The 72,089-nt window shown below is 34.7% G+C and overlaps 4 protein-coding genes across 10 annotated transcripts; 1 reads left to right on the plus strand and 3 right to left on the minus strand.

The window, feature by feature from the left end:
• Positions 1 to 2,902: 2,902 nt before the first annotated feature.
• On the minus strand, positions 2,903 to 18,359 carry LOC136222197 (uncharacterized). Of its 7 annotated transcripts, none has more exons than XM_066009737.1 (16): positions 17,906 to 18,359; positions 17,596 to 17,635; positions 16,916 to 17,528; positions 16,165 to 16,371; positions 15,740 to 16,048; positions 14,195 to 14,307; positions 12,221 to 13,375; positions 10,754 to 10,892; positions 10,500 to 10,659; positions 9,601 to 9,776; positions 8,403 to 8,488; positions 7,920 to 8,019; positions 7,323 to 7,384; positions 5,766 to 5,925; positions 3,980 to 4,120; positions 2,903 to 3,356 (listed from the first exon to the last, which is right to left on the minus strand). In XM_066009737.1, exons 1-15 carry the CDS (start codon positions 18,015 to 18,017, stop codon positions 3,980 to 3,982), a joined length of 3,573 nt encoding a protein of 1,190 aa, XP_065865809.1. In that variant the 5' UTR covers positions 18,018 to 18,359; the 3' UTR covers positions 2,903 to 3,356. The 7 variants fall into 7 exon arrangements, with proteins under 7 accessions (XP_065865809.1, XP_065865807.1, XP_065865806.1 ...); XM_066009735.1 differs by having other exon boundaries at positions 12,221 to 12,977; positions 13,065 to 13,375; positions 16,916 to 17,635; XM_066009734.1 differs by having other exon boundaries at positions 17,902 to 18,359.
• Positions 18,360 to 22,060: 3,701 nt separating this feature from the next.
• On the plus strand, positions 22,061 to 24,510 carry LOC136222198 (inactive protein RESTRICTED TEV MOVEMENT 2-like). Its single transcript, XM_066009739.1, has 2 exons — positions 22,061 to 22,216; positions 23,656 to 24,510. The coding sequence occupies exons 1-2, from the start codon at positions 22,117 to 22,119 to the stop codon at positions 24,459 to 24,461; spliced, it is 906 nt and encodes a 301-aa protein (XP_065865811.1). The 5' UTR covers positions 22,061 to 22,116; the 3' UTR covers positions 24,462 to 24,510.
• Positions 24,511 to 24,789: 279 nt separating this feature from the next.
• On the minus strand, positions 24,790 to 32,205 carry LOC136222567 (double-stranded RNA-binding protein 1-like). The gene is made up of 10 exons (XM_066010325.1): positions 31,939 to 32,205; positions 31,632 to 31,694; positions 31,485 to 31,546; positions 31,061 to 31,280; positions 30,600 to 30,739; positions 26,368 to 26,605; positions 26,028 to 26,090; positions 25,881 to 25,942; positions 25,474 to 25,693; positions 24,790 to 25,145 (listed from the first exon to the last, which is right to left on the minus strand). The coding sequence occupies exons 1-10, from the start codon at positions 32,162 to 32,164 to the stop codon at positions 25,030 to 25,032; spliced, it is 1,410 nt and encodes a 469-aa protein (XP_065866397.1). The 5' UTR covers positions 32,165 to 32,205; the 3' UTR covers positions 24,790 to 25,029.
• A 7,725-nt stretch (positions 32,206 to 39,930) lies between these two features.
• On the minus strand, positions 39,931 to 44,787 carry LOC136224108 (uncharacterized). The gene is made up of 9 exons (XM_066012360.1): positions 44,589 to 44,787; positions 41,917 to 42,285; positions 41,539 to 41,802; positions 41,157 to 41,470; positions 40,895 to 41,068; positions 40,702 to 40,809; positions 40,563 to 40,635; positions 40,383 to 40,481; positions 39,931 to 40,280 (listed from the first exon to the last, which is right to left on the minus strand). Exons 2-9 carry the CDS (start codon positions 42,100 to 42,102, stop codon positions 40,182 to 40,184), a joined length of 1,317 nt encoding a protein of 438 aa, XP_065868432.1. The 5' UTR covers positions 42,103 to 42,285; positions 44,589 to 44,787; the 3' UTR covers positions 39,931 to 40,181.
• Positions 44,788 to 72,089: the final 27,302 nt, after the last annotated feature.

The raw sequence follows: 72,089 nt of genomic DNA on the forward strand, positions 1-72,089 counted from the left end.
GTAATTTTATGTTAATTGAGTGTATGATGGGTCTTAATTTTTAATTTAAAATAGTCAAACTCACGTTGACCGATCACTGATCGGTCAAATGTACAAAAATGTTGAGTCATTTTTACTTGATGTGTATTTTTTCGATAAAATAAAATCTAGGTACCAAAGTGTGAATTAGAGTAAAATTCAGGTACCATCAGTGTAATTTACTTGTCAAAATCACATTGATCGGCCATTGACCGGTAAAATATACTAAATTATCCGATCCTCGTTATTTCAGGTATATTTTTGAGACAAAATATAATCTAAGTACCAAAGTATGAATAAGAGTAAAATTCAGGTACCATTGATATAATTTACTCAAAGAAATACAGATGAATGGCACAAACTATAAATACAAGTTTTTTTATTTGAAGTTTCATTGTATGTGATATACAATTAATTTGCATTCATTTTTCTCATTATTTTGTTAAATGATGGCTAAAATGAAGTCAAATTTGAGTAAATTGAATTTTGTGGGCAAGTTGATGATTAATGTATATTACCTATTTCCAAAGTTTAGGCGTACAATTATATTTTATATTTTATGGATAGGTCGATGATAACAAGATCTATGAATATCTAACTAAAATAATATAAACAAACGCCTCCTAATTCATGCTATCAATAAAACAAATTGAAATATTATATATTTATAATTGCCCCCCCCCCCCCCCCCCCCCCCCCCCCACACACACACAACCAAAAAAATATATATTATATATTTAGAACTCGTTTGTTTTACCTACTGTTTGCTGTTACGATTTGCTATTTACTGTTACTATTACGGTTTGCTGTTGGAAAAAGCTATTTTTCCAAAAAACAGAGATTCTCTGCTTTTGTAAAAGGCTGCTTTTCGGGTGTAAAAGGCAAACAGGGGACCACTAATCAAACACATAATGCTGCTTTTCAATTGTAAAAGGCAAACAGGAGGTCACTAACCAAACACCTAAAACTCTCCCTTTTGAAGTGAAAAGGCAAAAAGAGTCTGAAAAGGAGCAACCAAACACCCCCTATACACCTAAACCTAAACATATTTGATTTTACCGTTTGACACCCTAATTGAACCTATCACACTTAAAATTTCAATTTTAAACATTAGACACCATTTATGTTGATTTTCCTTTCTATTGATTTTGTAAATTTCAAAGATAGCGTCTATGGTTAAAAAGCGATTCTGCATATGTCATTAATCTATTCCGTCGGAAATCATCTTCGATGCCATGGGAGGTGAGACAGGATTGGCTTCAAGTCCTACACTATATTTCTTCTATGAGCTTTGTGGTTTCTCATGTCTATAGAAAAGGCAATCGAGTTGCAAACGTCTTGGCCGGATTTGGCCAATGATCAACTTCTTTATCTTGGTGGCATACTAGCCCGGACTTTTGTTTACACCTTATTTCTGATGACTTGTGTTAAAAGGAGCAATTCTGCTTTGTATAACCGCCCTCGTTTTAGTTGTCTTTGTTTACTTTCCCTTTTAAACCTTCATTCTTGTATTTTTTTTTTTATTCTTTTATAATATTCGAGTCCTGGAGTTATCCCCCTTACACTCATCTTTCATTAAAAAAAAGATTACACAAGTCAAACTTTCACCTAAACACAAAACACATCTTATGATATGTTAACAAATAAACATGTTAGATGTTCACAGTTGATAAGTTTAGAAACATGATAGATCCAAATATAAATTCAAAATGTCAAACTGCAAAATAACACATTTAGTCCTATAATTCAATATTAAACTTAAAGTTTTATGATTAACCATATATCATTAACCTATTAGTAACTATTAGCAAATTTTCATAGAAAAGAACTTTTAAATTATAATCATTTATTTTACAATCAATATACAAAATTAATATATTCAAATTCAAATTCTATTGAGAAAAACACTTAATCAAATAAATTTGAAGTTTTAAAATATTTTGAACATAAAAACTAAATATAAATATACATCTTTAACCATCGACTTTTAAATAAAAATATCATTTTTTTAATACATTTTGGTTAACTTTTTTTTTTTTTTTTTTTTTGAATTTCAAACATCCAATTTTTTCCATTAATTTTGTTTAGCCCAATCAATAAAAAAAAAATATAATGTCTTTTTTTTCCTAGCTATAAATAGGAATTAAACATCAAAATAAAAAACATAACTCAATTGCTACACCTATCTTTAAAGGGATTGTACGATCAAACTCATCCTCTTATAAAAAAATAAATAAATAAAACATCTTTTATAAGAGATAGTTTGGCACATGTTAAATGGGTAAAAAGTAGGTAAAAAGTTTCCATGTTCACTAAATGATCACTAAAGTTGTTCTAATAAAGCCACTAAAGTAGCATATTTGTGTCAATAAAGTCACTATAACCGGAATCCGACAATCATAACTTCCGGAAAACTAACGTGACTCTCATATCAATAACACCTTACAATATGTCTAATATATATCACCACATGGCCACATGATGATACATGTCAATTAAAAAATAAATTTTCTAAATATCCTAGCTTGTAACCCTTATCCTAAATTGGAGTTCTTACATTAAACATCGGGTCTTTCATGTCACTCACATTTGGACATGTGTATTGTGACCCCACGTAATAATTAAAATAGTAGAACCTCTTATAATATGTGTGGATCCATATTACACATGTCAAAATATGTATGGGAGATCCTCCATTTGACATGGAAAACCACATGCTTCTAATAATTTACCCCTAAATTGAATCAATTCTTTTTTTATCTTTAATTGTCAAGTGGCGACATGTGTCGGATATATAATGGGGTATTATTAACGTGACAGCCACAACATCTTTTGGTGGTCCAAATCGTCAGGATTTGGCTATAGTGAATTTATTGATACAAAATTGCTATTTTAATAACTTTATTGGATCAAAATATACTTTAATAACCATCGGAACACAAAACTTCTACTCACTATAGAAACTTTTTACCCTTTTTCAAATTGAATAACAAATCAAACAAAATTTTCTCTCCTTTCTTTCTATTAATGAATCCTCGTATTCAGCCGAATCAACAGATTGCTAGCAGAACAGATACTTCCATTCTGTCATAATAGAAGACACACATCCACTTCATTTTTATTCCCCCATCCTGCAATGTATAACTAAGACCCAACTCAGGCGAAAGAGGGTTAACCGCCGAGGATCATAAAATAGAACTACAAGAATACATGTTGGAACGAGGAAATTGAGCTCAGAAAACTAGAGATCTCAAGTTCGAGTTCGAGTTTGAGTTCGAGTATACACATTGCTTTAATTGGGAGAAGAACCACCCAAAGAGTGCCCGACGAGCCTCGAACTGATTACAGAATAATCAGATAAACTATTATTAGGTAATCAAACTCACAAGTCCTTGAATGAATAAACAAGGGTTAAGGTAGAAAAATACCGCTAACGTTTTGGGTCAGGAGCAATTTTACCCCTAACTTTGAAAGCCAATAGCAATTTTACCCCTAACGTTGATAAATTGGATCAATTTCAGAAATAATGAATCAAACGATCATGAGCTACACTTCACAAGTGCGTCATTTTATCAGTAACAAATCACAAACATATGTTGAATATGAAAAAATAAATAAAAATACTGTCTTTTTGTACGAATTAGATAAAAAAAATTCAAAAAATTCACCGAATTTATAAATATTAATTATTATTAAATTATAAAAAACATGAAATCTTTTTTTTAGAACCGATTGTTATGCAATTGGTGCAGAATAAGGCACAAAAATATTTGTGTTTTATAATAGTGTCTGAAATTGATACAATTTATCAACATCAAGAGTAAAATTGCTCTTGGCTTCCAACAAAGGGGTAAATTGCACCATTTTAGACGTTAGAGGTAAACTTGCTCCTGACCCAAAGCGTTAGGGGTATTTTTGCACCTTAACCCAATAAACAATGATAAGAGTTCAATTTGATTACCTATGCGTCAGTGAAATACTGATTGTAGTTAAGATATCCCCAAAAGGAAGAGAGCCCAAACTCTCCATGCTTGGGTGATCTAAGGTAACATAGATGCAATTCTTTCAGATTTTTGTTGAACTTCTGCCTTATGGCAAACACCTGCAAAAACGAAAGCAATTAGCGATGTAAAAGATTTGCAGTTGTATATGTAACTTATACATTTTAACAGAATTGTAAACCATTAATGTCAAGTAACATCCTTCTGATTATATCATATGCTACCTATGTGTTACATCCCTCAGAAGTCCGGCCAATGGAGTGAAACGGGCCAATGGGGCCAGATTCCAGATTCAAAGGCTTGCTTAGCAATCTTTGATAGCAAGATCATCTAAGTGTCACGCGGGAAAACACTAGCCGCGTGACGTATGTGCGGGCCTCGGGTATGTGATTGTGAAAATCAGTACTACCACCCCATAATGCAGACATTACGGGACTTCGCATATCATATGAAAATATATTTTCAAGACATGGTGAGACAATACAGAATATTTAAGGGTACAATGTCATTTGGAAGATAACTATTTGTGAAACTAAGATATGTCAAAATGGGTTGTCATGTCCTAATCATGTTATGTGATATATACAAGGAAAATGATAATCTTGTCAAATGGATCGTGCTAGGCGGGTAGTCTCCGTGTTGTCGTGTCAGAAATTGACAGTGGTTTATCATATAACCGCAACACTGACCCCAACAAATAATCCAGTTATCCATCTCTTATTGACATTTCAAAATAACATACTCAGGCTTTTAGATGTTAAAATACTCAAAATCTACACCTGAGAAAGGCTTGCTGTTCTCCAAAATAGAAGCATATAAAATGCAAACTGGGGGCCAGTTCTAATGATAGGCTATCTACTCAGTTTCTTGTACCTTTGTTGATGAAAACCAAGTATTCGGAGGAAAAAAGGTGTGATTACAAGATCAAGTGCAAAGGCCGAGTATAGAGCCATGACAATGGGTAATCTTGAACTTTTATGGATTAAAGAAGATATAAGATTAAAATTTATTTAAAGTGAAGCCAGTCTTCTTGAACAAGGCTGCTATTAATATCACTCATAATCTTGTCCTACACAGACGGCACCAAGCACATTAAAATTGACAGGTCTTTTGTTAAGAAAAATTCAGCGATCAAATTCTACGATTGATTATATAAATCCAAAAAGTCAATTAGCAGCTCTGTCTACTAAGGTTCTGTGTAGCAGATTGTTCCATCATTTTGTTTGTATATCATACGGGTACGAAGATATATATGTATCACCTTGAAGTGAAGGGAATGCTGATAGTTGTATATGTATTAGAAGTATAAACAACAGCATAGTATTTTAGGAACAATAACAGTTATATATAAAGCCTAGTTTCATGAGTTAATTGTGTATTTTCGTTTTCTGAGTAAGGATCATTTTTATACACCTTAAACGATATAAATAATATCTTACTGATGCAGGAGATTAAGGAGCTGCAACTTACACCCTCCTACATCTCTTAATTCTATAAAATCATCAGAACTCTTAGAACATTATGATATTCCATTTTAATATACCAAGACTATAGATACTATGTTTTACAATGCATATCATTATGGATAACTCTTATTATTTGTTTATTTTAATAAAAAAAGATGATATTCACAAGTAGATGAGATTTATGATTCACATGTTATGCACATAGTAAAACAGTAATGAAATGAACTGCAGCTCTCGAAGTTATTCAGTCAATGCATTTGAGAATAGTGCAAGAGATTACCTGGGACATATTGATTCTAGAAAGTTTACCAAGCAAATCTCCTTGATTCAATACCCCATCCCCGGAATTGGAGGTAAGACAAGACCGAAAATCTAAGGCACATTGCAATATTCTTTCTATGATGCTGGCTATCGTTCTTGTTTCATCAGAAAGAAAACATCTGCCAAGGTTAAACTATTGTTAAACTCATCCACCATTACAAAAATGGAAAAGGACAAAAAAGTGAGTATAAGTAAAAATAAATAAATCAAAACAAGAATAAAGTTGAAAATTCATCTGTCTTTGTATGGGTAAATTACACCCATGGTCCCTCAACTTTGCCCTTACTTTCTTTATGACCCATGAACTTTGCCCTTACTTTCTTTATGACCCATGAACTTTGCCCTTTAGTTTCTTTATAGCCCCTTTTAGGGGTGTTTTAACGAGCCGAAAACCTAGGTAAGCTCGGTATTGGCTCGTTAATATCTCGAGGAGCTTTGACCGACCCGAGATTGGCCGAGCTTTGACCAAACTTTGATCGAGCCGAGCTTTTACGAGCTTTAACCATATTCTTCATACATATATAGAATAAGTACCATAGAAGATAAAAAAATGAAATCTCTATAACATAAACCGCATGAGTTTAAAAGATTACAAAAAAAGAAAGATAAAAAACAATCATTTGTCATGGTCGAGCGCTAAAAATAGTAGCTGCTATTGGTGGCCGAAGAAGACAAACTCACATATGACCTTGTCGTGGAAGAAGTTGGGTATGGACGATAAGTTGTTAGTGCTACTAGTGTGGATGATAGAGTAGAGGGAGAGCTTCAGGAGGGAGAATCTAATTAGTCTTTAGGGTTTGTACTTTGAACTTTAAATTCCTAATTTTCAGACTAGTTAAATGCCTATAGGCACTGATTAAGTGTTTTTTCATGGGCCTTTAAAAAAAATCGAGCTAGTTCGTGAGCTTTCTAGCCGAACTTAAGGAAGCTCGGGTTTGGCTCGTTAATATCTCGAGCTTTGACCAAACTCTGACCGAGCCAAACTCGAATAGTTTGCGAACTCATTAACACCCCTACCCACCGTTTACCGTTGACCAGGTAATCATCCATTGTAGAGCTTATAGAAATAATATTCTAAGTAACTTTAATCCTATCAGTTTTTGGTTTTGAGATCATTTATGTGTTGTTTGGTTAAGAGAGAGAGTGCTCTGAAAATTGATTTGGAAAATAAAAAATGGTGGTTTCATGGGAATTGTGGTTCTAAACAACTTCAATTACTGAACTTTTCCATTTTGAGGTCCTCCTCAGTCATTTGGAGATTGTCAACAGTCAAAATGGGCCATTAAGGAAGTAAAAGGCAAAGTTCAGGAGTTTTATGTCTGCTTTGGAATTCAAGAGCCAAAGAGAGTAAGGGCAAAGTTGAGGGGCCATAGGTGTAATTTACCAGTCTTTGTATATACTGACCAAGAAGGGGAAAAAATCAACAAATAGGTAAATATGGTCTAAAGAATACATGGATATATTTTCATGCTAATAAATGAAGGCTCAAACATTAAACCAGAAGACCTGAACTTACATGCGCAGTGAATCAGTTAAATATTCCATGTGCACTGATTCCAAATCCATCATATCTTTGACCTAAAATACACAAAAGCCAACACCAACTAAATGAGAAAAATGAAGAGTTCTTTTTCTTTTACTGAAACAAATGAGGCCATCTGAGAAGAGAAATCATGGAAATCAATCAATGCTAGTAAAATATATCAATCAAAGAGGGAATTCATGTTTCTATAATGAATCAAACCCACCATTAATCATGGATTATGACAAAATAGCATTTGTAATCCAAGATAATAAAGACATTTCAACACTCATTCTTGCAAGTTAAACAAGCTAATAGACACCTAAAGCTACATATATATCTGCAATTAGTCACTCTAGAAGATGGAAAAGAGTTCTGCACTTATCTCCCAGTGATTTGCATTGAAGTTTGAAAATTTAACACTCAAATGGACATTAAGCTTGAGCAGCAAAGTAAACATTTTCAACTACCATGAGAAGTATAGGGAAAACTGGAAAAGACTTTTAACTTTATCAAATACACATAAATATAAAGAAATAGAAATCAAATTGGCAGAAGAAAATGGAAAGTAAGAAGCATGCAGATTCAAACCTTGTGTTTTAGGTTGTTCAGAAATCTGCCCCATGATATGTGAGACAATTGTGACAACACATATTGCTGTAGAGTAGATATAAAATGATTGACCTGGTGCCTGTCATATTTTAGAGTAATGACATAAATAACTGTCCATTTGCAAAGCATAAAAGTTCCCACTTATGCACTCCTATTGAAACCTCTATTTTTGTGCACCTTAGCCAGACTTAATTCCAATAAGAAGATTGAGACCACATCAAGTAATTAGACCCTTGATTTATGGTAAAAGATTGTTTCTAATCATGACCAGATCCTACACATTAAACTTTTTACTATTTGATGCACCTTTCCTTAATTTATTATAAATGTGTGCAAGTTTTTCAATGAAAAGTAGGTCATATGAATGTAAAACCTGAAAGAAAAGCTTCCATTGTCACTTAGGCACAATACAGAATGAAAGTAACTATAAAATATATGCATATAAAGGAAAAACTTGCATACCTCATTTTTATCAACATATTAAATTGGTGCACTTCCTTTTTATGTTCTGCAGAATGGCTACTTTTACCAATGAAGTGTATAACATCCTGTAGAAGACATACAGTCTGATATAAGACAAAGCAACTCTCATGGTCTCAGATGTAAAATTACTTAGTCAGATGACAGACATTAGTATTCTATTCTAAGTTTCTAGAGAAATGAATATGCTTATTTCAGGTCGATTTAGAAAGAAGAAAAAGAAAGAGTTCCTTGGCATTAATTTAGACATTGAATACTTGAGCAACAAAACACAACAAGAATTGATTATATATATGTAGAGATGCAAATTGTTTGATTTGACATTTTGGGGATCAATTTAGATTAATGTTACTTTTTACTGTTAAGCTTGCGATTTGTTGTCAGCTTTAAGTACAAAGCATGGCTGAAGTATGGGGCTTTAATTGTAGTTGTAAGCTTTTTGGTAGGATTAGTTAATTGCTTGACAAAAAATCTTTTGTAACCAATATAAATCTTTTGTTCAATGAAGTTTATACATAGCTTTCAGTTTTCAGCTTGGTCTGTTTTTGTTTTTTCCACAACCTCTTGGTTTACAAATGGTATCAGATCAGAGCTTCTGATTTAATGGGATTGTGGGTAAATCTGGGTCGGTTAAGAGATAACAAGCAAGGAGTCTTTCACTAAACCAAATTTTGTGAGTTTTTTAAATGGCTTCAAATAGCTATACAGCCCCTACTCCTCCACCATTTTCTGGTTTCAAATTGGCCAGAATTCTTGGTTATGATGCTGTGATTTTGGAAGCTAATTGTGTTGAAGCTGTCAGGTTGGTGAATGGTATGTACTCTTTTCATCCTAACTGTAATTTGGTTGCTGCTATTCATAGACTGATGCAGGAGTTCAGAACAGTGCAAGTTAATCAAGTGTTTCGTTAGAGGGATAGATGTATGGATTTCAACGCAAAGAAAGTTCATGAGTTCGATCCATTCTGCCTAACCCTCCCTTTTGAGGGCCTTAGTCAGATCATCCAGGATGATAATTTTAGGTGTCTCCTTCTCTAGGATGACTACATCATCATAGTTTTGTTGTTTTGTTGTTTTCTGTCCTTTCTTTGCAAAAAAAAGGGTCCAAGTGAATATAGAGCATGATACAAACATGCAGATGAATATTTCAAAACATAATGCAGTTGTCATGGAAGTAGTACCTTTAATGAGCGCCATACATCATTCAAAGAGAAAACAGCAAGCTTCACTTGTACTAGAAAACTGAATATATCAGCATATATTTTCAACGCACTAGGAGTCAGAACAATACTGACAGGCCAATCCACTCGATAACCCAAACCCAAGAAATCAAAGGAATGGACTCCTGCCACATTGACTAGTTCAATATCAGTAAAAGATGAAAACAGAAAATAAAGGAGAAGTAAATATTAAAAAAAATAGCAACCACAGTGGCAAATTAATATAGTAATGAACAAATACAAATGCTTGTTGAAGACTACCAAAATATTCTGCGACCATAATATTTTAGAAAGGAAACAAAATTGTATATAGTTAAATCAATCTCTTAGCAGTTAAAATGCAAGAAAACGAATATTAATATCTAAAGTTAATACCTTGAATGTTATGGTTCCTAAAAGAAATCAAGGTTTGGCTTGGCGGAAAAGCAACTGAAGGAATGTCGAAGACTTAAAGGGCTTGCAAGTGTCAGGAAAGTAAAAAAGCTTTTAATCATCCAGAAGCTCAAAAGAGCTCTTGGATTAAGAAAATAAGAGATTAAAATGTTAACCCATTCATAAATGGATACTATCCAAAAAATTCAGGGATACTGATAAAGCAGTCACTTTATAAAAACCAAAAAATTTGAAGACAATGAAATACACAAAGAGAAAGTAAACCACTAAAAGGTTGTTCTGCATTCTGGTCCTTGGGACGAGGTGTGTGCCCTAGTAAAAGCAAAGTCAAAATGCCTTCTGATATAGTGCAAGATTCAGCACCATAGCTACATCTGCACCTTCATATACCCAGGGCTTTCATGCGGCATGTCACAACTCTAACCACTAACACATATGCATGAAGAATAAAGGAAAAAGAAACTCACCAATTGAAGTTGTTGAAAGAGGCAATCTAGTGTTCTCTTTTATGTGCACAAACAACCGATCCTTATTTGGGTCTCGTTCACATGAAGACCTCTGAACTGACATCTCAAGGAACCCTTGAATTTCTGAGACTCTTTGATCTGCCTCCAGAGCATGCCAATTCTTCAAGTGAACAAGGAATGGAATTTAGAAAGATTTTTTTGAAACAAATCATCTCAGAAAACAATGCATAGTAATGTGATAATTGAAAAAGTACATGATGTGAAAGGGACTTGATAAACAAATCAACCCAATCTGCTAATTCCATGAAGTGGTACCGCCGTAGTGCCAAAAAATGTTCATGCAAATCAAACCCCTCTAGTAGCTTGATGGCTAGCTTACTTACATAACAGTATCTAACACTGTTAAGGGAACATATAGCTTCGTGTATTGAGATTATTCTTCCAAAACATACTACTAGCATGAAATTACAAATGATTTTCATATCTATGCCATGGATAAGAGAAAGATCAAATGGACCAAGATAGAAAAGTAGTGAACAAAGGAAACAAAGAAAACTACCAATCCATGATGTCAGATGTAATGATAATTTCAGAATGCCAAGCAACTTCTCTGCCCCGCCCGTTTTAATTAAAATTTCTCATGATAGCAAAACATCACTTTCCACGAGAATTTTTTGGGAACTGAAAAGTTCAGACTCCTCAAATCAACAAAAGATTTCTGATTGTTTTTGGATGAGAGAAAACCTCAGTGATGTTCATTGAAAAGGCTCCTATATGATTTGCAAAGCCATTGACAGACACATATATAAAATTTTGACAAGTACCAAAGAAATCAATAAGAAAAAAAAGAGTTAATTAAACAATATCATACAACAGTCAAATTATCCAATTTTACATCGCACACAATTCTATTTGCATGTGAATGAAGAAAGAGAGAGAATTTAAGCTCTTTGATCCAGATCAACCAAGAAACAAACCTAAAAAAATGGATGCATAAAGAGTTAGCCAAAAGAAGAAAAAGAAAGGATTACTCAAAAATAATAGGATACAAGAAAAATGATGAAAGGGAGAACAGTATGAAGACAGAAAAGAAAAACCTACGAAAGTGATGAAAATAAATAAATGTGTTCCATAGATACTTCACTCAAATGGATATTGCAAAATGTGGCAGTAATACACCATGGGGCAGTGAGGTTTCTCCATTATGAGTCTATGACATATAGGTCGTGCATCATAATTGCAATTAAGAGACAGAAAGTAACGATAATCAACAAGACATATACCTCGCAATGCAAGGGTAAAATAAGCAGTTGCCTGACAGCATATAGTATAAAAAAGCCTTGTGCAAACAGGACACACTTTCATATCCTCAACCTCACATCTACCTAGAAACTTGTTTGCTAGTTTGTTATATTAATCAATCACATCTACCTAGAAACTTGTTTGCTAGTTTGTAGACAATGAATTAGAATAGAAATTTTTAGAGCCGGTAGAGGACATAAAGAACAACTGTTAAACCCAATTATGTTAAAGCCACACATCTCATAAGCATAATATATCCATCATGCTTGGAGACAGAACTATAGTGCCAAAAAACAAAGCAATTGCAAAACCATCTTTCAGTACATTTAATACAAATGAATGCACGTATATAGAGTAATTAAGATATGCATCAAAGCAGACAAACTTATTTGTTATTCTAGGGAGAAATATAAGGATACTGAAGCAAGATCTCCTGCAGCAAGCATTTGTCAATAATGAAATCAAGAGGAATCTCAAACACTGCCAGCAAACTCTCACTCTGTTCCCTGACACTTTCCTTTTCAGTGCAGTGAAAATTATTAAGCAAACTCTCCCAACTTTTCCCACCAGAAAAATCTGTTGAAAGAAGAGCTTCTCGGCCTTGTTCCTCTGTGTCTAAGGGTGAGGAAGGACAAGTAGTTCTTCCATCATTGACCAAAACACTATCTTCACCGTTATCTTGTTTACCTTGGTCATAAATCTTATCCGTGGAGTGAACCTGATACTCAATTTCATTTCTTAAGCTGACAGTTAATTTCTCGTCAAATACTGCCAAAGGATTTTCTACAGTTGAAAAGTCATAGCAAGGTAATGAATGTCCATAAGCTAAGCTGCATTTCCATCCATGTTTGTTCCTTGGGTTGAAGGATGCATTTCTTGTCAAGTTTGGATTTGTACTGAAAATATTGCTTCGGCAATGATCCTTCCCCATTTGCAATGTCAGTGAATTTGAAGTATTAAAAGCATTTTCAAGTTGATCTTTGCCCATGTCTGGAACACCTTTTCTGGATGTCACTTTTCTAAAGCATGGTAGATTTCTATTGAAAGAATCCTTATCCGCTTTGTTGACTTCAGGTGATGTGTAGTGATCCAACCTCTGGTGATACCTATACTCATGATCATCATAGAAAGGATTATTTGGAAGGCCCAGTGACCAGCTTTTATCTGTAAAGCCATCTGTAAACTGTGCATTAGGTATGCATGACAAGTTTGGAACTGAAAAACTTGGAGGCTCAAACATGTGACGGAGAGCTTTCTTCTTACAATGAGATTGCGTAAAATGGTCAAGAGCGTTATTTTTTTGAAGATAATCAGGTAAATTACTTTCCACATCTTGTGAGTCTTTCCTTTGAGTTGACTTTCCCAAGGTATTATCAACACTGCTACTCAGAGAAAACCTTACAGAGGATAGATACTGGTGTTCCTGTTCAACAAAATTATTGGGAAACAATGGTTGTTCTACCTCAGCTTGCTCATCAGAACCAGTTAAAGATGAACACTCAGATGCCTCAGAAGTATCAAACCAATCAGATCCATCTCTTTCACTAGAGTTGGAGCAGATTTTATCACCAGTCCTGAGAAGCGGAGAACCCAACAATGAGCCAGCCTATAACAGCAATTTAAAATGGTATATTACCCAGGAAATCAGAAAAGCATAAACTATTCAAATCAATTGATATTCAGGGAGAAAAACAACAGATAAACCCAGTAAAATTGGCTTAAAATATCTGGAAAATCTCACATTGGAAAACAGTTTTGGTCAGCTAAGGTTCCTATAAATATATAATCAAAAAAATTCAATCAGTTCAAGGTCCTAAATTTTAGGTTGAATCAACTTAAATTGAAGTTGCAGCAGCAAATAAACCTGAAGGTTTGAAAGTTAACCAATCCATTCCCCTAATCCATGGCTTTCTTATCAGAAGTGCCTTCTTAAATATATTATAAATGAACATAAACTTGAGATTTATTAAAAAATAAAAGCCCAGGGATTTGAAATGAGGTCTGAATTACAAGTATGTAGCATTGTTGGGCTATTAAGAATAACAAACCTACAACCTCCATTGGTTGAAAAAATAAGCGGCCAATAATTTCAAAACTATGGTCAAATTTACAAGTTTGACTTGGTATTCGTACACTTTTTACTTTCGTTTGTTTGTGTCGAGGTCAACTTGATTGGTTCTATTTGCTCTGCTATTCAAACTGAGCAAACCAAACAGAAAACAGTCATTACAGTATTCTCTCATCCTCACATGATATTTATCCAGTTCAAACACTCTACTGATGTTGGCCAGGTTAAGCAACTGTTAGCAAATACCTACTGCACAAGTCTGCTCTCAAGCACATGCAAAGACATCAAATATGAGTACAGGGAGGCAGAGAGAAAGAGAGATTACACATTTGAGATCCATTTATCAGCTGTTGGGCTATTCAAAGCAAATGATATTTCACTTTTTAGACCTCCTCTACTGTTGTCAAAGATGATTGGCGCAGCATTATGCAGAGCTACCTGAAAAATGGAATTGTTCAACCAAGTTATAACAAGGCTGTTGAATAACCACATATATTCTATAAAAGCAGACGCACAAACAGGTATACAGAACAATTTATTAGTATTAATCATAGAAGAAAATATCCAATTTTGAAATGAAGCTGTCTAATACAATGAACAGAGGCCAAGTGTAGGAATCAAGTGGTCGTAGTGAACAAAGGTACCTTCAGAATGAATAAAAACTGAAGAAGTTACAAAATGCCGAAAACAACGTACTCTATCCGTTACTTTTCAGGCACAAGGTAGCATATATCACAGTGTTAAACAGCGAAGTTTTGGAAAGAAACTATGGCATCTCAATGCTAAAATACCAATATCAGGATTAGTTAACAAAATTATTAAGCAATGAACATAAGTATTTCAGGTTTGTCTCCTTCAAATAGTTTTAAAAAGAAAATCATAAGCAACCTAAGATTCATATCATGAATACATGATGTTTTCCGGTATTAAAAGAAACACACAAAAGAAAGGGAGTGCACATAGGAAGTGAATATTTTATATCAGGAATAGTTACTTCGGCTAAAAGGAAGGACAACTGTAGCCTATTTGTTGAGAAAATTTCTTCAAATCTCATGATATAAGATGCTACAAATGCCATTCCATCTTAGCAATAGTACAATACCAGAACTCTGGCAGATTCATGTGAAAGTTTGATAAGAACTCTCTCATTGCCAATTGCTGGGACCAAAATGATATTTGTGTGCTTCAGCTGATTAAATGAGGCAGTATACTTGTTGGTATTAATTCAATTGTTGGTTTCTAGCATTAGTATTTTCACTTTAATCCATTCCTATTCTTTAGAAGTAGTGTCGTACTAGTTATCTAATTTAAATCTTTTTATTTGGTCATAGTTTGTTAAGATAAAAACTTAGGAATGTGTCTCATTTTCTTATTGAAGTGTCTATTTAGACAGCTAAGTGGCAGTTATGGATTATGATGAGAAGTAATTTTCAATTGAATAAAAGTTGTTCTTCTTCCTAAAATACCAACGACATTCACTAGAAAAAATTGAAGACAGGCAGTGGATATAAGCAATACCATGGCGAGGAAAGGAAAAATCAAGAAAGATACGAAAACATCAAATATATACAACTTAAGGAAAATGGGAAGTGAAAAGTACTTCAAAACTTTTGTGCTACAAAATTATCAAACAACATAATTGTTTTAATCACGGACGAAACCATGAATAACCAGAAATTATGCATAATCATTTGAACAGATAGTCCTTCTATTATATCTCCCATTGGTTCACAGTTACCACCTCTACGATAGTCTGTCCACATTTTAGACAGCAACATGTTCAAACATAAGAAAATATATTTTTGTCCATTCAAGCGAACCAAATATAAAATGCAAAGACGTAATAAAAGAGAAATTCTTAAGTCATCACCTGTTGATATCTAAACTCCAGCTTGGTCAATAGACTTTCAAGTTTCTCCTGCATTTTGATGTAGTAGTTTTTCCTGGCAGTTACCAGATCTCTTAAATGTGCTTTGTTAAAAGTCATTGGAGATGTATGAACCATATAATTAGTTAAATATCCACCGCAACTGGGAAGAACATCCTCATAAGTATGATCACCTGGGCCAGCATAGTCACACAATTCAAGCAGCTTCATTAATACTTGAAGCTGCTGACCTGCCCTAATAACTGGAATCAAAAAGTCCTTCAGAAAACATGGAACAGCAACTCCATCCTGCTGCCCAACCACATGATAAGAATCAACATTTATCTCACAATAGTAGCAGTATAACATATAAAAAAGAAAAAAAAAATCTCTTTCCAACTCTCCAACATTAATTCAAATAACATTACCCTAATACTCGCCAATGGGAAGTCAAAAGGGATACCAGCTTTACAATGCAAATCAGGTGGCAGATTATCAACACATTCCACAATGAATTCCTTGTATGGATCACTAATTTCTGCCCTAAACATCCATGATCTTACAAATTTGCAATATGGTTCACATGACCGAATAAAGAGGAATTTGAGTAGAGCGAGGTGAGCAGGATCAGCAACCTGCATGGAAATAAGTGCAAGGAATTATTATTTCAAATGAACCCAGAGCAGTAAAATGAAATCTCAATTTTAAGGAACAGAAATTACAAAACTCGGAGGCCTCAAAGAAAATCCAAGGAAATATAATCGAATTTGTAAAGGGAAATTATCCAAAGGAAACATGACTCCAATTTTTATAAAGAGCATGAAAACTATGACCGTTGATATATAGTAGTTACAAATGTAATACTTCTGATAGAAGCCACCCACATTTCCTTTCAAAGGGACAGTAGCACATGGAAGAGAATGCACTTCATTCATGTTGACCACATACATATGCCCAGCAGCTTAAAGTTAAAACTCAACCAGTTTGTGAGCAAGAAGTGTTCATAATTTCCATAGCAAAGTACAACCACATGAAACAAAACACTTTGTAAAACCTCCAAAGGAAACTGAAGTTAACTGAAATAAACAATTTGTCAATCTATACATTTGTATAGAGGAGAAAAGTGTAGGAAGAAAGGGGGAAAAAAGGAAGAAACTCTACAGACAATTTTAAGCATACCGTCGTTTGAGTATATAAATATGTAAGAAGATCTCCTCCTCTACAGAACTTAGAAAATTCCAAATCTGCTTTAGCAGTTAATTCCTCAAGCGAAGAGACAGAGAAGCAAAGAGTTATATCATACAGGTTGCATATATTTCCAAGAGCTTCAATCTGAGTCCTCAGCTCCTTTGTGTGCAGATAGACCTCCAATAATGTAATTTCAGAATGCACTATGCTTGTGAGAAATGCTGCCTCATTAGACTCGTGCAACGGCACATTAACAACCTCTGACGAATGCCTTAGTCTTACTGACGCATATAATGTATTAAGTGCACTTACATACCCTTCTAATATCTTACCTACTGCTACAGCAAAAGCCTGATTAACTAGACTGTAAGGCAGAGGATGTTCCTTCTGCATATCACTTCCACAATGACTTTGGCTTGCTGATTCAGAATTTTCTTGACCATATTGTGATGGATCCACATCCATAGGTATATTCATAAAATTATCAACAAATTTACGAAGAAGAAAAACCAGAGAACCAAAGCAGCCTATAGAGTTGAGAATCCTTCCCAATGCATGAGTGCTTGAAGAACGGCTCCATAGACTTGGAATTCCATGGAAGGACCTGTCAGCTGGGTCAGTACAAAAGGCAGCAGAAAGTTGTTGGATACAAACAAGAGCTGATTCCAAACCTTGAAGAGAATTGAATGCTAATCTTACTAAACTTGCCTCCTGGAAAGAAAAAATTAAAAAAAAGGGGTGAAAAATCATGTCTTTTACTTGAGAGAAGATATAAACATCAAACAGAACTGCTCAAAAAGGGAAAACCCATTCAATTGATACTTCCATATCACCCATAAACATTTAGAACTGAATCATACATACAGGCATTATGTTGAAGTTAACATATCCATACTAAAAAAAACTGAAAAATCCATTAATACAGTAAAAATATTCTATAATTTCTCTAAAATTATCAATTATACACTTTAACCTACTTACGGAGACGGAGGATAGATGGTGGAGAGGCTGTTGGGGAGAAGTATGAGAATTGGAGGAGGGACGACCGCCATTTTCTGAAGGAATTGATTCCCAAGTACTTGGAGGAAGCCATGGATCTTCCACCTTTAGTTTATCAAACAAGGATGCGAAATTCGTGTCAACTGCCATTTCTGTCTCGTTTTTCGAACTCTGTCTCTGCCACTGCTTTCAACTGGCAATCTTCCTTCTTTTAACCGATTACACTTCCAGTAACTCTATCGAATTTCTTTTAGAGTTTCAGGCCGCCTAGGAACCTCGCTGGGGAAGAAAAAAGACTTCGTTGTTGCTTGTCCTTCGTATTACGACAGGGAACCACTCTGCAATAACCGGTGACCGGTGAGCGCCTCTGTCTACTTTCAGCCGGAGGTGTAGTTTGAAATCAGTGCTTCAAATTTGGGCCAAAAAGCCTATATCAAAATATAAAATAAATAAAATAAAAACGTTATCGGCTTTACCGTCGAGCCCAACCTTTAGATTTATGGGAAAAAATATATATATTAGAGCAGGTTAGCTGATTATTTTAGATGTCGCGAATTATTGTTTTTGTTAGCTAATTTGAATAGATGATTGTGTAAATTTGTTTGGTAAAATTTAACTGATTGTTGATAGTTGTTTGTGTAAAATGATAAGTAAGGACATAGTAAAATTTTTATTTGGGGTTAGATGGCAATAAATAGAATTAAAGATATCCTTCATGTGCTTTTCAAAAGTGAGCTGCTATATACCGCACCCAAATTTCGGTCCACCGTCCATTTGTGACATATTTGCCCTCCTCACTTTTTGAAACAAGAAAGTGGAATTTTCTCAAATCCTCTCTACCTTCTTTGCATTTTCTCTCCAAAATCATAAACCCGAACAACAATAATTAAAATTATGAAAATAATTGATATGTGACAATCCGAACCTCGAAAATAGATGATTACGAGTCGGAAACATTAAGATTTATATTTTTTTATCAAAGAACTCATGAAAATAATACATATTTTTCATGACGATTTTGCATTTTTCGTCACAAAAAATAGGAGAATTTTTAATTTTTCGTCACAAAAAATTGAATGATTTAGTATTTTTCGTCACTAAAAATTTTACGATTTTATATATTTCAAAATTTGGCCTAAACGGATGCGTCATACCACCCGACCCATGGCGCGAACGGATGCGGCGTACCACCCGACCCATGGCGGGAATGGATGCCGCATACTGTCCGACCCATGGCGGGAACGGATGCGGTATGCCGCATCCGTTTAGGCTAAATTTTAAATTTTCTCTCAAAAAAATTTTTTCTCAATTTTGACAAAATTTTTATGGCAAGGGCAAAATTGTTCAATGGGGGCGGTGATAGGGAATTTGGGTGCGGTATATAGCAATACCCTTTTCAAAAGTGACTTCTTGAACCTAATAAGCTCTTTCAAACATCTCTCCACCAAACATAACTATTAGAGGTTTAACTAGTCAAAACCTCTAAAGTGACTGAAACCTCTAATTTTATCCCAAAAAACTCTTTACCAAACAGGGTCATTAAGGACCCGTTTGTTTAGTAAAATATTATACAAACATATTTTTTAATTTTTTAGAACCCTACTTCATTCCTTCTTATACATTAGAAAATAGTAATCATTCATCACTCCTTCTCGAATATTGTAGTCAAACACCGAAAAATATTTATAATGAAAATTAGGAAAATATTTCATGGACTTCTAGTAAGACCGAAACAAGGTCTCGGTTAGATTAATATCTAGGTCTTCATAGATCTTGCCAAAGGCAAAAACTCCAACCAAACATTCAGAGAGATTTGATAGAAACAAAGATTAAACTTGTTCAACGTATTCAACATCCCATCAGAAATAGAAAAACACAATCCCCATGTTAAAAGTTATGTAAAACCAATAAATATCCTTTTAGAGGATTAAATTCCTTGTGCCCATTAGAAGGGAGACTTGCGTCCATCTTATTTAGTTCAGAATAAGAATCTGCAATCCATAAATTAATAGGTTTACTTGTTTAGAGGAAGTGGCATTTTCAGTAGTCAGGGTTTATTTTAGTAACTTTTGAAGACTTTGATTTTTAAGGGCCATTACTATATTATGTATGTTTGAGAACATGCTTGAATTCTTAAGACTTTCAAGATTATGAGACTTTTTTGAGTTCTTCCATCTCAAACATTTCATATAATAAATAATGAAAGAAAAAAAAAACAAGAAGAAAACCTATTGTTACAAATTTTGGAAAATTGCCAAAGAGAGTGAGAAAGAATAAAAGTCTGTTAAGGCTTGTTCTATCTTGTATAGGCTTATGAGGGAAGACAATGAAGCAACACAATTAATAATAGGATTCTTAAATCCTTACTTTGTCTCAAAGAAGTTGAAAATTGTAAAAATGATGGTAATAATGGTAGTGATTATCGAGAAACGGCATGTTGAAACAACACATGTCAAGAATTCAGAGTGTCAATCGAAAAAACAGTAAAGTGACATTGTATTCTAGTTTCACATGGCCTGCCAGTAATTAATGTCATTATAACACGCTTCAACCCATTACCCTTTCATATAGAAAATGATAAAATGCATCAACAAAAGAGTTCTCTAAACACATATAAATCTTTTATAAACCAATCGGAGGACAATCTAGTCCAAACAAAAAAATGAAACTCAGTGTCAACTGAATGTTGCCTTCGGCTCTCACATGAACCAACGCTAATCGGCTCTCACATGGACCAATGCTAAAAAAGATTTGACCTTTGGCCTTCCTTTGTAAGGAAGCCCTAAAGCACTTCAATTTGGAGACTTTAGATGGTGCACACATCTGATACCACACAATTTATCATAATACACATGAACCAATCAGACATCCCCTCCTCAACAGTACCTCCCAAAACCATATGGGCTGGTCAAATGAGACCTCAAGGCCACACACATTCTTACATGTATCTAACGTTGTTATTAACGGAACCACAAGTGCTACCGGTACAACCGTTTGTATTTAACAATAAACCCTCACCATTGCGTGATTGTCACGTGGTTCTCTCCTCACATTTAGCAAATACAACTTATTTTTCTCATAAATATAAGATACACAGTGCAATTAAAAGGCACTCTATTCATTTTCATTGCTTACCTAAGCTTTATACACCACTCAGTAGTCATTCTCATCACTGACTTAGATAGCAGAGTGAGGTCATTGATCATCATCCCATCTTTGACCATTTCTCTGTCTTATCTCAGGCATTTAAAGAATTCAGATTCCTCACATTATATATAAGGTCCAAATTTATCTTATAATTTTCGAACAAGTGCAAATTTATCTCTAATGTACGAAATGATGTAATTTTACTCCTTAATGTTGTCAAGCAATATTCGTTTTACTCCTACCTAACAGAAATTTTGAACGAACTGATATGACAGTTATTCGACTGCCACATCAAATCTTTCAAACAAGTTTGTTGAAATCTAAAATGAAGGAGTTTCATGCATGTATTTTGGTAAGTTGTTAGTTATTCAATTGTCACCTCAGATCTTCCAAACAAATTTATCGATATCTAAAATGAAAGAGTTTCGTGCACGAATTTAGTAAGTTGTTTATAACTGTTTTAATGGCATAGTAAATATTTTATGCAGTTTTTTTTTTTTTTTTTGTGTGATCAACTTGTTTATGAGACTTAAATATTGATATTTTGGCAGGTTATTTATAAATATGTTAGTAACATATATAATAAATATTTTAAACATAATTAATGTTTAAAAGACAAATAACATTAAACCAATACATTTAAAATTTATGTTACATAAAGATAAAATTAATCTTATTTAAAAAGGTTACAACTAAAATTATACCATTTTATACTTTAAACACTCTCTAAATTCCAAATTTCATTTATACATAAACCTTTGGATTGGAGAAGTTGGAGGCAGCAGACAATATCATCCAAGAAAGAATATTTTCTTGGCTTTTGCCAAAACAATCAAAAGGAGAAAAGGAATGATTATATTCAAAGAAAACAAAATTCCAAATTAAATGTAGAAAGAATAACAACATGGACAGAAATTAATAGAAGACACCATTATAATATACCTATATATATATATATATACTCTTAATTCCTTCTCTGCATATATCAAATTCATTCTGAGTTTTCATAATCTGATCTGAGGAGATATTTTTAGCAATTATCAATAATGGATTCAAGGCAAAAGGAACGTACATTTGAAGATTTCGACCCAACTATTGAATGGGAAAAAGATGCTACAGCTGACATCCTTAAAATCTATCTACCAGGTCTGTCTATTTTCTTTTTCTTTCTCAATTTTCTTCTGAGTAGACCTCATTCGGGTTAACCGGGAAAATCCATTTTATGATACGAAATGGCTCCAATGTTTTTTTTATGCTTTTATCTTAAGAATTGTGATAAAAAAAAAAATCTAACTCAATTTACTTTATTCTAAATAAATACGGATGAAAAATACCGGAAAATTTCTTAAAAAATGGTTAATTTTGACTTATTTGGCTTTAGTATATATTCATACTATGAAAATAACATTATTCATCTTAAATTATTTCTAGTAGGATGCCAATTTATAATCGTGTTATGTTATTTATATATTTAATATTAGAGGATTATATATGATCAATGAGAGAGAAAGAAAAAAATATTTAGAATGTCTTTGATGAAAATATGTTAAAAATTGTAATGGTTTTTGGGACTAAGTATTAGCACGGATATGTTCGTAGCCGATTCATGGGTGCAAAATCTGTTGCAGTTTTTTTAAAAAGTAAAAGTAAAGACAAAATGATACATTTAGCGATAAAAATTTATGTTATTTTTATTTTATTTCTCACGAGTCTAATGAGGTAGTAAAATTCAGAAAAATTATTTATTTTTTTTATCAACGTGGATCATATATTAGATACAGTCTATATTTATGTAAGGTTGTATTCTTTGTTTTTATTTTTATGTTATCATTATATTCCTATTATCTAATGAAATTTTAGGATTCTTGTAAAAAAATCCAAAAAATTAGATATTTTTTTTAAGCTATTTTGACAAATTTTGAATATAATGAAATTAGGAAAACTATATGTTTAGCAATGGAATTTCTGTCGGTATTTCTAATTTTTCTATGGTTATTTCCTTTGAGAGTATACAGACTCTTCGTAACACTCTGTCTTGCCCTGTTTGGGAGAAGGTTAATGGGAGTAAAGGTGAGTAATGGAATGTTAAGTGTATTAAGTTAATCTTGTTTGGGAGTTATTTTTTTTAGAGTAAATGGAAGTTAATGGGGTTAAATCTTTACTTCCTCTAACCTCCAAACTCTAACATCCAAATTGGGGGTTAATGAGAGTAACGTAAACTTTTTTAAAATTTCTTGTCTCTGCAGAGTAAATTTAACCTTCATTCCCCTCCAAATTTAAACATTTAACCTCATTTACATCTTATAAACTCCCAAACAAGGTTAATTTTTAACTTTCATTTCCATCAGTCTCTTCCCTTTGCATTACCTCATTTAACTCTCACATTCGTTAACCTCCAAACTCTCAAACAAAGACTCAATAGCAGATAAAACAAATATACAAACGGACTTAAATCGTATTATATGGGTTGAATCGTCTCTGTAAATTGTGTTATCAATTCGTAAATTGTGACCCCAATTAATTTCAAGTTTCAACTTAAAAATAGAATTTGAACTAACAATGAAAATTTCATTTATTGGATATAGGTTTCAGAAAGGAGCAACTGAAAGTTCAAGTAACCACAACTCGGTTATTGAGAATAAGCGGAGAACGTGAATTGGGAGACAACAAAGGGATCAAATTCCGCAAAGAAATTCCAATTTCATCTAATTACGACACTAATGATATCACAGCCAAATTCGAAAGAGGTATTCTCTTCATCAAACACCCTAAATCTATAATCCCCGATCGGAAACCACAACCACCGCTACCACAGGCAGCGACACCACTTAAAGATGCCCCCAAGCCTCCAAAACCACCGCAGCCAAAGCCACAACCACCACCACCACCACCACCACAGGAAAAATCGAAGCAACCGCCGCCGACGCCCAAGATTGAATCCCCGAAGCCTGAAACGCCCAAAATTGAACCCCTGAAGACTGAATCTGATGCAACGAAAACACGAATTGAAAACAAAATTGGTGGATCGGGAAAAGGAAATGCTATTCCGGAGAAGGTGGGAGAGAAGAAAGATAATGGAGTAAGCGAGATTGAGAAGAACGGCCAGAAAGAGAAGAAGAGTGATGAAATTGCTGCCGGAATCACAAATGATAAGCTCGGAGGTCCGGATTCTGTTTGTGGTAATGTCGGAAACGGAGAGAAAGTGGCTGCCGGGATTGTAACCGGAGTTCAGAGATCTAATTACAGGGAGGTTTTAAGTGATGTGGTGAAGGAATTGAAGGACCCAAGGAAGCTGATGGAGTCGGTTATGACTGTTTTACTGATTGTGATGCTTTGGGTTCATGCTATGATAATGAAGCCGATTAGGCACTTTAGAAATTCTGGGAAATAATTGTTTATTTCTATTTGTAATCAAATAAAATATTCATATATAATTATTATATATGGGCATGATAATGTAACATTTATTGCAAAATTTTATAAGCATTCTCTTCCCAGTCTCCAGCTAATTTTCCAATGAAATTAAACAATTTACTACTAGTATTTATATTATAATGTGTTTTTCAAAATAGAAAAATTAAACAAGTTAAAAAAATTAAACTAATAAATTATTTACCAATACGTATTTTTTGAATTATTTTTGCATAGAAAATTCGCAAATGGAAAATAAAAAAAATAAAGATATTCTATGATTGGCCATCAATATGCCATTTCTGATGAATATGTTTATAGATTAGAGTGATATCAAAAGTTACAGAAATTATGAAACTGGACAGTTGTATATAGGAATTGAATACTTATAAACTAGACAGCAGTTGAATATGTTCAATATGATTAACGAGAAGTAGATAGGAACATTACTCAATATTTAAATTAACGAGACAGTAACTGTAAATAACAAAACACTTCAATCAGGAAGTGTAAAAACTTTAATAAACTTGATCATTGACAGCAAAAACCTATTCGTCATCACCCATATTTTCCACATTAACTGTAGCTAATTCTAAATTATCAGAAGAGGATTCGTCCATCTCCAGGATTGGACGAAGAAACTCCGCTCTTCTTCTCGCTGCAACTTAAAAAAACCAAAACAAGACAAAACAAAATCCAACGTTAGTAAAAAAAACCACTATATTCTTTTTGGGGTATGAGATTTATAAAAATAGAAAGTATAAGTACTATCCAGGACTATTATATTTGGGCTGCTCAAGATTTGATTTTCAAGCCCAAATCTAATCCAATTATGCCAAAATCCGGTTAAATTGATAATAGAATGTGTAGGGTTTGAACTGATGTTTTAATGAGATTCAGTTCAGTGCAACCCATGAATATGAATACGTTTAATCTATTCCAATGATTTTCTATATATGATATGAATAGAATGAAAGAGTGATATGACTTACTCTCTTCAAGGTAGGTATAAGCAACCTTTGCAGCACTTGCCTCTGCTGCTTTCTTGGATTTTCCTGCCTTGCCATAAAACTTTTCTCCTTTCACTTCTACAAAAGAATAAAATTTTGGCATATGACATGCCCCTGTTTTCATAGTAGTGTAAAGAGGTAAAGAGAAACACTCTTTTTGTGCCAATTCCTGCAACAGATTCTTATAGAAGATAGGACTATCCTGCAGGTTAAAAAAAAAAAATTAAGCCAGAAATTTACACAAACGAAACGGGCAAAATACATACATGGCCACTGAATTATAGTCCCTAAGCTTCGTGAAATGAAAATCAGAGACGGTAATGTCAGTTGCCATATATGTATTTTACCATGATTAAGTAAAATTAGGGATTCAATTCATAAAAACTAGCCTCTTCAAAATCATCTGTTGCAATTGACAAGGGAAATTCCGAAGCGTGTTCATCAGTTACAACTGTGAAGAAGATCATAGGAGCATGAGATGGATTCTCAAAATCATAGTAATTAAGAAAAGGAAAAAATAATAACGATAAAAGTACCTTCGTTCGATTGAATATCAGGCTGGTCATGCAGTTCCTGAATATAATTTGAGGAATCTGATTCTGAACAACGAAAGAAATTAGCAGAAATTATGAAAAATATATATTCAATCTTCCATACTAAATCAGATTTGATCTATGCCATTCAATCGGAGGAGCGAGTTTAAAAAAAAATTGAAAATTATAAATGAAGTCCCTGGTATCAAATCATCAATAGATTCCATAAAATCTAGTGTCATTCATTCATTCATTAATTAAACAAATATATGAATCTGACAATTGAAAGTCAGAACTAGCAGACACTATATAATTCCAATCAGTTCAAAATTAATCAACTTACCTTGATCTGGAACAGAACTGAAGTGAAGAATTGCGATCTCAGCAGCGCAGTTTTGGGATTTCTTAGAAGATGTGGAAGGAGAAAGAGAATCGAAGGAGATTCCGTTTACAGAAACAGAGGATTTGAAGGTTGGAGTGTGATCAAAGCCTTCTCTAATGGTGGAGTACTTTGGGAGCTCCCATTTTTTCTTCTGGCAGAGCTCATGCAACTTCTGCTTGTACATTTTTCTTCTCTTTCTCTATCTGAAGAAGATTAGAGATGATGAGTAAGAAATGGAAAGCGGAGAATATATAAAGGTTGAAGAGGAAGATGAAAAGGCTTCCGGCGTTTCCGTTTAGAGGCTTAACGCATATTTACACTTACTACACCCTTAAACTTAATCTTTGACAAGACCGTTGGACTTTTAAAATAATCTATCACATACTTTTATAGTTGAGACCTATCAGACATTTATACTTTGTTCCTTCAGACTTCCCGTACAAAATCATTGATCTGGCATGACAGATGAAGCCGCGTGGGTTCGTTCTGTATGCTGCCTCATGTGTCAAAGATTTACAAATCAACGATTTTATGTGCAAGATGTCTGAATGAACCAACTATAGATGTATGATAGGTTTTTAAAACCAACTATAAGTGTGTTGATAGGGCTGAGTTCGGATCTTAGAGAAATTGGATTGGACCGAATATCCGAGTAAAAAGATCAAGAATTGGACCGAATTGTTGACTTTTTTCAAAAAAAAACTAGACTGAACTGGACTGTTGACTTTTTTTTATCAAAGAACTGGATCGAAATTATCCAGATCTGAACCGATAACTGAATTGGATTGGACAGGACTGAACTGAATTGAAAGAACTGAAGATTTATCATATTAAATTTATATTTTATATGAAGTTTTATTTTTTCCTATTTAGTGAAGTGTTGTATTTCCTATTTTTATTTAAGATATGTTGTATTTCTTATTCTTATTTAAGGTAGGTTAGAATTATTAGGGTGATTTAAGGTATGTTATATTTCCTATTAATATTTAAGGTATGTTAGAATTATTAAGGCGATGATTTGTTAAGCCAACTCTACTTGCCTTGTCCCCTTTCCTATTTAAGAGAATCGGCTGATACTAATTAATTATGCAATTGGTTAATGAAATCTTTTTTTTATATAGGCCTAATACATAAATAACCCCCTGAACTTGTCCAAATGTTGCAACTGCCTCCCTCAACTTTCAATTGTAATAATTTACCCCTTAAACTTGTCCAATTGTAAAACATAACCCCAAATTGAGAATTTTTTTACCCCGTATTTGAAGCAACCGTAAAAAAGTTTCTCCGGATTCGTATCACGCCAAAGATCTGATTATCATACTCCACGAGCGTTGCAGATTTTGTATTTCACATGTTTCTTCAATTGCAGTCCATGTCAACAATTTGGGGTTGTATTTTACAATTGGACAAGTTTAAGGGGTAAGTTGTTAGAATTGGACAAGTTTGAGGGGTAAGTTGTTACAATTAAAAGTTGGAGGGGCAGTTGCAATATTTGGACAAGTTCAGGGGGTTATTTGTGTATTAGGCCTTTTATATATTCTTCTTTCTATTCTCTCTGTTCTCATTATTTTTTGTCCTATTCTAAAATTCTAGTTCATAAGGATCCTACTTCACCAAAATACTAGTTCTGACATCATCTCCTCAATTTCCTTTCTAAAGTGAAATCTAATTGTTTGTGTTGGCGATATTTTTGAGAAACAAAAATATTCCCTTTACAACCTTGACTCGTGCGGGAAGATGCGGGAAAATGCGGGCATGCCAGAGAATTAGGTTCTCAACCTACGTTTAAGAAAACGGTTTTTTTTGTAGATATGCGTCTATATCTAATGGAAAAATGACTAATAATCAAACAATTGTACGAGAAAAAGCAAGGATTGTGAAAACGTTTCCCTGGGTTCTTAGTTGCCGTCAACACAACTTTAACTAGAATTGGACCAATAGTTTTCGATGATTAAAAATGTAAGAATAATAAAGCAAGCACAAAAGTTTTTGAATTTTTTCTTTTTTATTTACTTTAAAATGAGAGTTTTGGGTTACAATCAACCGAATGGAAATAATTACAACCAAGAAAGCAAATTAATATTCACATTGTCAAAAGCAATAATAATAATTGAAATTAAAATTGAAATGAACAATTGAAATGAATTAACCGAAGCGGTGAGCGGTTTCGTCGAAGCGTCGCGTTGAAACATCGTGTCTGCCTGAGGTCGTTATCCTGAGATCGATGCTTGACTTGAGTGAAATGCTTGTATAGTGAGCTAAATTGATTGGATATGAGTGTATGGAAATCGGAAATTGACGTGGTAAAACTGATATTTCGGCTAGGAAATTGAGTTTTTAGGCGTGAATTCGGATAGGAAAATGGCTCGGATTTGTGTTTGATAAAAAAAAGAGTAATTTATATCGAATTGAGGACTTAGAGGGACGGTTTTGATGATGAAAACCGACAAAAGGGGCTGCTGGAAAATGATGAACAAAAGCTTGAAATTGTAAGGATTGTGGCTAAAATTGATTATAAGAATGAAGGATTAGTGATTGGAATTGAATTGTAAGCTTGAAAAACCGAATTTTGGAATGAATTTGGATTGAAAAGGGACGAATTTGGCTGGAAAAATAGATGAATAGGCCGAAATATTTGAGAGAAAAAGTGTTGTGTATTTTGGTTTTGATTTGTGTTAATTGTTTTTGTTGGGTGTTTGAAGTGGGGGTTGGAATGAATATGGAAGAGACTATTTATAGGTGAAATTTGTGCCTACTAAACACACACTTGCCTACTACTCATGTCATGCTTCCACCTTGAATAAAATCTGATTGTGCTTCCTTAATTATAGGCCTCAACTTGACTTTGTTTAGCTTTGACCCGAAATTGTTTTGTGTTTCTGGAGGTGACTTTAAAAAATTCTTGCTCTCTCTGTGGTTGTCCTGTGATGATGCTGAAGATAGATCCAAAAAGCTAGGGATGTCTAGTTTCTGGATCCGAGCTTACTTCTGATGTTCTTGAACGTTTAGCTCCTCGAATAATTTAATCAAAAGTAGCCAGTGATCACTTCGGATTTTTCTGCACATTTTAGTTAATTAAATGGCATATTGCCACTTTGTCACCTACTAACCCATGTTTTACTCCCTTTTGACTATTTTTTTTATTTTTTATTTTTTATTTCTTATTCTTTTATATTCTTTTATTTTTATTTTGATTTTTATAATAAAAATAATAAAAATGACAAAATATAAGTTATAATTATAACATTATGGTAAAAATGTGAATAAATGTAAAAATTACATTTACCCTTAACAGTTTGTAATTTCAATTTCATGTATATTGTTTCTCCTACTATTTCTTTTGATTGTTGGTTAATCCTAAAATTTGTGTACATATGACAATCAAAATAGATAATTAATTTGGCAGTGTTTGACTTTAGTAAAATTTTGATTTCTGTAATTGAATTTTAACTCGTTAGAATCTAGTCAAGTTTTTTCTGCTATTGTACTTTAATTTGTTACTGTTTAGCTTAAGTTGTGCATTTCTTAAGATTTGTGTGTGTTAAAATATTAAAATTGTTAACCTTGAAACAAAATTATCTATTTGATCTTTAGCAATTTGGTTCACCAATTACTTTATTTCGGTTGAAATTAATATTTAGTATTGTAAACACATGTTATTTATTTTTTATTAAGAATTTTATATATTTATTATCTTGTAAATTATGTTTTTAATTTATTTTTAGTAAAAGTATAGGTAATTTATTATTTAACTCGTCAAATAACTGTACTGGATTGGACCGGAACGGAATCTCCGAATTGGACCGGGCCAAAATTTACCCATAATTCAAGTATTTCTCAAATTATTTTTCCATAGAAAATTTGCAAGTGAAAAATAAAAAAAAACAAAAATATTTTATGACTAGCCATCAATGTGTCATCTCCGATGAATATGTTTATAGATTCCCGAGTGATATCAAAGTTAATGATTTCTCTTTAAGAAATCAAGATTTTTTGCACTTCAGTAAGAGATACATTTTACGAATCTTTTTACAGCAATTATGAAATTGGACAGTCGTATATATAGGAATTGAATACTTATAAGCTGTACATCAATTGAATATGTTGAATATGATTAAATTAATGAGTCAGTAACTGTATCCTAAAACACTTCAATCAAGAAGTGTAGAAACTTTAAATAAACTTAATTAAACTTGATCATTGACAGCAAAAACATATTCATCGTCATTCATATTTTCCACATTAACTGTAGCTAATTCTAAATTATCAGGAGAGTTGGGTACATCCATCTCCACGATTGGACGAAGAAACTCAGCTCTTCTTCTCTCTCCAACTTAAAAAAAACAAAACAAAACCCAATGTTAGTAAAACCACTAGGTTCATTTGGGGTATAAGATTTATAAAAATAGAAAGTATAACTACTATCCAGGACTAATATATTTGGGCTGCTCGAGATTTGATTTTCAAGCCCAAGTCTAATCCAATTATGCACAAATCTGGTTAATTGATAATAGATTGTGCCGGGTTTGAACTGATGTTTTGATGAGATTCAGTTCAGTCCAATGCATGAATATGAATAGGTTTAATCCTTGAAAGGAATTGCAATGATTTTCTATAGATGATATGAATAGAATAAAAGAGTGATATGACTTACTCTCATCAAAGTATGTATAAGCAACCTTTGCAGCACTTGCCTCTGCTGCTTTCTTAAATTTTCCTGCCTTGCCATGAAACTTATATCCCTGCACTTCTACAAAAGAATAAAATTTTGGCATATGACATGCCCCTGTTTTCATAGTAGTGTAAAGAGGTAAAGAGAAACACTCTTTTTGTGCCAATTCCTGCAACAGATTCTTATAGAAGATAGGACTATCCTGCAGGTTAAAAAAAAAAAAAATTAAGCCAAAAATTTACACAAACGAAACGGGCAAAATACATATATGGCCACTGAATTATAGTCCCTAAGCTTCGTGAAATGAAAATCAGAGACGGTAATGTCAGTTGCCATATAGTTTAGGAGCCATATATGTATTTTACCATGATTAAGTAAAATTAGGGATTCAATTCATAAAACTAGCCTCTTCAAAATCATCTGTTGCAATTGACAACGGAAATTCCGAAGCATGTTCATCTGTTACAACTGTGAAGAAGAACATAGGAGCATGAGATGGATTCTCAAAATCATAGTAATTAAGAAAAGGAAAAAGTAATAACGATAAAAGTACCTTCGTTCGATTGAATATCAGGCTGGTCATGAAGTTCCTGAATATAATTTGAGGAATCTGATTCTGAACAACGAGAAATTAGCAGAAATTATGAAAAATATATATTCAATCTTCCTACTAAATCAGATTTGATCTATGCTATTCAATCGGAGAAGCGAGTTTAAAAAAACTGAAAATTATAAATGAAGTCCCTGGTATCAAATCATCAATAGATTCATTCATCAACAAATATATGAATCTGACAACTGCAAGTTAGAACTAGCAGACACGATATAATTCCAATCAGTTAAAAAATTAATCAACTTACCTTGATCTGGAACAGACGAACTGAAGTGAAGAATTGCGATCTCAGCAGCGCAGTTTTGGGATTTTTTAGAAGATGTGGAAGGAGAGAGAGAATCGAAGGAGATTCCGTTTACAGAAACAGAGGATTTGAAGGTTGGAGTGTGACCAAAGCCTTCTCTAACGGTGGAGTACTTTGGGAGCTCCCATTTTTTCTTCTGGCAAAGCTCGTGCAACTTCTGCTTGTACATTTTTCTTCTCTCCCTCTCTCTCTGAAGAAGATTAGAAAGGATGGTGAGAAATGGAAAGCGGAGAATATATAAAGGTTGAAGAGGGAGATGAAAAGGCTTCCCGCGTTTCCGTTCATATTTATATATGTATATTTACACCGAGGGCTGTAAACGAGCAGAGCCGAGCCGAGCTTTGGCCTGTTCAAGCTCTGCTCGCTATAAAATTAACGAGCTCGAGCCCGAGCTGAGCTTGCTATAAAATTAACGAGCCGAGTTCGAGCCGAGTTTTGGCTTGCTCAACGAGCTTGACTCGAGCTTCGAGCTTGTTTCGAGCCCAAAATCCTCTTTGGACTTGGTTCATTAAGAAAATTATCTAACCATGAATTGTTTGTGAGTAAATCGTGAATTATATTTGTGAAGTTTGCTCGCAAATAACTCTTTAATTGTGTACATAAACAAGATAACAAGCAAAGTTCGTGAATAAATAAATAAGATGCTTACAAATAGTTCTTTTATTACTCATTTATTATGTTTGTGAACAAACTCATCTAACAGCAAATAAAATTATATTAAGTTTAGATATTTGTGAACTTACACAAAACTATATAGTTTTCTAAAATATGTTCATAAATGTTCTAATCGAGCCTGCTCGCGAGCTTTCGAGCCGAGCTTTGGCCTGTTCAAACTCGCCTCGTTTACGAACCGAGCCAGTAAATCGTGTTCACGAGCGGCTCGTTTACAAATCGAGCCGAACCGAGACGAGCTTTTATCGAGCCGATCGCCGAGCCGCTCATAAGCGGCTCTGCTCATTTTACAGCCCTACCTAGGGCTGGGGATTGGATTGAACTTCGGGGTTAGTAAAAATTGAAAATTTTGGTCTGGTTCAATTCGGAAAATCGAGGATTCGGTTCCGGTCCAATCTAATCTTTTATTTGACGAGTTAAATAATAAAATATTTTTATTTTTATCAAAAATAAATTAAAAACATAATTCACAAGATAATAAATATATAAAATTCTTAATAAAAAATAAACATGTGTTTACAATACCAAATATTCATTTCGTCCTAAATAAAGTAATTAGTGAACCGAATTGCTAAAGAACAAATAGGTAACTTAGTTTCAAAATTAATAATTTTAATATCTTAACACACGCAAATCTTAAAAAATGCACAACTTAAGCTAAACAGCAACAAATTAAAGTAAAATAGCAGAAAAAACTTGACCAAATTTTAAGGAGTTAAAATTCAATAACATAAATCAAAATTTGACTAAAGTCAAATACTATCAAATTAATTGATCTATTTTAATTGTCATATGTACACAAATTTTAGGATTTAATCAACAACAAAAAGAAACAGTAAAAAAAACAATACCTGAAATTGAAATTGCAAACAATTATATTTCACTTTAGAAAGGAAATTGAGGAGATGATATCAGAACTAGGATTCTCATGAACTAGAATTTTAGAATATGAAAAAAAAAATAAGAATAGAGAGAAGAATATAGAAGAAAAAAAAATTCATTAACCAATTACATAATCAATTCGTACGAGCTGATTCTTTTAAATATGAAACATGTCAAGGAAAGTACAGTTGGCTTAGCAAATCATCGCTCTAATAATTTTAACATACCTTAAATAAGAATAGAAAATATAGCCTACCTTAAATCACTCTAATAATTTTAACCTACCTTAAATAAGAATAGGAAATACAACCTAACTTAAATAAAAATAGAGAATATAACACTTCACTAAATAGGAAAAAATAAAACTTCATATAAAATATAAATTTAATATGATAAATCTTCATCTCTTTTAATCTAATTCGGTCCAATCCAATCCAATTCGGTTATCGGTCCAGTTCTGGATAATTTCGGTCCAGTTCTTTGATAAAAAGTGAACAATCCAGTTCGGTCCAGTTGTTTGAAAAAAGTCAACAATTCAATCCAACTCTGGATCTTTTTACTCGGATATTCGTAGGGCCGGCTTGCCTTAAGGCAGCCAAGGCCACCACATAGGGCCTCCAAAAAATAGGGGCCTCATATATATTTTTAGTTTAAAATGTGATAGATAGAATTTACAAAAAGAATAATAATATATCATATATTATGGAATTAGGCCCATCATAAAATTTAATTTATTTAGTCTTCTATCTAAATTTAATATATATTTGTCTATCAAATCCATATTTTATATATCAATCTATTAAATTCATATTTTACCGCTAATCAAAATCTTGCAACATCTTTTTTTTTTAATTTTAAACAACATAAAAAGTTGCTATATATACTATTCAATGATATAGATTAACTTTATTTTAAAATTGAGACACTAAAGGACATTGAATTTAAAAATTTAATTTGAAACGTGAAATTTAGTTAGTGATTTTGCATCTCAAATAACTTTTAAATAAATATTAAATTTTTTATGTCACATGAATATATATTTTTTTTATTTTTGTTCAATTCTAAGGTATTTGTATCTCATATAAATAAACAAATAAATATATATATATATATATATATATATATATGCCTATAATTTTATTTATGTATAAAGGGTCTACATTTCATATCTCGCTTAAGGCCTCAAATGGTTCTGAGCCGGCCGTGGATATTCGGTCCAATCCAGTTTCTCCAAAATCCGCTCCCAGCCTTAACCATTACATAGTCAAATCAACATTTTAAATTTTTTGATAACGTAAGTCTAAAATTGATATTGAAAACATTAAGGGGCCTTTTGTTTTGGGGGTTTCAGGAAAGAGTAAGGAAAAGAGGAAGTTCCATTCCTTTTGTTGGTGTTTGTTTTATCAATTCAATCATTCTCTTTACCCTTTTTTAGTTTTGAGTTTACCCATAACTCCTCTAATCTCATTCCTCCAACCCCCCCCCCCCCCTAAGGTTTCTCATTTCCTTTCCCCTCTCTCTCTCACTATAAAAATTTCATTTTATGCTCTATTTTGATTTTAATTTTTATTTTGGTCCATATATTTATTTTTTTTATTGAAAAGGAGGAACTTCGGAGAGGCTTTGCGCAGACATCCCAACTATGTTGGCACCCCTGCCCTCCGCTCCAACCCCGAAGCCCGATATATTAATAATAAAAAATGAAAAATGTGAACAACAAAAGAATTAACGAAACCGATAGTTTGAACGACCTCCTAGATTGCTAAGAAAAACCGAAGAGCAAAACTAAGGTAAAACGTTCCACCATTCATATTGAGCCGCCAACCGACCATAATTAGCGAGGGTGTACGCCACCTGTTTCCCTTCCCTATAAATATACGAGACAACCACCGTCATGGTTTCCATATTGTGTAAACAACTGAGCCAATATTGTTTAATAGTCCACGGAACCGCTACTGATTTAGATTTCAAAATGTGAACCACATAACTAGAATCGCTTTCGACCCAAAGCCTGTTCCAACCTTTTGCATAAGCCATATTGATTGTTGTTATAGCCGCAAATAGTTCAGCAATATACGAAAACTTACAGTCCATTTGAAAGGCAAACGCTCCCTCGAATGTCCCGTGCTCTCGCCTATAGACGCCTCCGCATCCAGCCCTTACCGGCGTACCAGCCACAGAGGCATCCGTGTTAACCTTATACCAACCAGGCGGAGGCCCTTGCCAACAAACCGGAGTGATCCTCAGCGCACGGTTCAGCTTTATCTGCAAGCCCAATTCCCGTAGAATGCTGCACTCCACAGTCGAGTTCCACATGGTACCCGAAGCCATTCCCCCGGATTCACGAACTAGGCCCCAAAGCCGTCTGAACATCATCGTGATGTTAGGCTTCTCCTCCTCGAAGATCACTTGGTTTCGTGTAAACCAAAGGACCCAAATGCCATTGATAAATGCGAGCACCATAAAGTAGCAATCTGAGGGCTAAACTTTTGTCGGGCCGCCTCACGAACTAGCTCAACAACCGATTCAGCCATGTAAACCGTTCTCCCGAATAAGCTGCCAATTCCTCGCTAGAACTGATAGCCATACCTGCAAGATATCAGCAAATGATTAGCGGTTTCTGAGTCTTCTGCGCACAAACAGCAGCGCGAGACAATCTGACATCCTCGCCTAATTAAATGATCATGAGTCGGTAATCTGCCCATAAGTTCCCGCCAACAGGTAAGTGAGTGCGACGGAGGTATATACGGCTTCCCAACAAAATTACAATCCCACATAATATCATCCTTTCAAAGCCATTCGTAGAAAAGATTGGGAGTAAATTTCCCAGACGCGGACGGCTTCCAGACGCATACATCCTCTGCCTCCATACTCCGTTTAGTGCCTTTTACCTGCAACTCGACTGTTGGTCCCGTGTGATTAGTTCCAAAGGGGGGGTTAGGAACTAATGCAACTTTTTCGCTTAATTATGCTGACTTAAATAATTTCTTAAGTTATTTAACTTTGTTTTGGTCAGCATGGCCGAGATACGTAAGGCAGCTTTAGTCAGATGCTGACTAGAACTGTTTTACTTATGAGTTGGGAATTAACACTTGAGGTTAGCTTCCAACTCAGCACCAAGATTACTCAGTGTCAGCTTTTACAATTTATATCTTGAGCAATTTAATCAAGCAACACATATATAGATATATTGAGAGAGAGAGAGTTAGAAATTACTCAGCACGACTTATCCTGGTTCGGCCTCTCCGCCTATGTCCAGTCCCTCCGGGCTTTTTCAATCCAATACTGAGCTCTTTAAAGGTAGAGCACAAACCGTTTACAAGGAAGTTGAATATGCAAGAGTACCTTCCTCTATTCGTCTACTCAACTCCTACTAAGTGCTATAACCGAGCACCTAGATTTCTCTACCGCTGAGTACTTAAAATCGAGTACTCAGCACAACTCTCTCAATTTTACAATTGATACAAACTTGTTCTTTCTAGATGAAGAACACTTTAGGTGATTACAAAATCAATCTAGCTTTTACACAGAAATGGAAGTTTGGTGTAAGATCTTTTTCTTGTTTGAATGTGCTTTGTATGTTTCTCTTTTTCTCTTGTATTTTTTCGGCTAAATCGGCAAAGGATCCAATAGTGAACTTGTCCTTTTATAGTTGAGGTCTGAAGCTCTAATGATTTGAATTTGGAATTATCCGTTGGATTCAAACGGATCTATTGCGTCATTGTTCTGGTCAGCTTCAGATTTGCAAGCCAATCCTGTCATCTGAATTCCGCAGGCGTCAGGCTTGTCTTCTTCCCGCAGGTTTCGTCTTCTAGCGCCAGTTCGTCTTTTAGCTAACGGACAGTGGACCCATGCATCTCGAAATGGACTCTTTGCGTAATTCCAAGGTTTCTATTATTGGTGTAGACAGTTGTCGGATCTTGTCTTTTAGCAAACGGATCATTCGCGTTGTCCTGCCGAACACTCAACTTGACTTTATTGACGTTGCTTTTGTTCTTTGTTTCTGAGTCATATTCTTACTCAGCTTCCGTGGTCAGCTTCGTCTGCAAGCATTAGAGAAAGACTTCTCTTCTTTGATACTGAGTTGCGTTCCACTCAGCTTCTTTAGTCAACTTTATCTTTAAGCTTTTGTTCTGAAGATGACTTATCTTCTATTATGCTGAGTTACACTCCACTCAGCGTGTGCTGTGTTCTCATGCTGACTTCGTCCTGTCTTACTTTTTATATCTCTTTTCATTTATACTTATACTCAACATTGAACAAACTCATTAGTACAATTAAATCAAAGCACTTAAATTTAATTGCTTCTTAATCATGGATTAACTTAAATAATTTTGTCAAATCAAAATCATGTGGAAAGGTGTTTCAACAAACTCCCCCATTTTGATGTTGGAAAAAATTTTAATTAATGGAACTCAGCATTGAGATTCCCCATGATTGAAATTCTTTTTATACTTCTGAAGTTACTCCCCCGTAAGGGTTGCATCTATTGACTTAACTTAACTCTAAACCTTCTAAGATTTAATCGAGTAAAATATAAGACATGCCTATATTGACTTAGTTCAATTCTAGACCTTCCAAGATCTAATTCAGATGAGCCTAGGTCAGTTTCCAGAAGAGGTCAATGTATGGAACATGTTTTTACTCAGTTTGATATATGGTCTGTTAAGGTATCAGATTTATGACGAAATGTATCAGAGATTATTGAATCATGTATCAGAGCAAATGGAAGAATGTATCAGAGCTAATGTATACTAGGTATATTTTACTTATATGTTCCTTTTTAATTTTGTTTGTTTGTTCATTTAAAACAGATCAGCATATAGCACATCAAGTAAGTATCGCATGTAGATAAGTCAGTTTGAATAGAAAGATGCTTAAGATAGATAGATGATCAGCATACAAAATATGATAGAACACGCCAGATAAACTACAAATCAAGTACTAAAACTAGCCAATCTATTTCTTCTTGTTGACTTTGCCTTTCCCTTTGGTGGTTCTATGTTGCTGACTACTGGATGCTTCCCCTGATTTATGCTGAGTTTCATCAGCTTGGTCTTTCTCCCCTGTTTTGCCAGCATCGGGTTGTGGAGGAGAGAAGATGTCATGAAGAATAGCACGAGTTAGTTTTGTTGAGTACGCTTGGAGATGACTCGTACTTTCCCTAAGACCGTCGAAAACTGCAATGCCATCGTCCAGAGTGGGTCCGGGGATCCGAATGGAAGCACTTAACGTACTGAGAAGATACTCTTGTGACTTTCCGACCCATGTGATAGTGTCAGTCATCTTGGCATAAGCTTGATGATACATTTTGAGCAAAGCCGAATCGTAGAACTGATATTGAGCATTTGTATAGCGGACATGTTTCAATGTGGCTTGGGAGTATTGCAGAATTTCATTAGTTTTCACCAGGTCAGTGTCCATTTCTTCTTTACTCAAGTTGAGTAGGCGGACAGCTTCACTAATTTGCTCAATGGAACACTGGGAGGAGGAGAATATTAATTCACGAGCTCCGGTTAGCTCAGAGTTCAGCTGGGTGAAGTGTTAATTAACCTCAGCAGAGGTTGCATGGATTGAGTTCGCAGCTGACAAGGTATTGAGTTGACCTTGAATGGATTTCATATGATCTACCATGGTCAGCTGGAGTTCAGTCAACTTCAGTATAGAGTCTTGCTTGGGTTGTTGAGATTGAAGGGTTGCCATGACACTCAGCAAGTCTTTGAGACCTTTGATTTCTGCCATAAGCTGAGTGACAGAAGAGATCTGTGTTGGCTCAACATGAGTAGACCCAGCAGCATCGGCATGAGCTTGGTTAAGATCCTGGAGTAGGGAAGGGATTGAGCTGAGTCAATGATTCTGCGCCCAGACTTAGTTGCATTCAGATAAGCATAAGATGCATCAGGATTTTGCCCAACGGCCGAAATATGGTTAGCACCGGATGGTGGAGGACTTTGGTGCTTTTCAAAACCAGATGGGCTCACTAGTACAGAAATGCTCACTTGTGTCGCACTTTTTCAGGTTGTTGTGTCGCACTTTTGCGCGACACAACAGGGGTGCGACACAACAAGTTTGCATCGCTCGTGAGAGCGACACAAGATACTTATCTGTTGTGTCGCACTTCTCACGCGCGCGATACAATAAAGCGCTAACTCTTGTAACGCGCTTCTTGAGTGCGCGACACAACATATGATAATTCTTGTGACGCGCTCTAAAAAAGCGCGACACAAGCTCTCCGTTTAATCTGGTACATTTTGTATCGCACCTTCCTCACGCGCGACGCAAAATATTGATATTTTAAAAAAAAAATTAAAAATTTTTTCCAGCATAGCATAAAATTTTTTAATTTATAGAAAATACACTTAAAACTAATATCACATTGCATAAATAAATAAATATTAAAAATATAATCACAACTTAATTTCTTCAAGAAATAGTTGCATATATAACAATTAATTCAATTTGCCATATTCAAGTTTTAGCCAAAAAACCTAAGAAGATGAATAAACACTAACAACTTCCACAAAAACACTTAAACAAATATCTACCTACTTGTCATATTCAAGTTTGTAGCCAAATAAACTAGGAAGATGAACAAACACTAACAACTTCCACAAAAAAACTAATGCAAATATCTAGCGACTTGTGATTTCGACTCCAAAATAATCGGCCCAAATATCTCGAACATCATTAATCTCCTCCTCAGAATATGCCATTGACTTTGTTGCAAAATCCTTCAAAGAAAGTAAACATAAAAATATAAATGTATTATAGTAGCAAATTAACTTAGGGAAAAAACACGAAGGACTAGAATGAAAAAAAATTGCAACTCTTACCCTTGTTAGATTCTCACTTTCAGAGTGATATTGCACTATTTCAAACATATTGCGCATTACATAAAAGCCACACTCCGTTGCACCTATTTGTTGAGGGCACTACATGTATTGAAATTTAAATATATTAATTCATATACGAGTAGATTACATATAACTTGAGGTTGAAAAACAATATCATACCTTTTCACTTCTCCATTCCAACGATTGATTGTTTCTATGAGCTCCTTTCCCTATTTGAATGTTCTTGAAAGCCCTATAAATTTGAAATGGATATTAGATCGTGTAACAAATAAAGAACTAATAACTTCTACTAGCTTACTTATTCATGATGAGTCTAATCGCAAATTGGTGAACTCCTGACTTGTTAGAATCAAATACATGTACAACGCGATTAGCCAAAGAAAGCACAAGAAGAATCCAATGGTTCCTACATGTAAACGGTCAAAGTTATAATCATAATCAACTTATACTTTTTTACTAGTGACATGAAAAATAAATAAAATAAAACATACTCTTCATGATATGGACAAAATATGAATCGTTTAGAACATTGTTCCATCACATGTCTCATGTATTTGAGAGAAGCATCCGGACTAGAACGCAACATGGTTAATGAAACCTTACTTGGACACATGAATGTAATGGAGTTCAAATCAAACTTATAAGGATATCGATCTATCATAGCCCTGCATACATAGTGCGTATTACGTTTAGACGAGCACCACAATTACCAAAAGAACAAAAAAGTATGAAAAAAAGGTTTGAATATCTTACAACATAAAAACTTGCAGAACTGAAACACTGAGACGATCTCCTATGAGAAGTTGAGTAACATCTTCTGACATGATATAGATAATGTCATCATGAGCATCAGAATAATTAAAAGTTGTCTTACCACTCCTCATTTTGAAGGTGTTTCCCTTCGGAAAGGTAGAAACAAATGACTGCAAATATCGACACTTTTCAGTCAAATGTGATAGCGATACATCAATCTGAAAGGGTCTTTTAGGATTTATAGCAGACTCATTAGTCGCACGGCCACTATCAACATGTTTCTTGCTTCCACTCTGCTCTCTTGGAATGCTCACCTAATATTCAAATAAGAAATTAATTAACTATCCCAAATGATCATAAATTATAGTGAGAACTTAGTTACCTCATTATCATGACAAAGAAGAACCAAATCTTTTGGCCATTGCGTGAAACTACCTTCTGCTTCACCAAGTTTCTTAGCATATGAAGACGGCACGTGAATAAGTTCATGTAAATAACCTATCTCAACAAAGTCAACTGACACTTTCACATGTCCAGGACGCAATGGCTCATGATGATTAAGGGTCAAGTCTCGATGTACCGTACCGTGAGCAACAACGACTTTCACAGAGCCGATCATTAATTGCAACCGACATTTATGATGCTCCTATAGATTCATTTAGGAGCAAATAGGTAAGAGTATATTCACATAACCTAGATAACATATATGCTCCACAATCAGCACAATAAATATCACACAAATATTCACATATATCCATACCTCAATGTTGGCAAAAGGATCGATACCTCCTGTACAACTACTAAAATGTGGAGTGACCGGGCTATTGGTCATATGATTTGGTATTGGAATACCAGCTTGTGCAAGCATATTCCTAAACTTCTGCTCAAATGCCAATTCCATTTCCTTAGCCTTCTTATCAACCTCCTGTTGAATTATTGATTGCATTTCCTCCCTATGAAACTTGGCATCTAACTTAGAACTAGGTCCCCAAACATCTCTATGACAAGTCGCACCACCAAATCCTCGCACACGACCACTGCAGTCTCTACTTCCGATAGAACGAGATAAGGGATCATCTGACCTATTTGGAACAAACTCTCCTGCAACTGCTTTTTGCTTCCACTCATCCTAGTCAAATAAAATTATGCTTAAATTATGGACGAAAATTCATGAATGCAGTTAAGGTGATTCACAAATTCATGAATGCAGTTAAGGTGATTCACAAAGTAATTGAGAAAGACAACAGGGGCTTGGACTGTCAGCTTGTATGTATGCCTGGGAAAACATACTTGTATGTCTAACACTATACAAACCAAGCTAGCAAAGTCTTGATCAATAAGCATGCTTGCTATTTCTTTTGATGTTATACTGAATTATGTGTGAAATGTTGCAGACATTGCAGTTGACGCATCAACAAAGAAGGTCGCCGTTAGTAGGGTGGGTTCTTTCATGTGCCTCTGCAAAATAATTATTCAGTGGTAGGGAAATAGCTATGATGCATAGGAGCATCAAAGATTCTCATATATTCTTTATGATTTGCATATGCAAATGTTGAAGGATGATGTGGTTATTGGATGCTCCCATTCCCATATTTAAAACAATTAGACCTTTACATGGTCATATACTTTAATGGCAATTTTGTAAGTAATATTGGTTAAGTTGTTTCTGAGTCTTGACAGAAGTTAAATGAGAGGTTAATGTTATATAACTTATAAGTATCCGTTGCAGGTGGTAGTTTGCAACTCTGTTTCTTTGTTTATGGAAATAGAATTAAATTAATATTGAATACACTCATTTTACTTTACTTTTAGATATTATCCTCATTCAATAAAGTTTTTGGGGTTACTTGATAATTATAAGTGAAATAAATTAAATTCTTAGAAAATCATATCATAAGAATTGAGAGGCATGGTTTTCAATTCTCTGCCTCCACTACAAGTTTAATGGTACATGCTAGTAAGACTGTTCAAATGGGTAAGCCCAGCCCACTGACAGATACTAGAAGATGCAGATGCCTAGGAATGTTGTTTCTACTGTACGCTTAATAGATCAGTAACAAAACTTTAATGGTCATTTATTTGGCCCCTTAAACTTTATCCTAAATCCAAAAAATTGGTAAAGGACTTGGACTGTCAAGTTGTAAGCTTCTCTTCTTATTTAATTTCTTCTTTACCTACCATTATTATATGCTTTTTAACTTCATCACATACAATTAATTTATGAAATACATAATAACATTTGTAAATAATCTTATTTACTTACAATTCCCTTTTGAACTTTCTAAGTTTCCTCATTGGGCACATATTAAATAAGTTTTTCTGATGTAAACTTCTTATCTATTAATTTACTTACAATTCTATAAACTTCTGTTAGCAAGCAATTCTGGAATTTCAGAATAGTTTTTCTGATGTAAACTTAGAAGGCACATATTAAATAAGTTTCAGTTTGAAATTTATTTAGTTCTCTTATGTTAACTTATTAAATAATGGGATAAGGTGTAAAAATGCCTCTAACATTGTCAATCAAGAGCAATATTACCCCTAAGGTTAAAAATGGTCCAATTAAGCACCTAACGTTATTAAATTACTCCAAATTTACACACTCTCTGGACAAAGTTCTTTTCTCATTTTTTATGTAGCTGAATTCATTTACATAATTGAGCTCATAGAAGTGAGATTTTTTGTTTCTCTTAGATCTTTTGATCTTTTCCTAAAGGAAAGGAATTATTTATTGCTCTTTTCTTTATTATGTCTACTTCAAGTGCTGGCGAAAATAACAGCAGGGGGGATTTGATGGATTATGTTGTTATTTGGAATGTGTTCTTATAATTTAAATGGTGAAAATAGGAAGAAGAGATTGGCTGAGATGAGGGTAACAGCTAAAGTTTCGAGGTTTGGAACAGTGGTTCCAATTTCTGGGTCAGATTTTGTGAGAGAAGTGTCTCAAGTGCCCCCTGATGTTTGGGTGGTGGTAATTCTCTACAAGGATGGGTATGATTGATCTTTGATCTTTGGTGTATCATTTTTCTATTTTTCTGTGTTGCCTTATGAATTTGTTTGTGGGGTTGATGACAGATACCAACAATGTGGAGTACTGCTGAAATGTTTGGAAGAATTGGCAACAAGATATCCTGCTACAAAAACCAACCCAACCGAATTATAGATAGCATGCTGCCCAGCCCACTACTTGCATAGCCCGAAAAATTAGACAAATCAATAAAGTTTGAAATTGAAATTGAGGTTCAGGTTCAGGACTAGAAAATGTTCTACTTCAAGCAACAGAAAACATCAACAGGTAGGTTATTTTGAGAAGCTAAAATTGTCACCCATAAAATTAACATAAATTATTATCCTAACAATAACCATAGCATTATCATGGAGAGAAAGAATCAAGAGTAGTTGGTAAGTAATATTGGGGGAAAATAACGAAACCTGTTTCCGGCGCCTTGAGAAGCGGAATGACCGGAGATACGAACGGCGGTGTGCGAGGTGGCGGTGCAAGGTGGAGATGGCGGTGTGCAAGGTGGAGGTTGGCGGCTATGGAGGTGTGCAAAGTGGAGGTTAGCGGCTATGGAGTTGACTGGGTGGAGAAAATAAAACCTAGAAAGAAATAAGGAAGCAGAGAAAGCATACGATAGGTTTTATTAATTAGGTAACATTCTTATATTTAAATGTTTTATATTCCTTATAATTAGTAAGTACTTGACAAGAAATATGGTGGTTGAGATGTTTAAGACATTAGGTAATGTGTTGACAGATTAGTAGAGGTTCAAACCTCCGCATTTACATTTTAGTTCGTGTTATTTTTAATTAATTTATCTGGAATAAGTTTATAATCAGTGAATGGTTAACGAGAAATACAATGGTTCAGATGGTTAAGACATTAGATGATGTATTGAAAGATTAGAAGTTCGAACCCTTGAATCTACATTTTAGTTCATTTTATTTGATTTTTATCATTTTTTTTAATTTTTGAAGAAAAAATATTTATATTCAAATAGTAGTTCGTATTAGTTGTACATTTTAGTTCATTTTCATCATTTTTTTAATTTTTGAAGAAAAAATATTTATATTCAAATAGTAGTTCGTATTAGTTGTGTCGCACCTTTAAAAAGGAGCGACACAAAAATAACACACTACTTGTGTCGCTTTTATAAAAGCGTGTCACAAAGATAACACACTCATTGTGTCGTTCTAGTAAAAGCGCGTCACAAGCTTATTCTTGTGTCGCACTGAAAAAGAGGCGATACAAGAAGTATCTCATTTGTGACGCACGCTCTTCAAGCGTGACACAAGTGATGACACAGAATACTTAGTTGTGTCGCGTTTAAAGAACGCGCGACACTAGTTACTCTGTTGTGTCGCCTTCTCTTTAGGCGCGACACAAGAAGTGCGACACAAGTGAGCATTTCTGTACTAGTGGCTAGCTTGGTCAGCAGTTGGACTTTTGTTTATATCACTAGCAGGACTGACTGGTTAACATTCTGCGAAAAAGGATTAGGAGGAGGTGGATCGGCAGAGATGTTGACTTACTTAGGATCAGTCTGAAGCTGACTGGTTTCAGAAATAGGGGGTAGATCAGAGCTGACCTGAGCAGGATTTTCCTTTTCTAACTCTTTATCTTGAGTAGCAGAAACTTCGAGCACTCGCTCGGCAGAAATAGGACCTTGAGAAGCTTTAGGGTCGGCTTGTTCCTCAGCTTGAGAAACAGAGGCTTGCTTTTCCGTTGGTTGATCTAGAGTTGGTTCAGAGAAGAATTGAAACTGAAGTTTTGTGAGGGCAGAAATCGATTCTCTTAATGGAGAATCATCCAGAATGTCAATGACTGGAGATTTTTGAGCCTTTAGCTTGAGTTGTTTGCCTGTGCTGGTCTTATGAGTGGGATCAGCAGCAAAGAAGTCAAGAGACTCAGAAGATGAGTTCAGCCCAAGGGCAGCATTGAGATCTCTCACAACTTTATCTTTCGTTGTGGACTCAGCATCAACTTCCTTACTTGGCTTAACGTTATCATCATCAAACTGACCTTCCAATTCTTCTTCCTGGTCGGTAGGGGTTTTCTCAAGGTCAATCTCTTAGCTTCTCACAAAGTGTGAATCGTCGGAGACAACGAAGTCAAGAGGAGGTGCATCGATTGGCTTTAACCCAGAAGATTTCTTCTTCTTTTTCAACGGTTGCTCAGGGGTTTCCATACTTTCTTCCTCAGGCTCAGCTTGCCTCTTCAGTTTTTCTGCTGACTTAGGTTCATCCTGACCTTGCTCAGCATCAGCTTTCTTTGCACTGGATATTATTCTCAGCTTCTTCGGAACTATGTTGACATCCTTTGCTGACTGGTCAGCTTTCCGCTTTTTGTCATGCTGAGTTCGGTCAGTTGGTTTCGCCAACACGTTCTTTCCCTTCTTACACGGCACATCCTGTGCTTCTTCAACCGCGGCCCCCTTTCCCTTCTTGGGTTTAATGGGTTGGTCATAGGCCAAGCCAAACAGTATGGCTGCAGTAATTTCTGTTCCCTAAACATTAATCTCCTCAACTAAGCTTACCCTGTAGTCTTTGAGTATCTTGGTGATTAGTGAGCCTAACCTAAGTGTGCCCGTACTTCATTGGAAGACACCGATGAGAAAAACAAGCATATTGAGTGGTTGGTAGGTTAGCATGTGCCACATGAAGCACTTCTCAAAATTAGACGTTGAGAATGTGGAGTTGACCTTGGGGATAGACCGAAATACTATATCTAGCCACGCATTCCCACACATAGTCTCGGGAATAGACCGAAATACCCATTTGTATAAAATTTGAAAAATATCAAAACCTCTCAAACACCCTAAACTCTATTCGATCAAATCCCGACTAATTTCTCAATGAAAACATGGATCGTGGGAGGGGCGGAAGAGGCAAAGCACTAATGGTACGAATTCCGGTTTTATTTTGTCGGTTTTTGCTTCGTTTTTGAATCTGTTCGACTTTGGGGGAAATTTGCGGATTCGGGGGTGGGGCATGAGGCTATCACGCCCGCACCTATGGAGCAGCGTGATAGGCTCACACCCGTCCCTATTTCGGGATTTTTTTTACTTTTTTAAAAAATAAATTTTATTAAATTTTAATTTTAATAATTGTTATTTGTTTAAATTAATTTGATTATAATTTTTATTTTTGGGAAATTTGTATGTTGTAAATTTTATTTTGTTTAATTTAATTTAGTTTAATTTAATTTAGTTTAAATTTTTATATTGTATAATGTTAATTATAGGTAAATTTAGTTGTTGTAAAGTTTATTTTGTTTAATTTAATTTAGTTTAATTATTTATGTTGTATAATGTTAATTATAGGTAAATTTAGTTGCTGTAAATTTTATTTTGTTTAATTTTATTTAGTTTAAATTTTTATATTGTATAATGTTAATTATAGGTAAATTTACTTGTTGTAAATTATATTTTTGTTTAATTTAATTTAAATTTTTATGTTGTAAATTGTATAATGTTAATTATAGGTAAATTTAGTTGTTGTAAATTATATTTTTGTTTAATTTAATTTTGTTTAAATTTTTATGAGTAGACGGAGCGGGAGACTGTCGCGGGAAAATCTATTCCGTCATCAGTTCGTCGTCTAGATATGGACGAGGATGAGGATACACCACGTCATACGAGACTGCATGGTATTGATGTATCAGGTCGTAGACGGAGAGGGGCTGGGACGCAACAGGTGCGGGGGCTTCGACTGAGCAGGCTGTGTTGGATCAGTCCGAGATTGGGGGAGTGGAGGCGGATTATTCTGATGACCGAGATCTTGGTCTTGATATTGTGGATGAGTATTTCCAGGAGATAGTCGAGGCACAACGACCGGGATCTGGTGGTGATGGTGATGGTGATGGTGATGATGTGCAGCCGCCCCAGTGCTCGAGCAGACAGCGCAGAGGTGGTCGCTTTGCTAATACATGTATTATTTATAGTATTATTTAACATTTTAGTATTATTTAACTTTTTAGTAAAATATTTATAATTTTGGCATAGTATTTATAATTTTAGTATAGTATTTATAATTTTAGTATAGTATGGTCGAGAGGACTGAGTTGTCTCACCTCCCATCCACCATGTTCAAGAACCTAGACCCACCGCTGATATCTGCGTTCGTGGAGCGGTGACAGTCTGATACAAACTCCTTCCACATGTCGTTCGGGGAGATGACTATTATACTGCATGATGTATGGCAGATTCTGCATATCCCGGTCCATGGTCAGATGGTCTCCGAGTCATGCAGTGCTGAGTGGCTACATGCCATGTGTATGATGATGTTCGAGGTCACTTAGGAGGAGTTGCTATCGCCAGCCCGATATTACTGGAGTGGTGGAGGTGTTTTTGTTGATGCTGTGGAGAGACTTACCCACGAGGGGGAGGGTCGGGATGGCGAGACTCGAGCCACATCGTGGATGTGGCTTATGTTCGGATCCACCTTGTTTGTCGACAAGAGTGATGATAGGATCAGACCCTCCTATCTTCTTGAGGTTCACGACGGTGTCAGAGGGACAGCTGGACTTTCTTGGGGGTCTGCTACACTTGCCACGTTATATCGGCAGCTGGGGATAGCGAGCGGAGGAGAGTGCTCGGGTATTAGCGGATGTTTGACCCTCCTCCAGGCGTGGATATATGAGTATTTTTTGGTGTTCCGGCCCCATCAACTACCACTCTAGATCCCAGCTGATTCTCCTCGGGTGTGTAGATGGGAGGTCGGGGTTCTAGGTAGGAAGGCCGCCCGACTCAAGACCATACGTGCACAGTTGGACCGCATGACGGCAGCCGATGTATTATTTAAAATTTAAGTATTATTTAATATTTTAGTATTATTTATAATTTTAGTATTATGAATAGTATGTTATTATTTATAATTGAGTATTTTTTTTCCAGGTGACGTGGTTGCATTATGGTCCAGTCGCCGACGACGATCATCTACGAGTGTCCTACGTCGGTTGGATACGGTGTAGAGACATTGTTGAGCCATATATGCCTGATCGAGTCCTACGTCAGGTCAGATATGTTCAGTCTATCCCGGTTGAGCGTATTAGACCTGATACTGCATTCCGGTCATGAAAGTCTTTATCGTACAGGCTCGCGCATTCATCTGTCACAGTTGATGAGTATGCTAGATGAATGGACTTCTCCCTCTGCCTCAGAGTTGCCCACGAGGCAACTAGTAATTTCTGATATTTAGCAAATCCAAACAGTGTTGAAACTTGCTCTGTGGAACAGACTTGGTAAACATGTCAGCAAGATTGTCAGCAGTGCCTGCCTTCTTCACCTTGATCCTCTTTTCGCTTCTCAGAAAATGATACCTCACATCTATATGCTTCATCCTCTCATGATGAACTTGATCCTTGGCTAAATAGATTGCACTCAAACTGTCACAATACACTATAGATACAATATAGCCTGATCATGATGTAGACCGAATCACTAACCAGTCCTTTAAGCCAAATCCCTTCCTTAGCAGGTTCAGTTAGTGCCACATACTCTACTTCTGTAGTAGACAAAGTCACTGTAGGCTGCAAAGTAGCTTTCCAACTGACAACTGAACCACCAAGAGTGAAAACATAACCAATCAGAGTCTGAAAAACTTGTCACCAAACACTTTGTATCACCTCCATAAATGAGACCAATATTAGATGTACCTTTTAGGTACCGAAAAATCCTCTTCACAGCTTGCCAATGCTCTTTGCCAGGTTCACCCATAAACCTGCTAACAACACTAACAGACTGTGCAAGACCAGGTGTAGTGCAGATCATTGCATACATCAAGCTTCCTACTGCACTAGTATAGGGAACTCGAGACATGTACTCCTTCTCTTCAGCACACTTAGGTGCAAAAGCAATAGACATACGTGCACTTGCAGCACTAGGAGTATCTATGGGTTTTGCGGTAGACATGCCAAATCTTGACAAAATCTTTTGAATATAGCCCTTCTGTGACAGAAAAAGCTTCATTTTGCTTCTGTCCCTGTAAATCTTTATTCCCATAATTTTTCGAGCTGCACCCAAATCCTTCATCTTGAACTCTGCGCTAAGAAGACCCTTCAACTTCTGAATGTCGTGCTTCTTCCTTGCAGCTATCAACATGCCATCTACATATATCACCAGATAAATAAAAGACTCATCTTCCAGTTTATTGTAATAGACACAACAATCATACGAGCTCCTGGTGTAGCTCAGCTACATCATGTAGCTGTCAAACCTCTTATACCACTGCATGGGAGACTGCTTAAGTCCATACAAGGAATTCTTCAACTTGCAAACGTAATTCTCCTTTCCAGGAACCTGGAAACCATCTGGTTGGGTCATGTATATCTCTTCCTCCAAATCTTCATGCAGAAAAGATGTCTTTACATCAAGTTGCTCAAGCTCCAAATCCTAATGTGTCACTGTAGCTAGCAACACTTTAATAGAGGTGTGCTTGACTATTGGTGAGAGTATCTCATTATAATCCACTCCCTCTCTCTGATTGAAACCTCTAGCAACAATTCTAGCTTTATACTTGACTCCCTCTTGCAGGTGATATCCCTTTCTTTATCTTGAGAACCCACTTGCAAGTAATAATCTTTCCCTAGAGGGGGTATGACTAAATCCCATGTCTGATTCTTATGAAGAGACTCCATCTCATCTCCCATAGCTGCAAGCCATTTCTCAACATCGATGCTTGAAACAGCTTCATGGTAAGTTGATGGTTCACAAGTATCCACCTCTTCAGCAACCTGTAGTGCATAACCCACCATGTCCTCAAACCCATACCTCTTAGGTGGCCCAACTCCAACCCTCATTGGTCGATCTTGGGCTATGCTACGATGTGTAACTTCAAATGGTTGAGAAACTGATGAGTTTTTACAAGAAATCTCTAGCCAATCTTCCTGCAAAAGATCTTTTCTTAACATCAAGCATGCTGATACTAGATAAAAATATTAAGTTAACTCCAACAATTTCTTTGTCCTCAATCTTCCTTAATCTCTAGGAATTAGTCACTTCCACAGTCTCGATGGTGTAGATTCTGGTAGTTCAATTTCTGCTTCTGATTCTTGTTCCTTCAAACCACTCTCACTCTGCATGACCTGAAGCTCCACTTGTTTATCAATGCTACCAGTTTCTGTTGCAGTTGTAGGCTTCACCATGGGTCTAAGCATAGATTTTTCGTCAAAAACTATATTTTTGCTCAAAATGACCCTTTTCTCTGATGAAGACCAGATTCTGAAACCTTTAACTCCATCTCCATAGCCTACGAACACTCCCTTCTTAGTTCTAGGCTCTAGCTTACCCTCATTAACATGATAGTAAACTGTGCACCTAAAAGCTTTCAAACTTGAGTAATAAGTAACCTTTTCTGACCATATTTCCGTAGGTGTCTTGAGCTGTATGTCGGTATTTGGTCCGCGGTTAATCAAATAACATGATGTGTTCACCGCTTCAGCCCAGAATCTTCTACCTAACCCAGCGTTAGAGAGCATGCACCTCGCCCTCTCCAATAATGTCTGGTTCATTCGTTAAGCTACACCATTCTGTTGCGGTGTATTCCTGACTGTGTGATGCCGAGCAATTCCTTCATCTTTACAGAACTGATCAAACTCAGACGAGCAGAATTCCAGACCATTATCAGTTCGCAGCCTCTTTATCTTCTTTCCTGTTTGGTTTTCCACCAATGCTTTCCACTGCTTGAAATTCTTGAAAGCTTCACTTTTATGCTTCATCATGATGACTCAAGTCATCATTGAATAATCATCAATCAGACACAAAATATCTGTGACCTCCCAAAGACTAAACTCGAGATGTAGAGTGGATGTAATCAAGTGTGCCTTTTGTTATGTGAATAGCTTTGGGAAACTTGTTGCGATGTAGTTTCCCAAAGACATAGTGTTCGCAAAACTCCAGATTCTTGACCTTATGACCACCAAGAAGATCATCCTTTGATAGAATTTGTATCCCTCTTTCACCCATATGACCAAGTCTCATATGCCATAGTTTTGTCATATCTTCCTGGTGAACCTCTAACGATGCAACATCAGCTGAACCTGTAACAGTGGAACCTTGCAGAAAATACTGTTGGAGTTTAGTGTCCTAAAGACAATTGTTTTAGGATATTAACAATAATGAATAAATTGTTTATTTGATCATTTGTTTAATCAGATATATAACATTAAAATGTAACTATATATAAAGGCACAAATCTTTCATAAAGAAAGTAACCCTAAGTTTATTTAAGTAGTTATAAAGTGTTCATACAAGCATGAAGTGAGACTGTACTTTATAATAGAACCAATAGACTTAAAGTAAACCCAAGTCAAGTAATATGTTATAGGGGTTGGCATATCACTGTTGAGACTTGCATGTAACAGTGTTTTCTGTCGAGACAGAAAGCTGATCTCACAAGCTTTAGATATTCAGATATCTAGACAGTTACATGGATCCGGTGAAGGAGTTCATTAGGATTGGGACCCAACTTGAGATAACAGAATGGATTGATTTATCTAATGTGTCAACTGTTCATCTTATTGGTATTAGTAGGTATAACTAATCCTCAGACTCAAACATTCGTTAATTAGTGATTCTGGATTATGGAGTCTGATACTTTGATTTTGTACGAGCACGATCCAATAGGTGAGAGCCCAGGGTGTGTGAGAGTAGGGTTGGGTATCACACAAAGTAATTGTAGAATAGTTAATGTCAGATTGAGCATTCGCCACTCCCGATAAGTGGGAGATATATCCAAATGGCCGCTTGTGGTGAATTGACTGAAATCCTTGCAAGGTGATACAGTTAAGAGTAGAAATGAACATTTCACTTAACTTATCTCTTCAGAGTGAATTCAACCTGTACAAGTAAAACCAGACTCTTCATTATATGTAACATTGACACATTCCATGGTTATAAGGAATTGACCGACAGGATATAGTTGATGAAGGATCGTATTATATTGTACCTAGTACAGAAAGGTTAACGTCAGTTATCAACCTGACTTCTTAATTGCTCTGGGGGAATATCATGTGTTCTGCTAGTAACAGCTCGCGATGGTATTCCGTTATATATATGTTGGAATTAATCGTGATGAATAATTTCAAAGGATATATACGGCTAGTGGCAATAAAGAACCTAATGGGTCACATATGGAACTTGGAATCGGATGACGAAAATGTAAATTAGTGAGACATAGTGCATGGGCCGAAATTTATATATTAAATAGGGATATTAATTTGATTTAATAATTATAATTAGATCATGGTTATAAATTAAATTAAAGGATTATCTGATAATATTAATTAGAAGTTTTTATGTGATTGAAACTCTAATTAATTATCCCTAATAATAATTAAATTATTAATTTGATTAATAATAATTATCTAGATATATTTAATTATTGTTTAGATAATATTAAAGTGTTTATTTAATTATCTAATTAGTAATCCTATTCCGAATAAGATTTTGATTATTTAATTACCTAACACAACTGGGATTAGGGTTTAGAGAAGTCTATAAATACACTCTCTAACCCATGAATTTCGTACAATACAGAAGAAGGAGAAGAGGAACCGTTCCGTCTTTCGTCTCGGCTAATTTACTTTATTTCTTACTCCCTCTTTGATCTCGTATCGATTTCTGTTAGAGGCAATCATTACGATTGCTATTTATTAAAGGTTGATCACTGATTAGTTCTGTTTTGTGTTGAATCAAACGTTCGTGGTTCACAAGTTGATAATAACAAGTTGTGGGCACTTCGTTTGCAACGGTAGATAGTTCTTCAATAAATGTATTACTTTCTATTCCTCTTTATATGAAATAACAATTAACAGATCTTGGAAAAATGAAATAGATAAAATAGATAAAATTTTATTATTCCACTATGCCTAGGCTTGTCTATTTTCCTACATTGGTATCAGAGCCTATGTTAATCTGTTATTTCATATATGTAAATAAAAGGGTTATTCAATCAGATTGAATAGATTTATTGTTAGGACAAATTAATTAATCGGTTAGTTCAATTAATCTAACGATAAATAAGTTTTATTACTTGTTAATTAAAACTGATTATGCATAGTTCCTGATTATTTCGGTTGATAATCGTTTAAACAAAATCTAAAGGTTTTATAGTTAGATAATTAAAACGTTTTGGTTTTATTAAATCTAAAAGATAAAACTGTTTTCTAATATTCTGAAAATTGTTTTGAAACTGTTTTAAAACAATTATATATATATGTATATTTAATTTTTTTTTTAAAATATTAAATCAGCAGCGTTTTCGGGGTCGCTACCGCGAGGCAGCCACCCCGCGCCGCTGCGTCTAGTTGCTGCCATGCGGCAGCAACCAGCTACAGCGTGACGCTGCTGCCGCTGAGGCAGCAGCACTGTGCGCATGCTGCTGCCCTACGGCAGCAGCTGTTACGTTTAGGGTCGGACCGATTCAATCGGACCGACCCGATTGGTGGTACCGTTTTGAAAGAGTTTTAAAACAGACCCGTTTTAATATATATATATATATATATGTGTGTGTGTGTGTGTTTCAGAATATAATAGTTTGTTTTGATTATCAAAACCAATTTATTTAAAAGTTTGTTTTACATAAATATTTGATATAAGTAATTCAAATCATTAAATGAATTGTACGAATTAATTAGGGTATGCATAATTAAAATTGGATGTGAATTAATTTAAGTTGTTAATTTGATTAACTCAAATATTACATAAATAGTTTATGTAATCAACCAATTAAATTTAGTTTAATTGAGTCTATGCATGTTTGGCGTTATGGACATATTAGACCCTCTATAATCGTTATTTAGTCTTTTGGTATTTTAAATAGGACCTGCGTGTCCTGCCTTCTCTCACTTTCTATTGTATTTCTCTTCTCATCCAAATCCCTTCAAGAAAATTGAAGTTTCTTAGAAATTGAATATTGTTGTAATTCAAGGCGCCAAGGAGAAGACGGAGGACCCAAAGAGAAATATGTAATAGTTAGTATTTCCCTAGGGTGACCCTTTATTCCGTTTCTGGCTCAACGGAATAAACTTAGAGATATGTCCATAATTGTCAATGTTGAATGTATGAATGTTTGATATGTGCTAAAGCAAATCAAGACTAGATTAGATTATGAGACTTAAATAAAATCCCTCACTAATCAAAAGTTTAGTAAATAAGCAAGTTATTAAAATCGTTTGCCCCTCCCTAATATTATAATTCAGCCGGCAGTACTGGGGGCCTTTGGGTTGTTGAGTAAACTCAAGCTCGGGGTCTTATGGTAACACCTGAATTATCGAAAAATTGTTTTTCACGAATATAGGGTAATGCTTAAATTAGGATAGAATAATTGGATGAGTAAACTCATGTTGTTCTAACCTAATGGGCAATATGGTTGGGATTGATAGACGACACATATCAATTACTAATGTGGTTAGTAACCCAACAACCTAGAAACCACATGTTTTGATGTGATTGATTACATGAATCTACCTAATGAATGAAACTAGCTTGTTGAGTAAACTCAAGGTGAAATTTCAGGAGTTAGGATTCTAGCTCACTAAAGGAATTGTGAATATCCTTCGAATTAATATAGAGAGTTATTAATTTGGTAAAATAGTGGGAGCAATTTAAAAACATAAAAGACCAACGTATTTAAATTGTAAGTGAATTAAACAAATGAATAACATCCGTCACTTTTCTCACTCTCAGGTTAATTTTATCAAATCGTACTCTAAAAGATAGGGTATGTACTGGATACATCGATACCCGTTCTTCCGGCCGATGATGCACCCATTGAAGAGATTGATGCCTATCAGAAGCATAAATCCGATGATGAACACGCCGGGTGCATATACTTGCATCGATGACACCAGATCTGCAAAGGCAACATGAGGAGATGGATGCCTATTCTATTGTCATGCACTTGAAAGAGCTGTTCGGGAAACAGACTCGTTGTGAATGTTTTGAGATATCAAAACTGTTGTTTCGCTGCAGGATGCAAGAGGGCACATATGTTATGGCATATTGTGTCAAGATGATTGGCTATATCACCAAACTTTCTAGTATTGGCTTCGCGATGGATCATGAACTAAGTGTCGACTTACTTCTTACATCCCTCCCAGAAAGTTATTCACAGTTCACCATGAACTACCAAATGAATGACTTACATACCTCTCTTGAAGAGCTAGCCAATATGCTCAAGACTGTTGAGCCCAACCTGAAGAAAGATAAGGTGGTACCTGCTCTTGTGATTGAGGGATCAACGAAGAGGAAGGGGAATTTTCTCAATCCGAAATATCCCAAGAAGAACAAGGGAGGCAAGCCAGCCCAGGCCAAAGGAAAGTAAGTCAAGAAGCCCAAAGGGGAATGCCACTTCTGTGGTAAAGATGGGCATTGGAGGAGAAATTGCAAGGAGTACCTAGCTTCTCTCAAGAAGGGAAAGGACGATGCTTCAACTTCTGGTATGTTCTATATTGAAATTAACTCAATTTTACAGTCTGAATCTTGGGTATTAGATACCGGGTGTGGATCTCATATTTGTATGAATATGCAGGAACTAAAGCAGACTAATGAATTAAAGAAAGGAGACATAAACTTGCGAGTAGGAAATGGAGCAAGAGTTGTCGCCCTCGCAATTGGAGATTATGTTTTGAGTTTGCCCTCTGGGCTTGTAATAGAATTAAGGAACTGTTTGTATGTTCCAGAGATGTCTCGTAAAATTATTTCTATTAGCTGTCTAGTTGATGATGGCTTTCATGTTTCAATTAAGAACAATGGTTGTGAATTTTATAGAAATAACATTTTCTATTTTTCAGGAATATCACTAAATGGGATTTATATTTTGAATGATAAAGTTTCTGCTTTCACAATTGATACCAAAAGACTTAGATTAGATAATTCAACTTACTTGTGGCATTGTCGTTTAGGCCATATAAACCAGAGACGCATGCTTAAGCTACATCAAGATGGGCTTATAGACTCAATTGATTTTGAATCAATGGGAACATGTGAGTCATGTTTAAAAGGAAAAAATGACAAAGACACCCTTTAGCAATAAAGGTCAGCGTGCATTAGACACTCTAGGATTAATACATTCAGATGTATGTGGTCCTATGTCAGTCCAAGCAAGAGGAGAATTCAGATACTTCATTAGCTTCATAGATGATCATACCAGATATGGTTATATCTATTTGATGAAGCACAAGTCAGAAGCTTTTGAGAAATTCAAATGCTTTAAGAATGAAGTTGAAAATCAAACAGGAAAGACTATCAAGATACTTCGATCTGATCGAGGTGGAGAATATCTTTCTGAAGAATTTATGAGTTATCTAAATGAATGTGGAATATGCTCACAATGGACACCTCCTTATACACCACAACATAATGGTGTATCAGAAAGGATAAATCGCACCTTACTAGATATGGTACGATCCATGATGAGCACCACTTCTCTTCCAAAATCATTCTGGGGCTATGCCTTAGAAACTGTCATATTTACCTTAAACCGAGTTCCAACCAAATCCGCCAGTTCCACACCATTTGAACTGTTCGTTGGTAGAAAACCCATCTTCTCTTTCATGAGAAAATAGGGATGTTCAGCATACGTCAAACGTATTGTGTCAGATAAATTAGATCCCAAATCTGACAAGTGTTTCTTCATTGGATACCCAAAGGAAACTATGAGATATTACTTTTATCATCTAGATGACCAAAAGGTAATAGTATCCAAACACGCGGTGTTTCTAGAGAAAGAGTTTCTGGAAGAAACACAGAATGGAAGCGTGATTGAACTTGAGGAAGTTCAAGAGGAATCACATATTGAAAACGCGGAAGAAGTTGAACCCGAACCGTTTCACTAGATGAAACACAAGTGTCATATCCCACTCGTAGGTCTCAAAGAATTCATGAACTCCCAGTAAGATATGATTTTCTAGTGGGAGATGACGAACTGGTTCCCGTGTTAGACGATGAACTCGAAACCTACGAAGAAGCTCTTACTAGTCCAGAATCTAAAGCATGGCTTGAAGCCATGAATTCTGAAATGGACTCCATGTATACTAACCAAGTGTGGACTTTGGTTGATCCAACCGAAGGGATAAAACCCATTGGGTGCAGGTGGATCTTCAAGAAGAAGACAGACATGGATGGAAAGGTTAGTACCTACAAAGCTAGGTTAGTAGCGAAAGGATATCGTCAAAGGCAAGGTGTTGACTATGACGAGACTTTCTCTCCAGTAGCCATGTTCAAATCCATCAGAATATTGCTTGCAATTGCCGCTCATTTTGATTATGAGATTTGGCAAATGGATGTGAAAACAGCTTTCCTAAATGGAAACCTACTTGAGGATGTATACATGATGCAACCTGAAGGTTTCACATCGAAGAATGCAACCAAGGTTTGCAAACTTCAAAGGTCCATTTATGGACTCAAGCAAGCATCTAGAAGCTGGAACAAACGTTTTGATGAAACCATAAAACAATTTGGTTTCGAACAAAACTCAGAGGAGGCGTGTGTTTACAAGAAGACAAGTGGGAGCTCAGTCGTTTTCTTAGTACTATATGTTGATGATATACTACTTATGGGAAACGATGTTGCAATGTTGCAAACAGTAAAAGTTTGGTTATCGAGTAATTTCTCCATGAAAGACTTGGGAGAAGCAGCCTACATCTTAGGGATTAAGATCTATCGGGATAGATCAAAGAGACTGCTCGGACTATCCCAGTCTACATATATTGACAAAGTCCTAAAGCGTTTTGACATTCATGAATCGAAAAGAGGTAACTTACCAATGGTCAATGTCCTAAAACGGATAGTGACAAGAATCACATGGCTGTAATTCCTTACTCCAGCGCGATTGGTTCGATCATGTATGCTATACTTTGCACTAGACCTGATGTGGCGTTCGCATTGAGTATGACGAGCCGATATCAAGGGAATCCGGGATTTTATCACTGGATTGCTGTCAAGAACATTCTTAAGTATCTTAGAAGAACTAAAGACATGTTCCTCGTATATGGACAAGGAGGATTGAAAATTGAAGGATATTCAGATGCTAGTCATCTGACTGATGAAAATGATTATAGATCCCAATCAGGATATCAGTTTATCCTGAATGGAGGTTCAGTTAGTTGGAAGAGTTCCAAGCAAGGAAGTGTTGCTTTCTTGTCAACTGAATCAGAGTACATCGCAGCTGTAGAAGCGGCAAAGGAGGCTGTTTGGATTAGGAAGTTCATAACAGAACTAGGAGTGGTACCTGACATTTTGAATCCCATTACTCTGTACTGTGATAACAATGGAGCCATTGCACAAGCAAAGGAACCACGGTCTCATAATGCATCCAAACATTATCTCAAGCGATATCATCTCATTAGGGAGATCATAGCCATGAGAGATGTGAGAATAGAAAAGGTGCCCACTGAGGACAACGTTGCAGATCCGTTGACTAAGCCATTACCACAAAGAGCTCACGATAGACATCTTAGTTCTTCTGGTATTAGTTTCAGGAACAATTGGCTTTAGTCCAAGTGGGAGAATGTTGGAGTTTAGTGTCCTAAAGACAATTGTTTTAGGATATTAACATTAATGAATAAATTGTTTATTTGATCATTTGTTTAATCAGATATATAACATTAAAATGTAACTATATATAAAGGCACAAATCTTTCATAAAGAAAATAACCCTAAGTTTATTTAAGTAGTTATAAAGTGTTCATACAAGTATGAAGTGAGACTGTACTTTATAATAGAACCAATAGACTTAAAGTAAACCCAAGTCAAATAATATGTTATAGGGGTTGTCATATTACTGTTGAGACTTGCATGTAACAGTGTTTTCTATCGAGACAGAAAGCTGATCTCACAAGCTTTAGATATTCAGATATCTAGACAGTTACATGGATCCGGTGAAGGAGTTCATTAGGATTGGGACCCGACTTGAGATAACAGAATGGATTGATTTATCTAATGTGTCAACTGTTCATCCCATTGGTATTAGTATGTATAACTAATCCTCAGACTCAAACATTCGTTAATTAGTGATTCTGGATTATGGAGTCTGATACTTTGATTCTGTGCGAGCACGATCCAATAGGTGAGAGCCTAGGGTGTGTGAGAGCAGGGTTGGGTATCACACAAAGTAATTGCAGAATAGTTAATGTCAGATTGAGCATTCGTCACTCCCGATAAGTGGGAGATATATCCAAATGGCCGCTTGTGGTGAATTGACTGAAATCCTTACAAGGTGATACAGTTAAGAGTAGAAATGAACATTTCACTTAACTTATCTTTTCAGAGTGAATTCAACCTGTACAAGTAAAACCGGACTCTTCGTTATATGTAACCTTGACACATTCCATGGTTATAAGGAATTGACCGACAGGATATAGTTGATGAAGGATCGTATTATACTGTACCTAATACAGAAAGGTTAACGTCAGTTATCAACCTGACTTCTTAATTGCTCTGGGGGAATATCATAGGTTCTGCTAGTAACAGCTCGCGACGGTATTCCGTTATATATATGTTGAAATTAATCGTGATGAATAATTTCAAAGGATATATACGACTAGTGGCAATAAAGAACGTAATGGGTCGCATATGGGACTTGGAATCGGAGGACGAAAATGTAAATTAGTGAGACATAGTGCATGGGCCGAAATTTATATATTAAATATGGATATTAATTTGATTTAATAATTATAATTAGATTATGGTTATAAATTAAATTAAAGGATTATCTGATAATATTAATTAGAAGTTTTTATGTGATTGAAACTCTAATTAATTATCCCTAACAATAATTAAATTATTAATTTGATTAATAATAATTATCTAGATATAATTAATTATTGTTTAGATAATATTAAAGTGTTTATTTAATTATCTAATTAGTAATCCTATTCCGAATAAGATTCTGATTATTTAATTACCTAACACAACTGAGATTAGTGTTTAGAGAAGTCTATAAATAGACTCCCTAACCCATGAATTTCATACAATACAGAAGTAGGAGAAGAGGAACCGTTCCGTCTTTCGTCTCGGCTAATTTACTTTATTTCTTACTTTCTCTTTGATCTCGTATCGATTTCTGTTAGATGCAATCATTGCGATAACTATTTATTAAAGGTTGATCATTGATTAGTTTTGTTTTGTGTTGAATCAAACGTTCGTGGTTCACGAGTTGATAATAACAAGTTGTGGGCACTTCGTTTGCAACGGTAGATAGTTCTTCAATAAAGGTATTAATTTCTATTCCTCTTTATATGAAATAACAATTAGCAGATCTTGGAAAAAGGAAATAGATAAAATAGATAAAATTTTATTATTCCGTTATGCCTAGGTTTGTCTATTTTTCTACAAATACAAAGTACCATGCTTGACACCTTTCAAAATCACATCAGAACCTTTACAAACATGCAGAACTCCATCTCTTCCTGACCCACTGAGACCCTTACTGTCTAGTAGACTCAGGGATATCAGATTCTTCGTCATCAACAGAATATGCCTGACTTCATTCAACGTGCAGAACTTACCATCATGTGTCCTTAACTTGATTGAGCCTATTCCAAACTGCTTAGCAGTCATGACTGTTATCCATTGAAATATTACCTCCAACTACCTGCTTATAAGTTGAAAACCATTCTCTCCTTGGACAGATATGATAAGATGCTCCTGAATCAAGAACCCACACATCAGAGTGATGAGTGTGTCCATCAGCAACTAGAACAATGTCATCTTTAGAGTTGGTGTCACCATCTGCTACAACAGCATAACCTTGTTGACTTTCTGATTTCTTCTTCTTCTTTGGACAATCAGTTTTCCAATGTCCTTTCTCTTTACAGTAGTTACAGGTGTCGTCCGTCTTGGGACCCTTTAAGAACGGCTTCTTAGACTTCTTCTTTTCACTGTCACACCCGACCTTAGACGACCTCAATCGGCGGAAAGATCATAATCAATACTTAGGAGTCTCCAATTTATCTAAATATCATAATATTATATTATACCATAATTCTAACAATAAGCAGCCAACTTCCAAACTTCGCCTAAACGGTCGGTAATCTTCTCTATACTTGTACTTTCTCACCTAAAAATATTAAAACATTTAAAAACGTGAGACAAAAATCTCAGTAAGAAACTATCAACTATAAAAACCAACTTTACTTAATATAGCTACATATATACATTTATAAAGGGATTTAATCAAAACCTTATAAAATATACTCAAAATTTAAGTTTATAAGATAGTCATCAAAACCGTATCAAATATTCTCAAAACTTAAGTTCATAAAATAAAATTTGTGTATGTGTATCCATCCTCGAATTCCACCCGTGTAGATCATAACATCAATCATAATAATATCGAGATATCTCATTCATATCTCGTTCCTTGCCTAACAGTTAGGACTACCAGCCGTGCACTCTGGCCATACCGCCATTAGATATGGTCTTACAAATACAACTCCTACCCTGGGCAATCCTAAATGGACAAAACCATTTTATCTTTCAAAATATCACAACTCATAACAATCATATTTGGACTTCAATCCAAAATAATAACAACAATAACTGCAACAGATTTCTCAATCCAAAAAGAATTCGTAAGAAATCATCAAATTCATTTTATTCTATATATATATATATATATATATATATATATATATATATATATATACATTGAAACCAAAAACATATATGTATATATGTAAATCAACCAAATTAAGCCTTAAATCAACATAATCAAGTAAAATCTGAAATTCACATAGAAGCATAGTCAATAGATTCATTTGAACTATAATTTCACAATAAAAAGCAAAATCGTGAAAACCTCCAATTTTACAAAATTCCTGCATAACCTTAAAATATCATTTGCCGAAACTCAAAAACTCTTCGATTAGGACTTAGATCTATATATAAGGATGCTATGTTTTACATTTCGAGTGCTTCGGACGGTCGAATCTCCGTAAATCAAAGAAACGGTGAAGAAACGGTTCAGAGAAAACTGATGATAAAAGAAAAAGAAAAAGAAAAAGAAAGAAACAGTAATTCGGACGGTCGAATCTCCGTAAATCAAAGAAACGGTTCAGAGAAAACTGATGATAAAAGAAAAAGAAAAAGAAAGAAAACAGATAATGAATGATGATGATCATTGTGTATATCCGTTTGAGATATATATCTCAAATTGGTAAATATCGCGTTTGATTCTTCAACTTTATATAATCTTTTAAACATTATCCTAAATTTTTAATTTACACATAAAACCATCAAATTAACTCCAAACTTTTCCTATAGCTCCAAATTAATATCACCTACCTAATAATTATAATATATACTAATATCAAAATATAAATTTTAGAAATTTAGACACGGACGTGACATCCACCGTTTCCCTTTCCTTTACTGCCGCTGGCAAACAGTCCAGGGGCCTGATTATCTGTACCTGTATTGTTCGTCTTATGGTGCAACTCCCTGCTATGAAGAGATGACCTAACTTCTTCCAGAGTCACAGTATCTTTACCAATAAATGATTCTCTTACTTCATCCACAGACCGGCATCAGTCTCTTCGTCAGAGACCTCGGTGATGACATCATCTGCGAGGCACAACATAATCGTCGAATGTCTCTTTTCTTCTAGAATCGCCATTTCAGCAGTGGCATCCCCCATTGCCTTCTTCAACGGCGTCCAGAGACCTTGTTGTTTCAACAAAGCCCACATCTTGATCTGCTACATTCATAGCAGACATCTTTCTCTCCAGAAAACAGAACATCGATCTAAAACCGTAAGCTCTGATACCAATTTGTTGTGCGGAATTTAACGAAAGATAAATAAAAGAACAAATAAACAATCGAAACACAGATTTACGTGGTTCACCAATGTTGTGTTAGCTAATCCACAGGCAGAAAGAAAATAGTATTTTATTAGAAGACAGAAGAACTGATTTATATAATAAAGTATTTATAGTACTCAAAATAACTAGGGGCGGAGCCAGAGGGGGCGGGGAGGGTCGGCCGACCCTCCAGCCCCGCCAAAAACCCCCAGAGAGGGGTTTTCCTTCTTGACTCTGCCAGAAGCCGCCATGGTTGGAGCCCCTCCGACCATGGCGGCTACTTCAATCATAGAAGAAGAAGAAGGAGGTTCGATTTTCTTTAACTTTTAAAATGAGTTATACACTAAATGAGTTTTCAATGTAAAATTACCCTTAACGTTTTTTTCTTACATACATTAAAGCCTATCCGAATATTCAATGCTGACTCCGCGACTGAAAATAACCTATGCATTATGACAAATTTCTGTTCATAGAGTTTATTCTCAACATCGTCAACCAGTATGTAATGTGCCACATTGTTCTTGTCTGTACTGAATTTTCAGTTCTCTAGATCTGTAGACGAACTGCCCATTCCACCCGTGGTGGAAATGGCACGCGCCGTTCGTTCCACCGTACGGTGGAACGGTTCGCGCTGCCCGTTTAGGACAAATCCATTTTAAAAAAATTCAAAAAGAGAGGAAAAAAAGTTTTGGTTTTTGAGAAAAAATTATGACAAGGGCATAAATGTCAAAAGAATGCGGTAGGTGGAAAAAATATTGCGGTAAATAGCATTACCCATTTTTTTCTTTCTATTTAAATAATAAAAGCTTAACTTTGAAATATTAATGGTTATGAATCCATACAGAAAAAAACAATTTTAATTTTTTGAGTGATGTATACCTAATTTATAATTTTAAATTAACTACATATATAATTAATATATATTATTTAATTATTTATTGCATCGTCCGGTCCAACCAACTCGAGTCATTTGGTTGGACCAAGTGACATATGACGTAACTATAAATTCAGTTTGATGTCCAATCCGATTCTGACAACATTTGTAATAATTAAATTTATTTGATGGTTAGATTAACTTGAAAAAAATAGAATTTTAATGTTTTGACTCAAAATCAAATTGATAAAAATATAACAACCGATGAATTAATTGTGAAAAGAATTAAGTACATATTACAAAAAAAAATATATATATTAAAATCTAAAATTAGCCAATTTTCAAAGTCCAAAATATATTATAGAAACCCTGATATTCTTTTTTTCACATATTTATACATTTTCTTTAATTTTGATATTGTAAATGGATATTTGAGAAAATTAAAATTGACTAAATATATATTTGTAATCTTTTTCAATTTTATTTACATATTTTAAAGTTGATGAAGGTATAACAACATATTTTTATATCAAAGTGAAATATATAATTTTAGCTTTATATTGCATAAAATCCAAATTTTTAACTAGTTATCAAAGACAAACACCTAACAAGGTCATAGGATGATAATGCAGCTGAAGAATTCGCTTGCAAGTTCTTAGAGTAACTCAACAAATTTTAATGCAGTGGCAATTTTATAATTTTTGTCAACGTTTAACTTTCGGTTTTTTCATTGACTTGTGCTTTTCCGCTTATTTCGTTCGTTGAGACCTCCAAAAATTTAATTTGCTGTTTTTTCTTTATCTTTTTTATATAATTTTTATTCTAAATATTTTCATACAATAGAAGGCAATTATCTATATGTTTTCCCTCCGGGTGAGAAATAGTTTAGGATTTCGTTTTGCTATTTAAAGAAGCATCTACAGATGTATTAAGCAATTTTTTATATTTAATAATATGAAGCAATTTTTTATATTTAATAATACTATTTGTATTTTCCAGAATTTTTGAATTTTGAAGGTTGATTAACGGATAGTCATGCATATATCAACGTTCGATAACATTTGTGATATTTCTATTGCGTCATACGATAGAATAACAAATTTTCTCAACTTTTGTTTTCTATATCTAGTCTTTCTTTACTACTTTGTTTGTTTCTCATCACCAAGTCCAAGATGATATCTTTGAAGCATCGACTTCATCTGCTTATCATTTTCAAGAGAAATCATACCCATAAATGACATATACTCAAGCATCGTTTTGACTAAAAAAGCTTTATATATATATATATATATATATATATATATATATATATAACAAAATCTCATTTATACTAATTTTAACATGTACTTTTATGTTTAAATTTATATGCATTTTAAGTGTACAAAAAGTGATAAGCACCTATTAAAAATATCAATTCATAAAATAAACTATAACATGAACAAAATAATAATTTTATTAAATTGAATAGCAAAAAAATATATAATAAACTGGTTATAAAATACCTTTGGATGAACTTGATGAACGTAAGAAGAAGATTTTGGGGGCATGATATATATATATATATATAACAAAATCTCATTTATACTAATTTTAACATGTACTTTTATGTTTAAATTTATATGCATTTTAAGTGTACAAAAAGTGATAAGCACCTATTAAAAATATCAATTCATAAAATAAACTATAACATGAACAAAATAATAATTTTATTAAATTGAATAGAAAAAAAAAATATAATAAACTGGTTATAAAATACCTTCGGATGAACTTGATGAACGTAAGAAGAAGATTTTGGGGGCATGATGAAATCAGATTCCTTAAGATAGAAATTACCACAATTGACAATTCGCTCCTAGGATACAACACAAGCGTGAATCGAACTCTAACCGTATAACAAAATTTGGCAGAGAAATCAAATTTGAGATGAACTGCCTGTGTATTTCAAACGAGGAAAAAATCACACTTATATGCATTAATTCACGTTATAACTAAAACTAGTGTAACCACTAAAACATTTTACAAAATTAATAATGAACAATATATCAATTTAATTTCATTAATTTAATTCTCTAGTAACTGTTAGACAAAATTGAATAAAATTATGAAATTAATTTAAATACCAACAAACACTTTCCTTCATAAATAGTCATGTCTGTTCGTGAACAATGGTATTCGTTCGTGAACAGTCGAGTCTGTTCGTGAACAATCGTGTCCGCTCGTGAACAGTTGTGTCTGTTCTTGAACAATCGTGTTCGTCCGTGAACAGTCATGTCCGTCCAACATGTCCTTTGAAGTTTTATTTATATATAATGGATTGTCAAATTTAAAGACTGTCACAACTCATAACAATCATATTTGGACTTCAATCCAAAATAATAACAACAATAACTGCAACAGATTTCTCAATCCAAAAAGAATTCGTAAGAAATCATCAAATTCATTTTATTCAATATATATATATATATATATATATATATATATATATATATATATTGAAACCAAAAACATATATGTATATATGTAAATCAACCAAATTAAGCCTTAAATCAACATAATCAAGTAAAATCTGAAATTCACATAGAAGCATAGTCAATAGATTCATTTGAACTATAATTTCACAATAAAAAGCAAAATCGTGAAAACCTGCAATTTTACAAAATTCCTGCATAACCTTAAAATATCATTTGCGGAAACTCAAAAACTCTTCGATTAGGACTTAGATCTATATATAAGGATGCTATGTTTTATATTTCGAGTGCTTCGGACGGTCGAATCTCCGTAAATCAAAGAAACGGTGAAGAAACGGTTCAGAGAAAACTGATAATAAAAGAAAAAGAAAAAGAAAAAGAAAGAAACAGTAATTCGGACGGTCGAATCTCCGTAAATCAAAGAAACGGTTTAGAGAAAACTGATGATAAAAGAAAAAGAAAAAGAAAGAAAACAGATAATGAATGATGATGATCATCGTGTATATCCGTTTGAGATATATATCTCAAATTGGTAAATATCGCGTTTGATCCTTCAGCTTTATATAATCTTTTAAACATTATCCTAAATTTTTAATTTACACATAAAACCATCAAATTAACTCCAAACTTTTCCTATAGCTCCAAATTAATATCACCTACCTAATAATTATAATATATACTAATATCAAAATATAAATTTTAGAAATTTAGACACGGACGTGACATCCACCGTTTCCCTTTCCTTTACTGCCGCTGGCAAACAGTCCAGGGCCTGATTATCTGTACCTGTATTGTTCGTCTTATGGTGCAACTCCCTGCTATGAAGAGATGACCTAACTTCTTCCAGAGTCACAGTATCTTTACCAATAAATGATTCTCTTACTTCATCCACAGACCGGCATCAGTCTCTTCGTCAGAGACCTCGGTGATGACATCATCTGCGAGGCACAACATAATCGTCGAATGTCTCTTTTCTTCTAGAATCGCCATTTCAGCAGTGGCATCCCCCATTGCCTTCTTCAACGGCGTCCAGAGACCTTGTTGTTTCAACAAAGCCCGCATCTTGATCTGCTACGTTCATAGCAGACATATTTCTCTCCAGAAAACAGAACATCGATCTAAAACCGTAAGCTCTGATACCAATTTGTTGTGCGGAATTTAACGAAAGATAAATAAAAGAACAAATAAACAATCAAAACACAGATTTACGTGGTTCACTAATGTTGTGTTAGCTAATCCACAGGCAGAGAGAAAATAGTATTTTATTAGGAGACAGAAGAACTGATTTATATAATAAAGTATTTATAGTACTCAAAATAACTAGGGGCGGAGCCAGAGGGGGCGGGGAGGGTCGGCCGACCCTCCAGCCCCGCCAAAAACCCCCAGAGAGGGGTTTTCGTTCTTGACTCTGCCAGAAGCCGCCATGGCTGGAGCCCCTCCGACCATGGCGGCTGCTTCAATCATAGAAGAAGAAGAAGAAGGAGGTTCGATTTTCTTTAACTTTTAAAATGAGTTATACACTAAATGAGTTTTCAATGTAAAATTACCCTTAACGTTTACTGTCAGGAGCAATTTTGTCCTTAACGGCTAAAATGATACAATTTTACCCTTTAGTCCAACTCGTACAATAAACATCAATTTCGGTGATTTTTTTTCTTACATACATTAAAGCCTATCCGAATATTCAATGCTGACTCCGCGACTGAAAATAACCTATGCATTATGACAAATTTCTGTTCATAGAGTTTATTCTCAACATCGTCAACCAGTATGTAATGTGCCACATTGTTCTTGTCGGTACTGAATTTTCAGTTCTCTAGATCTGTAATGTAGGGGGTGACTTTTGTTATCGTTATATGACAAATGGAAAGGGAAGGAAAATGATGGAAAGTAAAGTTAAAAATTAACTTTTTCATTAACCTTCATTTACTCCCAAAAAAACAATTCCCAAACAAGATTAACTTAATATTTAACCTTCCGTTATTCTCATTTATTTCCATTAATCCCCTTCCAAACAAAGGCTTATGTAACAAAAAGAAAAAATCACTTCACCACTTTGATGTACAACAAATAAAAATGATCGGTTGTATACTTAAACGTGAAATTGGAAGAAAAACTGCAGTAAATCTTAAATTCTTTACTTATACATTTATGAATCTTCTTACAGAAATTATGAAATTGGCCCGTTGGAAACACTAACTATAAATTTGGAATCCTAAAACACTTGAATAAGGAGCTGTAGAAACATTAAATAGATTAATACATTAGTTGCTTCTTAATGTGTCATTATTAAGTCTTAATGGATCATTTTAAGCAAGTTCAGAAACTAATAGGTCACTTTAAATAAATTCAGGTGATCAATGGATTATTTTAAGCAAGTTGAACGGTTAACAAGACACCCTGTAAATTTAGGAAGGTCAATCGACCTTCTTGGACAAGTTCAGGAGATTTTGATGTATTAAGCCTCGAATAAAAGAGATTGGTATGACTTACACTTCGCCAGGTATGTAATGTATGAGCAGCTTTTGCAGCATTTGCCTCTGCTGCTTTCTTAGTTTTTCCTGCCTTACCATAGAATTTTACTCCTTCCACTACTACAAAAGAATGAAATAGTGGCATATGACATGGCCCTGTTTTTTCAGTAGTGTAGAGTGGTGAAGATAAACCTTCCTTTTTGACCAATTCGTGCAATAGATGCTTGTAGGAAATAGGACTATCCTGCAGGTTGAGAAAACAACTTTAAATAAAAAAATTACACCAAATAAATAGTAAAATATCTCGATAGCCTTGTTAAATAATGTAAAGTTCAGTTTTTTTTATGTTTAAGTAAATGAAATTTAAGACCATAATCAAGCAGTATTTAGGGGATTCAATTCAGAAAAACCAGCCTCTTTAAGATCATATGTTGATTGCGACACGAATTCTGAAGCAGCATTATCATTCAATGTTGTAAAAACATTATCATTCAATGTTGTAAAAGACTCTGAGCTCTTAACACCATCTTTTGATTGAATATCTGATCTCCTTGAATTTGAGGAACCTGAACAACGAGAAATCAGCAGAAATTATGAAAATATATATTCAATCTCCCAAACAAAATCAGATTTGATAAGCTCTTCGCTTTCTATGCTAAGAGCAAGTGTAGTGGTTAGAACTTCAATGAAATGTCACCGTATTATTAGAAATATCCAAGAAAATATTCAGTATATATCTTTGTTACTATATTATTTGGTAGGGTCCACCATTTACCATAATGAAAAGAAAAAATTAAACAAAATCTATTTCGTGCAACAAATAAAATGATTGTTTGCCACTTTATAACTTTTACCAATATAATTGACACACCACACATAAAAAATATTGTGCACGCGTCCTTTTGTGACTTTTCAGTGCCTGCATGAAAATCAAATTTCTCTTTACTTTATTTAATTTCAAAATTAGTTTTAAGTTATCACTGCAAGTAACTTTCTTTGTTCTATAACATCAAAGTAATAATAGGTATAATGGTTGGGTGTTACAAGTAACAAACTTGTAACACCCACTAAACTTGCTCTAAGAAAAACGAAAGATCAGTAGAAATTATGAAAAATATACATTCAATCTCCCAAAAAAAAAATCAGATTTGATAAGCTTGATCAAATAAAAAAAATTTGAAAACTATTGATACCTAAAGAATATTTCATGGAAATATCTTTTACACCTTGATATAAATGCTACTTTTCGGAACTGGAAAACTCATATAAACCGTCTAATCTGAAAAAAGGAATATTCTTTAAGAATCCGAATGGTATCCTCCGACCATGTGGATGCCTAGTAGCCGTATAGCCAAGAAAGGGGAACATTTGTATTAGGATATACAGTTGCGCAAATGAGTAAGGTATCACACCGTCTGACATTAAAGCAGCCTGAAATTTTTAGGGCCAATGAAAGGAGAAACATCAGCCAGAAGGCTTGTTATGTGACATGGTGCACCACCTGACGTGTTACTGTCCGAAGGTTTTAGAGCCAACTGAAGATTGACACGTATACGATGGTCAGGGACGGATCTAGAAGGGGTTTGGGCACTCACTGATCACCGAAAAACGCTAAAAATTATATGGAAATTATGTATAGATTTTAAATTTTTTTATATAAAAACACACATAAAAAATATTAATTTAGCACCCATAATGAATCCTGGATCGGTGCGCTATCACTAAACATGTGGCGACTGTAAATAGATATTATATGTATTCTATATGAGTTATGTTAATATCACAGTGTTAACAATATTTCTATTGTGTTGAACATCCCGGCTTCTTCGTACGTCGGCGACTCTGTGAACAGGTGTTATTCTCATTTTAGATCAAATAAGGAGTTTCTATTACAAAACATCAATTATAAATGAAGTCCTTGGAATCAAATCATCAATAAATTCCATAAAAATCTAGTGATATTCATCCATTAATTCATCAACAAATATATGAATCTGACAATTGCAAGTTAGATTCAAAAATTAATCAACTTACCTTGATCTGGAGAAGAAGAATTGAAGTAAAAAAACGCGATCTCAGCGGCACCGTTTTGGGACTGTCTAGAAGTTTGTGAAAGAGAAGGAGAACGAAAGGAAAATCCGTTGACAGAAACAGAGGATCTGAAGTTTGGGTTGTGATCAAAGCCTTCTTTAATGGTGGAGTACTTTGGGACCTCCCATTTTTTCTTCTGGCAGAGCTCATGCAACTTCTGCTTGTACATTTTTCTTTTCTCTCTGAAGAAGATCAGAAATTATGAGAGAGAAATGGAAGCGAAGA

Source organism: Euphorbia lathyris, chromosome 3, assembly GCF_963576675.1.
Source record: "Euphorbia lathyris chromosome 3, ddEupLath1.1, whole genome shotgun sequence".
Lineage (NCBI taxonomy): Eukaryota > Viridiplantae > Streptophyta > Magnoliopsida > Malpighiales > Euphorbiaceae > Euphorbia > Euphorbia lathyris.

Bases quoted from the DNA above. Each gene is read 5' to 3' on its own strand.
- LOC136222198 (XM_066009739.1), top strand. From the start codon at position 22,117: ATGGATTCAAGGCAAAAGGAACGTACATTTGAAGATTTCGACCCAACT. The intron at 22,217-23,655 runs GTCTGTCTATTT...TATTGGATATAG, and splicing joins CCTTAAAATCTATCTACCAG to GTTTCAGAAAGGAGCAACTG.
- LOC136222567 (XM_066010325.1), bottom strand. From the start codon at position 32,164: ATGTACAAGCAGAAGTTGCACGAGCTTTGCCAGAAGAAAAAATGGGAG. The intron at 31,547-31,631 runs GTACTTTTATCG...TCTTCTTCACAG, and splicing joins TGATATTCAATCGAACGAAG to TTGTAACAGATGAACATGCT. The intron at 26,606-30,599 runs GTTTAATTAAGT...TTCTTCAGATAG, and splicing joins TTTTTGCTGTCAATGATCAA to AGAAAGAGAAGAAAAATGTA.
- LOC136224108 (XM_066012360.1), bottom strand. From the start codon at position 42,102: ATGCAATCAATAATTCAACAGGAGGTTGATAAGAAGGCTAAGGAAATG. The intron at 41,803-41,916 runs GTATGGATATAT...ATGAATCTATAG, and splicing joins ATCCTTTTGCCAACATTGAG to GAGCATCATAAATGTCGGTT. The intron at 40,281-40,382 runs GTAAGAGTTGCA...CTTTCTTTGAAG, and splicing joins AAAGTGAGAATCTAACAAGG to GATTTTGCAACAAAGTCAAT.
- LOC136222197 (XM_066009731.1), bottom strand. From the start codon at position 18,073: ATGGCAGTTGACACGAATTTCGCATCCTTGTTTGATAAACTAAAGGTG. The intron at 16,049-16,164 runs GTAATGTTATTT...GTGGTTGGGCAG, and splicing joins TCCCATTGGCGAGTATTAGG to CAGGATGGAGTTGCTGTTCC. The intron at 8,489-9,600 runs GTACTACTTCCA...TGTCTTCTACAG, and splicing joins ATGTATGGCGCTCATTAAAG to GATGTTATACACTTCATTGG.